A 61,898-nucleotide genomic window follows, 5' to 3' on the forward strand; every position below is an offset into this window, starting at 1 on the left:
TGTACGAAAGTGGCTTTTCTACACTTTTGAACATGAAAACAAAACATCGAAACAAACTTATTGATTGTAAAGCCGATCTGAGGTGTGCATTATCGGCTACAAAGCCTCGAATTAAACTTTTGGTTTCCGAAAAACAATTACATCCCTCACATTGATGAAAGCTAAATATAAATTCCTGTAGTCATTACACTTTAATGTTTGCTAATTTTGTGGTTTGGTAGGGCGCAAGTTTGGATGGCACGTCAAACGGGTGCCGCGCGGCTCAAAAAGTTTAAGAACCTCTGGCCTAGAGTCTCTTCTAGACCTATTACCAAGCAAATGTGAGGTGATACTTTTTGTGCTTGTGATTTTTAAAGAACCAAACTTTGGTTTGTCACGTTTTCTGTTATTAGTTTCTAAGCTGTGTACTTAACAGGCTGCATGTTTCTTCGATATTCTACAGTAGCCTACTGTAGTGGTGAAAAATGAAATTGCCTGTGTTCTAAAATAGAAGCTTTGCAATGCTTGAAGACAAAGATTTCGACAAAAGTGATGGTGACTACTTGTCAAGTGAGTGGATTTGCTTGCGGGCTACATTAAGGGCGAATCCAGCAAGTAGCCCTTAGGCCGTATCTAGGCTCTTGACGCAGGGCAGGTTACTGAGATAGGAAGAGTGAATTTTTCCGATTGTTGAAGTATTGTTGCCGAGGAATTATTCCATTCATTAGATGCCGCTGAATGGAGAGCAGTCCAGAAATGCGTTGCTCAAGCGCACACCTCGAAGGTCGAACCAGCGTCGTGTGGTATTGAGTCTTGAACTATTTTTTTTGTCGAAGGGGCTTTGGATAGGCCTATAGTCTGTTTTTTGTCCAGAAGGGCGCTATTAAATAAGTTTGGGAAACACTGCTATAAAGTGATTCAAAGAAGCATTCTTGGAAATGTGTCAAAAAGCTTAAAAAACGATCAGAATTAAACATTTTGTGTTAATTTTTAGAGGTAGCTCAAGCCACAAAAACTCTCATCTAGTTTTATAAACCTCAACTTTTATGTTGTTTACTCTTTTAAGAATTTTTTTAGACGAAGCTGGATCTCCTTCTCGAAACAGCTACTGGAATACTGGATCATATTTTTGAGTTGTAGTTTTACTTTAATTTAAAACTTAGCGGGATCAGAAATTGTTTCAATTTAGTAGTAGGCTACTGAAAACGAAAACAGTTTAATTTTCGAAACGTTCGCTGAACATGAGTTTAGCAGGCTATCTACATTTTAAGATATTTATTTTTTGATTTGAATTTTTGTTTGCTTAGCTTGACTTGAGTGTGTGAACTACTAGGCCTACATGTAGTTAGCAAGTAAATGATTTGTGTACAGCTACTACAGCTTCCTCATCAGGGATGCAGGATTGTGACATCACAATACTGGGTCACGACTGTGTTCGGTCGCTGATCGGGAAAGTAGAAAAAGAGCTTCTTCAGAGAAGATACACGCTGAGCCGCGATATCCCTGCTGGTAGACTGAAGCAAGAAAACCTCATATCACGAGTGAAACATGCTGAATTCACATGAGGGGATTTTAAATTTGTAAATGTCATCCGCGTTTCACTTAAAGCTTGTTTTAATTTCAGCTTACTAGGTTTTGTTATCTTGAACAGTGTCGGGATAAAAAGCGACATTGTTAATGAGTTTGTGCTTTTTAAAATAGCCTACAGATTTGCAATAAAGTTTAGCACTTATCAAATTGTTTCACTTCGCAATGCTGTGATTTTCGTGAGTAATTTGATTGATTGAATCTTTATCCTCGGACTGACAAAGCTTCTTTGAGAGCTTAATCCTGGCAATTTCTCATACTTACAGAGGCTTTGAACCACCGACACAGGCCGGGTTACCGAGATTGGTAAATTAAAGTTTCCCATTGTTGCAGTGAGATTGTGTGTTATTCCATCCACTAAGTGCCGCTGAAGGGAGAGCAGCACTTGAAATGCGTTGCTCAAGCGCACACCCCGAGTGTCGAACCAGCGCCGATTGATCTTGCAGTTTCTTTGTTCGTAAACGCAGGCGCTTAACCAAATGGGTTAAAATTTACCATATTTAGCACAATGTTTTAATTTCAGCATCATCATTCTTAAAAAAGAAAATTCAAAAGCGTATCAAGCCTTCTTGGCAGTGCTGCCGCCTCCTCCACATCAAGGAGCTTTAGATGCTTCTAAGACTCTCATTTTGTATGAAGATGGTTTGAAACGTATTCGCCCGATATATAAAAACAACATTCGTCTTCTGATTGGTGAAGGTCCAACTAAAATTGCCACGCAGATCTCTGGGTTCGTGAAAGCCCACAAACAATACCGTAAGAAAGCTGTCATGTAATGTAATACCGGTAGTGTAACAGACGACCTAACACAAACCATTTGCATTTTCTAAAGTTAAGCGTATCCTATACAATGCATAAACAAATTAGCTGCCCTGATCTGGCCTTAAAGATTTGACGTTGTATGTTTACTGCTCTGTCGAGAAACCAAGGTGAAAGTAACGTCGCCCTGTCTGCAACGAAGTACGTGTATAGGCTACTCATGAATATGAACCAGATTTTGAAAAAAAAACACTTTTTGTTAACGAAAGTATTGACTTGGGTATGGCACGGACAACCTGTTGTGATGGGGTGTCCAGTCTCTTGGACACTTTTACTTTCATCGTAACTTTCTCCATACAACGTCTACTCTTTTAACTCTTGCAGATAAGCAGAGTGGAAACTGTCTTAGGCTAGGTTGCGGAGTGGAAACAGTAACTTAACCCAAGTCTTCTGCGTGAAAAAAACGTGTTGATTTATAATTATGTCATCCTTCCATTGCATTTGCTAATGAATTGTTACATTTGCTGCGTGAATGTGTAGCTTTAAAGTACCTTACATCTTATATTGCAGAGAGCCACGAAATATCATTCAGGGAATTTTATGCAAATTTACTGATTCATTCAATAATCAACCCAAGACGATCTGAAATGCCATTGAAAATTGAAGTTCAAGAGCTTCAAGAAACATTTAACCATAAGTATGGTTGCTTCTGCCATTTGGTTGATGAAGATCTCACACAAAATCTTGCAAACTATCTTACAAAATTCTCGGAATTTTATTTCGAACATGGCGTTGTTTACCAAACTGAAAATGGAGCTTTACAAACTCACATTTGGTTTCATGAAGTGGAAAATCCTGTCAAAGTAAAACCACACAAAAGTGTAACTACTTCTTCTTCTTCTTCAACGAATGAACATTCTTTAGAAGAGAATGAACGTACTCACAAATGGGTTGGTTTATTAGGCTCTGAACTTCCAAATGAAAATGTCCCATCTGAGACCACGAACATCGATTGGACGATAACCGATCCTTTGAGGAAGTTGCTTCCTGAATTTGATTCGCGCTACTCTTTCTTTCTAATATCTCGTACTTTAATATCGTCTTCATTTTCTCAAGAAATATCCAATATTCCTTGGTTAAAGGTATTTGACTTTGACATAGACAGCAGGAATAATGGTCTGCTTTCCTCAGTAGAATCTTTTCTGGAGAACCACACTATTTCGACATGTAAGGAATCTCCCAAACCACTCATGAATGACAAAGTCGACTGTTTTTTTCCACTTGGTTTTTCTAGTCAGTCAGACACATTATTTAATGGTAGCCTTCTTCAGTGGTTCACAACCTTCAAAGATAGTCTTGAAAAAGAGTGTTCTGCCGTGGCCAACTTTTGCTCCTTATGTACAATGCCTGTATTTGTAATTCTATGGTACGATGATGATGACATTTATATAAGTTGTTTGGATCGTTTTTTGTCCATTCTTTATCCTGCTTTCAAATCAGATACGTTGCAAAAACGTTTTATATTGTGTACTGATGAAAAATCTTACCTGAATGCATCTTTGCAAAACCTCATCAAGTATTACGAGTTGTCAGTAAGCACAATATGTACTGATCCTGATGTCGTATTTAAATATTTTGGTTTCGTTCAAGTTCCGAAAAGGCTCTTGAGCAATTCTTTCAAACTTCCGAAAGCCAAAGAGGATGAAGATGACTTGGACATTGTGGAGATTTCTAAGGATTATGTGTGGATCAAAGACTTTATTGAAGTTCTTTCTTTGGAATCTCAAGATGAGATTGCACAACGAACAACGGAAAACTTATGATGCAACTTCGTAATGGGAAGTACAATCACATGGGATGAACTCGCTGCTAACACTATCGCAGTTCAAAGACAAGCAAGGCAAGTTGTGTCAGATTGTCTGAAGAAAGAGATCCTCAAAGACCACAAATCTGTTGTCATCAAGATTCTTCATGCACCTGGAGGTGGAGGAACGACATTTGCTCGACAACTACTTTGGGACTTGCACACAAAAGTCCCTTGTGGTGTAGTTGTTCCGAATCTTACTCTGTCAGTAACGCAAATAAAAGACAGTGTTCGATTTCTTCACGAAAAGACTCTTCTACCTGTGGTGTTGCTGGTTGATGGTAGAAGCATTAACGAAGTTGAACAACTTTACGAGAGCAACAAGTATGCCATTGTCATATTACATGTTCAAAGAAGTAACGCTGATATCTCTGACACAAAATTCAACCCCAGTACGCGTACTTGTTTGTTACCCGGAAAAGTTTCTTCTACTGAAGCAGAAAATTTGACTAAAGTTTTTTCCAAGTTTGCTCCACAGAGTGAAAATGCTCTTTCAGCTTTGACTGATGATGTTAATAAAAGGAAGAAGACGAGATTTGTTTTCGAATATGGTTTGACCGCTTTCAACCACAAGTTTAAAGGAGTGAGAAAATATGTGCATGGGTATATAAAAATGAAAACCCACACTGATCGAATAAAGAACCTTGATAATTGGCAAAAAGTCGTGGCTTACTTGTCTCTTGTGTTGTATTATGGTCAAAGTGGTTTACATCGTGAAACATTTCACAACTTGCTGAAGAAAGGACAGAAAAATGATTTTGTCACGCTTGACGATATGGAATACACAGGAAGGCAATTTGTTTTGGAAACCAGGGGAGTCTGGAAGATTAGTTACAATGTGGTTGCGAAAGAAATCCTAGAACAAGTTCTTGCTCCATCTATTGATCTTGAGCTGTCTGGGAACAAAGACCTCACTCCTGAGGCGTTGTGCAACTTACACGAGCTTGTGATTGATTTCATTGTGATGATTAGAAACGCCGTCAAAGGAAGTCAGCCAGAAACATTAATAAAAATTTTGACAGAAATGATTTTACGAAGAGACTACATTGACATGGATGTGAAAGATGGCTACAGCAAGCGATTTTCATTGTCAAGGTTACTTGAACAGATTCCGGTAAAAGACAATCGTGTTGAGATCCTTCGCCAACTCACTTACACTTTTCCAAAGCACACAGAATTCCATGCTCATTTGGGAAGACTGTTGAACATCATGGAAAGGTTTGAGGAAGCCGAAAAGTCATTGCAAACTGCTCTTGACATTCGAAAGAGCGAAAAAGTTGAAGTCGACCCATTAATGACTGATGACGTTCGAGGTAGAATACACCACATGTTTGGAAATTGTTACCTTCGGCAGGCAAAGATCGAGCTACGATCAGCATCTCGTTCTGGTTCACCATCTAAGATGATTAATATGGTGAAAAAAGCAGTTCAACATTTCTCTTCTGGCCGACGCTATGCTACTCGCAATTTAAGCTTTGGATACATTGGCGAAGTGCGTGCTCGGCTTTTGATTGCTGAATACGTCGACAAAAAATTCCAAGATGGTTGTAGAAGAGCGTTTTTTAACAAGCTTGGAAAACAACAAGAAGAAATTTCTGAACTTGTTCGCGAAGCTCATTCGGTTTGTGACCAACTTTTGGCTGAATGTCGACAGCAAACTCTTGACATTGAGTTGAGAAGAATATATGATTATGGAGTAAGTATAGAAACATTCAATACGTGCTTTGGCAATATTAGAGGCAACATGAATCTATGGAATAAAACTGAAGGAGAGGCTAACATACCTCTTTGCAGAAGCCAAATTGCTAGTTTGAAGATGAATTACAGCAGACATGGCAGTAAGCACCTTCTCTCCATCGATAATGTCACTGAGAAAAAAGACATTGAAGAAATTATTCATCTCTACGAGAGAGCATGTCATGAAGCTTTCTCAAGCCCTTCAAAGTACGTTTTTGTGTCTGTGGACATGAGGGAATGGCTTGATGCAATTCGTCATGACTTAACTGATGACACATACACGTTAAATAAAGTTTTACAATATATTGACGAATGGGTCCGAAAGAATGAAGATGGCCTTGCAACCTTTTACGCGTATGTTGTAAACTTCGTTCTGTCAATTTTTGGTCCTGGGCAGGACCAGAGCGCACTTTACAACAGTGGAGCTATCGATCTCAAGAAGCGAATGCAGAGCCAAAGGTTTCGCAATTTTGCATCTCACTGGAAGTTTGAATGGCTTGCAAAACATCAAAACCTCACTGTTAGGAAGCTTGTCAGTAGTAACAAATTAGGTATTTGGGAAAAAGATAAACGATTTTGGAAAGACGCTGAAGGAGTGAACAAATTACACGTTTGTACAGGAACAGTAGTGAAATCTTCAAGCCCCTTGAATGGAATTATTAGTGTCGATGTACCTTGGGTTAGAAAATTTGGAAATCGAGTCGAAATTTACTTTGTTCCAAAACTATATGGTCTTTACGGAGTACGACATGCAGAAAAACGACTAAGAGTGGAATTCTGCATTGGATTCAGTCCAGAGCATGGAGCAGAAGCATTTTTGATTAAACGGATTGAGAAAAAGTTTTGCAAATATTGCACCAAACTCACTGAAACACTTACCATCAACGGAGGAAGCAAAGGAAGGTGCGCAGAGTGCAACAACAAGAAAGACTAAAGCTTTGTAACTGATAGGATTTCACATTGAGTTAGGTTTAAAGCCTATTTGGAGCTTATTCAGATAATTCGTTAAATTCTTTTGATTTAAAAAAAAACGAATTTTGCAGAAAGATTGAAAGAATTTATTAAACAAAGTTTACAAAATTGTATGCAATTTGTAAATATGATAAGCTATTGTTTTGTGACAATTTATTGCTTATTTGCAAGGATTCTCTGCATCTGCAGTCGCCCACGATTCCTTGATTTCCTATGATTTACTTGGATATCTCCATCACAAACTCTTCTTCGAGCGCTCTTGTTGGCGTCAGCAATAACTTTGAAATGCGATCTTTAGTCTTGCTTAATATTATGTTGGATTTCTACATTAAAACAGCCATAAACTAAATTACTAATACTTGTGTAGTGCAGGATGACCTCGGCCTACATTTCATGTTTCTTTCTACTTTCCGTAATAATATTTGCCTGGAGGCGGTTTAGCCCTCCCAGAACTGAGAAACTTCCCCTGTGAGCTGCTTGACTGTGGAACGGTCAGGCGGTCGCAGCTTTGTATGACAAGAAATGCGTACAGAGTGAATATTTTTATTTATTTATAAGCACTTTTAACCAAAATATCAGGTTTTCATTGTTTTAAGCTGAATGCCTTAGCGTTTTTAAAAAAAGGATATGCTGAAAAAACGCTTTTGTTCTTTAATTTCCTGACTAAGTTACTTTGCTAATCCGCTCTATTTTTACTGCAAGTATTTTACCACAGAAAATTTTTACCTGTAAGATTTTTTCCGTTCATTCATCAGTCATAGCCTAACTCACAAGTTAACAATGAGCGCCTGTAGCCTAATATAAAAATACGATTTGCTTATTTGCTACTTAGCCTATGACAAGTTTAAGCCCTACTTTAAGGTGTTTTCAATTTTCTTTACAAAGATGCCAACCGGTATCCGGTGTGATAATTGGCAATATTCCTTTTAACAATAGCAAATGTGGTAAAAAAGAGTGTAATATTTTTCACGATGTTACTATGCTTTGTTATGTGGTTGACACATTGTTGTAATTGTAACCAAAACTCTAGATTTAGAACAAGGGTCTCACACACGCGGCCGGCGAGGACGTTTTGATGCGGCTCGCGATGCATTTTTGAAATTTCAAATATTTAACAATTAAAATTCACTCTTATTCACTATTCACTTAATAAGATAAAATTCACTCTAAAATTGCTCAAAAAATCTGAAAATGCCCATAAAATTTTACAAAATTTTTAAGCCTACTGTTGCACAATTTTACTGCGTGCGAGGAAATTATTACATCACAATTACATTGCCTTGTCAGTTCTTGTGTCGTTATCCAATAGAAACCTTGGTAGCCTATTTAGGGCAGTCCGTTCTTTAGGGAATTCGTTTTATTTTACTCATGTTGAAGGTCTGTTGCAAAAGTTTTACTATCCGGATCCAGAACGTTCCGTTTGCATTTTTTTGTTTTTACAATTTTTCTATCTTTTTGTTCTTCAACACTATAGTTTTTTTTTGCAATTTTACGTTCTTGGTGAGTTCTTACTGCCTATTTTATTGCGTTCTTACTGTATTATTTTGTTTATGAAACGGTGGTGAAGATGAGATGATTCAGCATCGACAACGCACGGGTACATAATCGACACGGAGAGACGGGCACAATAAACATAGCCAGGTTAGAAACTTCACATAACCGGCATGCTACACCCGCGGTGGCGCAGAGCGGCAAATTTTGGAGTGGAGCTGCACCCGGGGAGAAGTTCACCAGTTTAGGTTGCAAGGGCCAGGTTGGGGAGTTACCTGTGGAAGGAGAGTGTGGAGCGAAAACTCTGTAGGACGCGTTGGCAAAATTAGAAAATCGGAACGGGCCAGGGAAACAGGCTTAACTTTTTGCAATGCAAAAAGGTATTGCTGCCCTCGGGCTAATTACAAGTATTCATTTGGCCCTCAGAGCAATATGAGTTTGAGGCCCTTGCTCTAAAATTAAAGCTTTTGCTTACAAAAAACGTCTCGCAGTAATTTATGAAAACTTTTGAAAGTGTTTGTAGTTTAAGAGTTATACTAAATCAGTATGAATTTGCCAACGCTCTTTAATGTAGTCTGTGTGCGCTGTAGTCAGTAGTGTTGGTAGGGGGTCCAAAGGATACATTTTGACCATGCGGCCCGTGATGATTTTAGAAGCCCGTAAGCATTTCAAGGCCAGAGAATTTCATTGGTATCCGACCAAAGTATCCTCAACAGCCCTGGCTGTAGCCTATTGCTTTGTGTCATGCGTGTCTATTGTTCTTAAACAATAGACAGATATGACAGACAATATACTTCGATTTGATAGAAAAGTTCCAAAAAGTTTACATATAGCTTTATTGTATTTGTTATAGCTTTATTGTCCTGCTTTGTTGAGATGAATTAGCGTTTGTTGTGTCACAAACGCGGAAGATTAAGCGATTTTGTTCAATTTGATGTTATTTTAACGCATTACATTCTTTTACACTTTCATTACAAACTACTATTTTGTTTAAACTACATGTTAAAATTAAGTGCTCGCTTGTTTTACTGAAGCAGAGGTTTTCATGCTTTTCACTTCATAGTTTACGCCGCTATTTTTCGTGTATTTACACTTGCAGTGTATTTTCGATGGAAAGCTTTAGATGCATGTTTGTCATACAGTCTGCCTGAATTTGTTCGCAACTTTCTAAAATTACCAAATCAGTCAACTCAGAACCACTGAAAGTTGGTAATCATAGGCTACCTCATTGCCATGGTGACCTTTACACTCAGTCCATGACAACTTGCAGACTAAAATTTGACTGAAGGCCGGTCTGCTGGTAACCAAAATCGCTAGTATAAGTTGATAGTTTGGGTATTAGTTACTAGATATACTCTTTGTGAGATTTTACGTTACTTTTGTGCTATTGTTTTATCATTGAAACAACGGACTAGATATTGCACTTGTGCTGGAAATCCAAAATGCGACTGGCAATACTAGCAATTTGGAAAGATTTTTCATTTTTTAACGAAAATTTGAAGTTTTGCAGTGACTTGAGATTCAGTGATCACACTTTAGCAATTTTGATTCTCAAAACTATCATTTTAAAGAAACATAAAGTAAAATTAGGTTAGAGTTCAAAATCGAAGTTAAATCGTCCTTCAGTCAGGCCTTCAGTTTTCACGTTGTCAAGGCCTGTGTAATGTGTATGTAGATCGCTATGCTCAGTGCTAAGCTTTGCTCCATTCAACAATGTTTTTACTGTGGACAGGATTTCACACAACCAACAATAAATGAACTCATAACTTTGCAAGGCTGTCTTTTTAGTTCAGTACGATTTCGATTTATAGGTAAAAATTATTTAGCGATAAGCGCATTCCGTAGAAAATCTGCCCTTTCGGTTAGGATGCTGAACTAAGCTTGACCCTATAGCAGTGGCGTATCCTGGTTGGTTGAGCAAGGGAAGCAATAAAACTCGTGGGGGAATAGAGCGTGCCGAAGGCACGTGTTTTCTAGGGGGGTCCGGGGGCATGCTCCCCCGGAAAAATTTTGCAAAATTACACTCAAATAATGAATTATACTGCTTTCTGGAAACACTTTTAGGGTAATTTTTGTATGAAATTTATTAGCAGATAAACAGCTATTAACTTATTAAAGGTAGCTCTTACACACGAACGGGCAAAGGGCAAAAATGCGACTATAATTAGAGAACACCAAAAACTCAGCTACAAAGTCAAGTCTAGCTTAGACCTCACATATCCTGTCTTATTCCAAAGTCTATCCAGCCAGGATAACAGTGTAAAGCCAACATTTGCAGGGTTGTCAGATTAGTTGTAGCCTTCCCTTCCAGATTGCATGCCAGTTTGATTCTAAATTATTCTAAATTTATTCTAGACATTTCATTTCAAGTCTAAAACAAAATACCATTAAATACGCAGTGTATATTGTAAATATGATATAACTTACAATATAATAAGTAGTGGTGAGAATCTTCATGTTGAAATGAAAATATCCCTAAGATAAGATGATGCCAGCACATTTTTTATCAAGTTTTGTAGCCTTTGTTCACCCCAATTTTATGTCTGTGCCTGCGTGCTTGTTGAAAAATTAAGTTTGTCAAATGATTGGCAGTGTAAACGATGTATGCTGACAAATGAACACAGCAAGCGAAAGAGCAACTGTTTTTTCTTTATATCATTAGAATTCTTGAAAAATGTACGTAGGGTTGTCTCCTGCTGAGAAGCCTTGCCCAGTTTTTGCCCGTTTGTGTAAGAGCTACCTTTAATAAGTTAATCGCTGTATATCTGCTAAAAAATTTCATACCGTACGTACATACAAATATTAGCCTACCCTAAAAGTGTTTCCAGAAAGCACTACATATAATCCATTATTTGAGTGTAATTTTGCAAAATTTTTCCAGGGGGCATGCCCTCGGACCCCCTAGAATACGCGTGCCTTCGGAACGTTCTTACCCCCCACGAGTTTTATTGCTTCCCTTCAATCCCTTGCTCAACCCACCAGGATACGCCACTGCGTAGAGCCATATTCTTCCTACAATAAACTTCACATACGCTTGGATTTTTGAACTTCTTATCTAACTGCTTCGATGCAACAAAATATAAAAATCAATAAATATCGTACCGGTACTTAACAGTAACTACGGTAGCCTACTGCATTCTGTAACAACCTAAAAACATAACAGATTAAAAGTAGCCTAAACTTAACATATATGGAAATACAACCCAGTGTTAAGTGAGCGGAAAGTCCTGCCAGCTAACTAGGTTGCGTCACACTGCCAGAGAGTGTGCAATTCAGCAACACAGTTTCAATCAAAGAGACGGAACTAAGGCAGAAAGTTACGCGCACGCATTGCAGCTACTAAATGCAATGAAAAAAAGACAATTACCGAAACAATCTAGACTTGTCTAAACAATCCCAATTTGCTTCTAAAAATTATTCCAGATTCCAGACATTTTTTTTCCCTACTAGACAGTTCGTTTTGATTCCAGATCTGGAATCAATTATTCCAATCTGACAACCCTGAACATTTGGCTCAAACTTTTGCTTACAAGGCCGATATTATAACCATAACAGTGCCCTAGATTTTCTCATTACGTAGCTCACTGGCACAACATCCAACAGAGCAGAGTTGCCAGACTATAAAAAAGTCCTAAAGCCAAAATAATACAAAGAAAAGGCCAAAACAAGGAAAATATTAGACAAAAAAGGCCAAATGGATATATTTACCTGTTTCTATCAAAAATAATAAAATTTACATATATATTTTATAACTTGTAGTGGATTTTAATAAATTGTAGCAAAAATAATTCTGAAAGTAGACCAAAAAATAGCAAGTTAGCCTATAAAAGTAGCGGATGAGCTTTGATCCGCCACATTACGAGTATTAAACAAGTATGGAACATGTATTGAACAATGGTGAATATGGTTTCATCTGGTAAGGTTACAATATTAGAGAAATATTGATTATTATGCATTTTGAAAAGTTATTTAAAAAAAAACTAATTCGCGGAATTTGGCTAATCTGGCAACCCCGCGACTGGAAGCAATTTTTAAATCGCTTCCAGCGATTAGTTAAAAGAAACGTAAATTGCGAAAACTTTGCTCTGCTTTTTTCCTTTCTTTCAAACTTGTTTCTTCTTATTGCAAAAACGAGAGCAACGGATGCAATACGAATCTTCGCTTCCGTTGGCTTCCAACTTTTTTAAAATTAAAACCGATTTCAAAATCATACGGGGGGCATGAGTTAAAAACCGTTCTAAATCGCATTTAGGTAAAGAAATTACGAAATCGTTTTACTGAAAAATATCAGCTTCTCTTTTTTCAATTTTGACAAGGGAAGCAATGCTTCCCTTGCTTCCATTGAGGATACGCCCCTGCCCTATAGCCAGCCAAAGCTTCAAGCCAACTTACACCTGTAATTTATTATTTTGAAAGCTCCATATGCGCTACGCTATTTCATTTATAGTGATATTTTTGCTGTGAAAATATTCTATACCTGCAAAATGAAAAATAAATTAACTTTATTGTTAGTATGGTCCAGCTACCGGAAAATTAAGTTGTTTTCGAGAGATTGTGATTTTATGTCAGCACCCAGTCTAGTGACAAATTGAATAAAAATCTTGGTAGTGCTTCGCTTAGGTCTAGGTTCGATTCCAGGTTGTGCCGCAATAAATATTTTAAATAAAACACTTAAATAAATATGTCCTCCGAAATATTATATGTGCACAGCAAGCTTTGAGTCTAATAAATCCATTGTTTGAATCAACGCGGCTTTCAATTATTATAGCGTGCCAGTATGGTCAATTGGTCATGAGCGTGCACAAACGCGGAAACCAGCCAAATCAAATCATGACATATATTACGCTCTCAGTTCGCCACCTTATTACATCATTGTTTTCTAGATGCAAGGCAGAAACTTTGAGTCATAGCAAAAAAAAAAGATTCTTTTCTTTGTTTCGAGCATTCACAGAGAATGTCCCCACTGATTGATAACCCTTGTGGATAGCTTGTGCCATAAGCAGAGTTTTTAGGCAACTGATCTCAACTGACTGATTTGTTTTGACGCTAAAGTAGTTACGTAATGGCTCTTGCGTTGTTATTTGTGAACGCCGCTTTGTTTAATCAAAACCGTTTCCACAACATAAATTAAATTTTATTGAAATAGTGTTGTGAGTGTTAGCCTGGTCAAATGTTTTAAGGTTTAGACTTGAGAAAAAAAGCTGAGCTATTCATTTTTGTTTTTAGTGATTGCTTTCTGTATTAGGTAGATCGCCCATTTGAGGAAGTGTCATAGTACCAGATCACCTCTTCCAGTTAGTTTTTCCCACTTTATTTGTGCATATGCAAATTTTGATGTAGTAGTTATGAGAATCGCCCGACGAAGTTTCGGTGAGTGAGAATGCTATTTCATTATTGTTTTTATTTATTGATCAACTGAGAACATTTTTAATAAAATGTTTAATAATTTGTTTTTTCTGACGTAGGCTAACATCGATTTGCAGATTCCTTTGATTCTTATTGACCATAGATTGATTTGATTTGAGCGTGTTCATAACGTGGTTTTAAGTGCAATTATTTCATGTTTGTAGGCAAGGCCTTTTCCTTTACAGAAAGGCGTGATCAACGATAGAAGATAGCGACACGAGGACGACGACGACTGTCTTGCTATTTTCACGCATCTGCGATATACTGGGTGGTATCTTTTGTAGCCTACATTAAAGTTCCCATTTGTTTTATACTTCTGATCTATGGGTGTGAGTTCACGGGCGGAATTAAAAATTTATTTTTAACACTACATGGAGTACATGACATACACTAAGTAACGTAATTTATTTAACGACTGATAGCGTATGGTTTAAAACAAATTTTACGTCGAATCTAGACTAATTTATCGATGAAAACAGTCCTAGTGAAAACCACCGAATAAGTATATAAGCTACAAAAGCGCAAGAAAATACATGCAAGCTATTTTACAATTGCATGACTGAAGAGCAGGCTATACCTTGCATGTCACAGTTTTCATTGCAAGCTTAATGGTGATATATGACCAACTCATAGTAAAGATGGAACTAAAGATGTAGCTAGGTGTGATTTGCGTAACTGTGCTTATAATGTGGTTTGTGCCGGTAATGGGTAGCTACTATAGCTATTGTTAAAAATTAAGCATAACTCCACACACCGTGCTACAGCCAATTATAGCAGTCTTAGAGAATTGACAAAACTACCAAAATTCCTGCTTTCAAGGTGACTATGGTGGTAATTTTTCCATCACTGTCTAAGTAAGTTTGCTAAGTTACCACAAACTGACGATGCAATTCTGGATAATTACGATTCGATTGGGTAATTGTTTTTTTGCTTTTGAATAAAAAAAATGATTAAGAATGAAGTGAAGATGTTAGCCTATAGATTATTGGAAAACTGTAGTTTTTGCTGGAAAATTCTTCACACCACTTCAACAACAATAAAATTATTTTCACGCGTACATCTGTTTTTCAAGAGAAACGTTAAGCTCTTCCTCTTCATCATCATCAGCTCCTCTCTGACCCTTCTTTCCATGAGATTCTTCTTTCTTTCTGCGTATTTCTCCCTCCTCTTCAACTTCATCGTTGAGCTCTTGTTTTTGTTGCTCACGACTAGAATATCTCCTACCAAGGTTTCTTAAATCTTCATCAAGCTCTTCGTCTTCTTCATCTTCGTACATGATGTTTACTTCATGTTTAGTCTTTCTATGCTCTAATGGTTTTTCTTCCGGAAAGTGAAAGTTGTCCAGCGTCGATTGCAAAATATAATAATGATCGTGGCGCCCAAAATGGCAGTGGGGACCTAAGAAAACATGAGTTAGTTTTTGTACCAAATTGCACTCTAAGGCTAAGGTAGGATTACAATCAACATCACAGTTGCCAGGATATAGCATATAGACCAGGGGCGCCGGAACGATTTTTGACTGGGGGGGCAAGATTACGAAAAAAGGGCACTTTTGTTTACTAAAAGGCCAATTTTTTTTCAAGTTTTAAGATAAGATATAGCGATAATGCTAATCTATCAGCTCACTATGTGTTGAGTAATGATAGCCTACAAGTGTCCGGTATGCAAAGAAGGGCATTATGCTATGTTATAATAGGCTTGCCATACGTCCCGGTTTAGCCGGGACAGTCCCAATTTTAAGGCCTTGTCCCGTTATCTCGCCCGGTTAACCAACTTGTCCCGGAGTTTTTAATTTGAGATTTGCAAAAAAAAATTCTTGAGCTAGTCATCTTAAACAATTCTTTCTCAAGTGGGTCTGGGGAAAATATCAACAAAATGTTTCAGAAGCAAATGATCAACATCGACTTCTTTTTCGATGAGCACGTTTTGGTAAAGAAATAGATGTCTAAGAGTGAGAGGAAAGAATCATGGCAAAATGCAACGACATCTCTTGAACAAAAGTAAACTTTTAACAAAAACATAACCATTCCAAACTTTCAAAACCTTGTCGAGATTGTGTTTTGTTTGCCTGGGACATCAGCACCAGTTGAACAAATTTTTTCAATTATGAACAATATGTGGTCTGATGACAGAGGCCAAATGCTAGAACAGAATGTCAAAGCTCTCCTCACTTGCAAAATTAATGTTGATTTGACATGTAGTGAATTTTATGAAAAGACAAAATCTTACACTGTAGTTTTGAAAAAGGTACTTAGCACTGAAAAATATTATTAGGCCTGATTCATGTGCTCATAAATATTGTTAAGTTCCCTTGCTTTCGTTGGAGAAATAGGCTTAAATATATTGGTAATTTTCCCATATTAAATAATTATAGTTGCATTAAATTATTTTGTATTAGGCCTACATTAAGATTATTTGCAGTTTTATATGCGTCCCGGATTTGCATTTCTAAAAAATGGCAAGCTTATGTTATAATGATGTAACCTACTGTCAAGCCTTAAAGCAGCTTACGGCCATGGCCGCTAAGTAGTGCTTGAATGACCGCCGGTGCTACCTCCTCAATCGGCCAAGTTTGGCCGCCAGTCTCTTCTAGCCAATTATTTAATTTCGCAATAGAATGATCGTGGATTAACTGTCGAAAATATGTAGTGTCAAAGAGTGACGCAAAATTAGGTCAGCGCGTCATAATCGCCACTGTTGCATTGTGCTTGAATATTTGTTATTGCTGGAATATATCCATCTGCGATCAGCCGATCACCAGCGCTGTAAGTCTTGTTTGTAATTCCCGATGTATATTTGAACAAAGTCTTAATCCGAAGTGCTAATTTACATCGGCTGGTAATATTGTCGTTTTTATGTCGATTCGATGTTGTCGGACATTGAATCGTTGTTAAAAAGGAAAACTAGGTTAGTTGACATCCGAGGGGAAAACATTTTATTATCCTATTTTGCAAAAATTATGCTTCTTTTAGTAATGTCCTTCACATCATTGAAATACATATTTTATTACCTTGCCGTCATCGTCAACACATGTCGAACGTTGCTTTTCGTTGCTAAAAAGAATTCTAGAGGAGTGGCGAACTTCTTTAAAATTCGCCACATTGGAGACACTCGTGCGAGTGTCGTTAGATGGTCCCGCATCAGTACTGGATTACAATCCTGATAAAGCAGTTATTGCGTGGTGCAACGATTCTATTGTAGGACGTCGCCCAGGCCCAGACTTCAACAACGCTAAGTGATGATTTTAGCATTGTTGCAAGTTTAATTCTATTTACTTGTGCTATCGTTATTTGTATTTTGGCCCCCAAGCACGCAGATTTGGCCGCCGAGAAGGAACTCCCGACTCCCGGTAGGCCACGATGGCTGCCGAGAAAATAACGAATTTTAAGGCGAATAGCAGAAATTGTTATATTGCAGAATGTGCAGTAGCTTACATGACTTTAAAAGGGCACCATTGCCCCCCCTGCCCCCCCATCTGCAGAAAAATTGAGGGCAGGGGGGGCATTCGCCCCCCCTGCCCCCCCGCTTCCGGTGCCTCTGATATAGACAATAGACGACTAATGACTACATGAATATATGACATGTTGTAAACTATCTTTATTCATATCATTTTGGGTGTTTCTTAAATAGGCTACGCATTACTCTCAACATTTTGTATTCGCTAAAAAGTTATTTCACTATACCGTTGGACTTATACGAAAGCGCATCTGAATGCAGGCTACTAGCCTATTGCTTTAAATTTTAAGACAGTAGCCAATTTGTCAACAAAAGTAATAGTTCTATTTGAAATGGGGAAGATTCTTTGCAAGCGTTGGCTAAGTGGTTAATAAATTAGTGAAATTGTTCGTAGTGAGTTAAATAAAACGATTTTAATAGATTAGGCATATTAGCATAGCCTAAATGCAAAAACTTAGTGGTGAATGCACAAGCATATAGGCTAACTACTGCGATTTGCGTTCTTGGAGAATTAAATAGAAATTTGTGCTCTAGCCTGCACTTCTGCAATAGCAATTACAATTAGTCCACAAGCAATAACTGTGGCTGTGGGGGTATTTGTAATATGAATGTCGCTGCAGCAGGTGAAGTGTTTTCACCGGTACGCACCTTTAAGATACGACAATATTCTTATTAATCAGTTAACTGCACTCCTTGTGACCCATCTAGCTCTCAAACAGAGAATTGATTCTTGCTTTGAACTTTGTTTGGTAATTTAAAGAAAAAAAAGAAAAAATAGAAGCGGCGGGAATCGAGCTCACCTCATCAAAATAATGATCTCCCCAACTTTATTGACCAAACTATCATGTCAATCGCTGGATGCCGAATCGATTGTTTAAATTACTTTATATCAGAAAGTTTTGAGAAGAGCGATCACAATCAAAAGTAGTTGCAACCTGTTATAAATACGCTTACCGTGGCAAGGTGGTTTCTTTTTCTTGTGTTTTCTTTGCTTTTTATGGTAACGACGTGTTTCTTCATCTTTAAGTTCTTCTTCAATCTCAAAACGATCTTGATCCACCTCTGGTGCTATTTTCTTTCTTTCTATTTGATCATCGGTTTGTTCTTTTTTAAGAAGAGATAAAGACTTTTCAAATTGAACCGCATCAGCCTCATCGAGGTCGTTGAATGTGTCACGTAAATATCTGCGACCTTTTCTTTCACGTTCATTGTTTACTGCCGACAATTTTTCTGAAGGATCATTTGCTGTTTGTGGAACGCGAAGATTTTCTTCGCGACTTGGAATGCCGTTTATTTCTGCACGTTCAACGTTAAGAATCTCTTTTGTAATTTCTGTTTTTCTGTTAAAGGCTAACCCATTTTCTTCAAGTGCTCGTCTCCTTCCTGGAGGTGCCACTTGACCACTGCCACTTTGGAAAGATTCTTTTTTCTCATCTTCTACTTCATTTACTTGGACTCTTGAAACTTCCATGATATAATCAGGTTGCACTGCCTCTTTAACATCTCCATTTTCTAGAGACCTTAAAGCAGCATCTTGTCCAAAAAAGGCATTTATGTTACCGTTTTCCACTGTTCTTGCAGCTACGTCTGTTTCTGATGTCATTTCGCTGTCTTCTTCGCTATTTGACGAAGCATCTGAGTTGGCAGATTTACCAGTTGAATAAGAAAAAACAACTTCACTAGAATCGCTGACATCATCTCTAAATGTTTCTTCTTTTGTGTCTTGCTCTTCTTTAGTGTATTGCTCTTCCACCGGGTTGCTACCATCGGCAACGAGACGTGTCTCCATCCTTACGCTTTCTACATCTTCGGAAGAGCTATCTTCATCAAAATCTGATCCATCGTCTTCATCATCAAGTAGAAAGCTCAAATCTTCAGTTCCCACGTCATCTTCTGGAAAACTATCTTCTTCTGAGGTTGGATCATCATCAGCGTCATCCAGTAAGGTTGCTTGCTCAGTTTCTGCGTTTTCCTCAAGAAAAATGTCTTCCTGTGAATCTGAATGAACATCATCATCATTATCATCGTCCTCCAGGTAGTGTACATGTTCAGTTTCTAAATCTTCTGTAAAAGAGCTCTCTTCCTCTGAAACCTGTTTCTTTAATTCATCCTCTTGTGAGATGAGGTGTTCATCTGTTTCTTCATCTTGTAAAGGAGATTCAGTTACAGGAAGATCAAGTGAATGAGATGTGGTTGACTCAGGAGTTTTAGGAGTTTCTGGTGGTGATGCAGCAGGAGGATCTGATGATAAAACAACGGTTGGAGATATTTCGGTGGCAGACAAATCAGTTTCTGAAGATGCTATTTCTGAAAGAGTATCTTCTAAATCATCTGTAACCAATAAATCTACTTCTGACGATTCAGATTCTGAAGGCCTTATTGATGAAAACAAGGCGGAACCAGTTTCACTAGAAGATTCAGTTTCTGTGGAATCCAAATTTAAAAAAGCTGCCTTCTGGATTTTCAGGACAGCTTCACGTAATTGTTCTTCCAAAGAATCTTCAATGGAAGCAGCATCAGGTGTCGTCGCGATGCTTGCAGCCAGAACATCTGCAATTGATGAAATAGTTTAACTGTGTTTTGTATAGAGTTGTGGACTCCGGCGAAAAATATAGGTTACTATTCCAAATCTTTAGATTACAACTCTTTGACTCCGACTCCGGACACGTCAAAATCCCTCTGACTCTACAACTCCGACTCATCTCTGGTTCATAGTCTGAATTGCTTGACAAGCAGCGTTACTTTATTGCATACAGAGCGTGCCAGTTTGTAACATCATTTTATTTAGCGTATCTGGCTCTAAGGAAAATGGCGTCAGGGAAAGGCGACGTCCTTTATCAGTTCAATTTGTCAAAATACCGTTCGGACATTTTTTGTTGCTGTGCGGAGGTATTGTCAGCCGTTACGTTCGATTCCCTTAGTAAAATTTGTAGCTTTACTGTCAAGAAAAGTGGTGCTTCTATGTGGAATCGAGTTTGTTGTAAAAGAATTTGGAAGCGACCCCGTGAGTTTCTCAAGAGGAAGCAAGAGCCTGATCATGGCCAAAGAAATTCCAATGAAAGGTTCCATTTGTTACAACCGAAACTTTATAAGAAATGGGATTGTTCGGAATTTTTTTGATTAAAACAAAATACTTTCAAAAAGTTTAATTCGACATGAAACGAATTCAAAACAAATAGTTTAGCGTTAAAACAAAAACAAAATATTTTGAATTATTTTCGTTTTCAAAATATTTCGAATTGCTTTTATCGGCAACTTTTAATTTAAAAGCCGATGTTTTTGTTTTTTAATTTGAAAATTATTTCGAATGCTACGATTTTGTCGAAACTTTTAAGCCAATGTCAGCTTTCACCTTATGACAGCTATTTCATCATGTTTTGTGAGAAAAGTGTTATGAATCTAAGTCAGTGCATTTCAACCTTTAAAACAATAGCACGCACTTTTTAATTTCGCAAAAATTTCATCCGCACAAACCAAAAATAAATAGTTTGCAGCTATGTGTTATTGCACAAAACGAAAAGTAAAAATCATAGACGATTTGCATTCGCCTCATCTGCACTGCACTACCTTTGTCATCTGCACTACCTTTGTCATCCGCACTACAATATTATTTCATCCGCACAAGTTCATACCATTCCACGGGTTGAAAAGCACTTTAGCCGCCCCGGTCCGCCCCGTTAGCTCAGTGGTTACGCGCCCAGCTCAAGATCACGCGGCGCTGGTTCGACTCTCGAGGTGTGCGCTTGAATAACGCATTTCAGGACTGCTCACCATTCAGCGGCACCTAGTGAATGGAATAATTCTCGGTAACCGGCCCTACGTCAAGACTCAAGACCCTCTACAAATATGCGAAACTACCAGGAATAACCAATCAAGGCTTTGTCAGTCTGAGGATAAAGATTCAAAACCAAACCAAACCACTTATCTAGGTGAGAAAACTGGGTTAACTTACATCTGATCAACGTTTATTAAACATTCAAAAAATGTTGCAACTACAAATTGAGTTTTATTGCTTGTAGGAATACTTATTCTTGAAATCAGAAAGCTCCTGTGCAGGTTTAATCTCGCCAGTTTCATGTAGGCTACCATACTTATAGAGGAGTTGACCTACTGACACAGGTCCGGTCACCGAGGTTGACAGAATCAGTTTTCGCTTGCTGTTGTCTGTGAATTATTCCAGCAACTAAGTACCGCTGAATGGAGGGCGGGGCGTTGCTCAAACTCAAAGCAGGGCTGCATGATCTAGTTGTTGTTTATTGTTTTTATTTTTTATTCATTAGGTCGAGTGCTTTACCAACTGATCTATTGGGACGAATTAGCCCTAAAAATATTACACAGAAATGCTAATCACCAAATGAAATATACTTTAGCAGCAGACAATAGTCTTTTAGTATAAATAATATTTAATAACTGATTGCGTAATAAATTCGCACATGAGTATGTTTATTTTAAAAAATCTGTGATTCAAATCGTGAACTTCTGACTATGTTAAAATGCGACTCGTGTTTGTTGGGTATGTGTAGGCAGTGGCGTAGGCTACGCATGGTTTTCTCAAGGGGGAGGCCATTACAATCTTTTTTTCTAATCGAAACTAAAACGATTTGAAAAAGTTCTCATTTGCTAAAAATAACCGATGTCATATTGTATAAGATTAGACTACCACACTCAGCTTGCATAGACGATAATTTTTTAGTTTGCAACAATTAATTTACTCATTTAAATAGATTTTGTATTGAAAACAAAAAATTGATATAACATTCTTGACGTCGCATATATAATGTTTCACGTAGACAACGTAGTTAGCTTACTCAACCTATAATGAACCACACGCATTGCAAGCTTACGTTCAGTGGCGTACGCAGGATTTTCGTGCTCGAAGAGGGGAGCGTTCGATATAACTTGACATTTTTTTAAAAATCAAGAGTAGCCTTAGCCTTATGATACTTTTTAGTCTGACCAAAGTTTAATCACGGTTTTTGCGTATGTCACTGCACGTTTGGATAGAATTATTAAATATGTGAATATAAAAAGCATGGCATTAGGCTTAAACGGATAAGTAAAAACTTTATTAAGTTTGATTAACAAACTATTTCTTTAGATTAAAGCTTGAATCGAACCACGTTGTGAAAATTTAAATACCGAATGAAATTTATTCAGGTACCGTACTATGCACAAAAATTATCGCACTTTGAACATAGGCTATATAACGAAAAAGAAGGTCCACCCTACAGAGCTGTGAGAGCACCATCTCGTCCTCACTCCCTCCGAAATTCATTAATGAGCCTCTACATTTTAGTAAAGGTGCCTAAAATGTTTTAAAGGTTGTGAATTCGGATCAAAACATTAGACTGACTTCACAATCTGTTGGAGCTCCATCTTTGACTACATAACAATGCAAAGGGCTATGGAGTCAGGTATGGAGTTCAACTAAAATAACTAAAAGATTTTACAGGACAGTTGAAAATGATTTAGCAATGAAAAAGGTCGTCTTTAAAACATGTATTTACATCACTCTTGAAATAAAAAAACTAACAACTAGGAAAAAGAATAACGCAGTGTTTGTCTTCAAAAAAGAGAAGATTCTGGGTTGAATGCGAAACAACCTACTTTAGCAAGTTGGCAGGGATCACAAGTTAGCAGAGTTAACAAGTTAGCAGGGATGACAAGTTAGCAGAGTTAACAAGTTAGCAGAGATCACAAGTTAGCAGAGTTAACAAGTTAGCAAAGACCACAAGTTAGCAGATCTTTGCAAGTTAGTTACAAAAATTTGACGACGTGGAGTTTCCTTTCTTATGCAAGCCTCCTCCTCTTAAAAAGTCTTTGAATTAAAAAGATCGCCTCGAATGCAAAAATATACGCTGGATGATCCCGGTCAACGCTTCTGGATGCCATTAAATATTTTCGTCGTTTCACGAGCATTTAATTTTGGACAAGTCTTATGCTGGTATCAACCGTTGAAACACATTTTTCAAGAAAGCGCGAGCGAGCGTAGTATTATTTTTTCTTTAAACTATAACAAAATAACATAGATTTAGTGGTTTCGCTGATTTAAAATATTCATTCCAAATGATGATCAATACAAATCCAATGGATGCAGCCTAAGCTATGAAATTCGAATTTTTGTAGCAGTATTGTCACATTTTTTTTATTTAAAATTCCCAATAAACGTTGCACCAACTAAATATGAATATGGATGGGCACCTAAACAGACACGTGGGCCCACTAACCGGAGTTTTGGAAGCGGGAAATAGGGCCTTGCGTAATTTAAGCTATTGAATATCAAGCTTATGTAGCAATATTTACAACATTTTTTCTTTTAAATAGCCAAAAACACATTAAACAAACTGAATTCAGTGAACCCCTAAACAGGCGTGATCCACCCGGGGGGTACAAGGGCCAGTTAATACGGTCCTGCTACCCAAGACCACTCTTGAACAATAACATGTTTGCACTACACAACCACAACTCTAATAAAAGTCAACGTTTTTGAAGGAGGAGGGGGCATGGCCAAATGCCCTCCCTGCGTACGCCACTGTAAGTAGGCTACTTATAAACCCGATTTTTATGCAGGTACGCAAGTCTGATATCATAACCAAATCGTTTCTAACATTTTGTGGCAAAGAGCTTCAACAAATTAGCCTATCACCCCTGCGCCCCTTTCAAACTCTGGGAGTGGCCCTGAATTAAAGCTTTGACAACGTTGAACCGACTCGCAAATATACAAATTCAATAAAACTTTACTAAATTTTGCACCTTTATTTGTGTTTTTAAAAACACGTTTTAATTTTTTTTTACCTATACGATCCGTAGAGTTAAGTGTTAGCAAAACGAATGAGTTAAAATTTTTATCAAGCCTTATTTGGTTTTGCATATTTGTCGTATTTCTACGATCAGGACGACTGTAATAATGTAGCCTACTGTACATGAACACTTTGAATATAATAAATTGGCTATGTTACCGGTACTGTACTTCAGCGTTTGGTTTAATACTTTTAAAGTTGATGCAAATCATGTATTCAACTACAATGTTGGCCTGATTTGTACAACAAGAAAAACAACAAAATTTTCTTACCTTTACAAATTGTAGCACTAACAAAGAAAAAGAAACAATAGGAATGCATTTGCTTCATTTAAATAGAGACAGACAGGCCTTATATTCTGTAAAAACGTACATTTGCATGTAATATACGTAAGTTTACGTCTAACGCAGCAATAACGTCAATTACCAGACCAGACCGAAAAGGTGAATTGACAACCTGGTTTATAAATGTTAAATGGACCTACCACTACCAATCTACCATACGCTGCAAAACAGATTTTTTGTCAGAAACAGTTTGCCTGAAATATAGCTAACTGCGATTGCTTTAGAGGTGCACACAAAAATCGATTTGCTACCTTTCGCTTTCAATGTATTGAAACTTTTCATTTTGTAACCTCATTGTAGAAATTTGTTTATAATGTATAAAGAAATAGTCTAGCCTACATGCAGTGTAGCCGGTTAGTATGGCCAGGATAGCTCTAAACAAGATTATCCTGAATATTTTTAAAAAGTACTATTTGCCTAATTTATTGAAAAACTGCTTAACTAAGTTATGCTACTGTAACTTAACAAATTAAAGCACTTTTGCTGAAATGAAGCAAATGATCTGTTAGCTTACTCGTAAAATGGCCTATAGCCTACTGCGTTAACATTAGCTTAATTAAAGTTTGAATAAAAAATATATTTTGTCCAGATTAAATCATAGAAGAATTCAAGAAATTACAATATTTTACACCAACCCAATCCAAGCATAAATATTTGCCTAATTCATTTTATCTTTGCTGATTTTTTACTTAGAGAAATGCTTATGCATACTTCTGCGTTAGGCTACTTTTAAACTCTGGTTGCAATACTTTGTTAACAATTATATCTGTGCGAGCTTTTGGACATGTGAAAATGAATATATTTCGATTTCAGGAAATAAACGTCCTGGGAAATTATTGATGGTAAAACTGTATTGTTACTTTTGCTCAGATGCTTCCATGCATTCAGCCAAATTGTTGAGACACAAATAAATTTCACAGTTCTTTTTTTGTTTATGTACCGTTTACTAACGTGAAAAGAGCATAAATAGTTTTCTGCAGGAGCATACGTAGATGGTGTGAAAGTATAGAGATATGTTAGCAAAGTAGGTCTTTTACAACTGTTTCACGTCCACTATCACTTTGTCGTTTATCCATTTCAATAAAACGGATATTCACAGCCTATTTTTATCAACACAACGCCCTGGATGGTCAAAAGAAAAAACATGAAACTTAGGATTTAAAAAAATGTTGTAATCACATTACCATCGTCATCACCTATTCCTGGTCCAAGACCGAATAGACGTCTTACACAACCATTAAACAATTACTTTGTCGTCAAGTAGGCTATCTAAATATTTAGCTTATTAATCAGAAAATTATATCTTAGTACCGTATATTATTTTGTGAAGAGTAGCATAGTTTATTATCACGGAGCCATACATTCTGTCCGAGAGCATTGGCTTAGGCTACACACTTAAACTTAACAAGCCGCAATAGCGTCATCCAATGACAAGACGATTGGAGTTGATAGCATGATACTTTCATCCATACAGAAGTTGGTCGCAATGGCCTATAGCTTCTTCCACCTGTTTGTTTTACATGTCTATAGACTGAGTATTTTGCAATAATTTTTCTTTGGCTTTGATTTTGTGTATTTACATTCTTCTTGCGTTTGAGGCCGCCACAGATCACGTTGTTACATCCAGGCACAGCAGCCAATGGATTGTGTATTCATCGAGCATTGTTAGGTCCACATGTCTATCTAGTGGTCAGTATACAGGACATTGATAGATAATGTGGTGTGCAGTTTGAAAATCTGAGCCACACGCACAAGATGGTGAATCGGCGAGGCCCCACTGGAACATGTTGCTGCTGAAACGGCCCACTCCAGTCCGCAGGCGATTGAGCTTCACCCATTCCTTCCGGGGTAGTTCTGCTCCAGGTGGGGTGTTGGTATTGGGAAGGACTGTGAGTTGGGTTGGTCTCGCAACTTCTCTCCATTCACGGTTCCAAACTTCGGAAATGTGGAAGTTCGATTTGCACATAGCTGCAGCATGTCGGGAGAACGGGCGTCGAGATTTCAAGCGCTGGGGCTTTTGGGAGTGCGAGTTTAGGACAATCTGGTTGAGGAGGTGGTCATCCCTTGACATAGCTTGTAGGACCAGGCTATGTACGTGGTTTTCCCTACGAAGTCTACCTGGGGCGATGCCTGATAGCACCGGCAGAAAGTCAGTGGGAGTTGGAAGCAGGCAACCGGTGATTATTCTCATGGTGGTGTTGAGGGCAGTGTCAATTTTGGAAGTGTGTACGCTGCGGCACCAAGTGGGGGAAGCATATTCGGAGGTGCTGTAAACAAGTGCAAGAGCACTTGTACGGAGTGTGGATGTACTAGCACCCCAGGATGTTCCAGCTAGGCATTTCAGCAAGTTGTTGCGTGCTGATAGCTTAGCATGAAGGGCTTCAGCATGGTGTTTGTAGGTTAATTGTCGGTCGAGCTTCACTCCTAGGTAGGTGGGACACGGGTTGTGTGGGAGTGGGTTTCCGTTGAGAGAGACTGACAATTGGCGCGTTGATTTACAACTGTGTTATGTTGATTGGGAAAGTCATCAAGCATGAGATTATCTTGAATCTGAGTTCTTCTAAGAAATTGCCAAAATCAACATTATGCAGTTGCCCCAAAATCACCAACAACTTTAATTTCGTTTTTCGCATAATTATATCATGTCTATTTGGGTATCCGCAAGGTGTCCAAAGAAGTTGCATTTGGTTAATTTGTTCATGCAACCGCCCAAACAATACGTGGTTTCCTAGTATTCCTAGGCTACTACACTGAACATAGCCTGTATGGCAGGGGCGGGCAACTTTTTCAGTCGGCGGGCCGGATATGGTAAAATAAAGTACTTGGCGGGCCGGATACTGAATCGATACATCAACCGCGCATTTATCCACCTATGCAAGGCATGAATCGTATTTAATGTAAACTTTAAGTTTAAAGCATAGAGACCAAAAGCAGTATTTAGCAGTTTTCTGGGTTGTTTTGGCTTTTACTGATAGGCTACATTCTGCTGCTTTATGGTGGGTCTTCTGTCCGGTTCTATTGCTCTTGTTTGCCGTTCCGCTGCTGACAAAGTAGCCTACCTACTGCCACAGTCTGCATGTTTTGTCGCATAATGGCGGCCAATGTATTGTAGCCTACTCTTTAAACACGACAACACTTTCGTTGCACAGCAAACATATCATACTGCTTTCTTGACGACTTGTGAGAAAAAGTACTTGGGTCTTGGGCAATGGGCATCCAATCTTAGTTAAATTCGCGACACTGCTTATCAACTTTACGTTTCTTGGCAAAATCCATGGGTAAAAAAATTAATGTAAATTCTAAATTTAATTTTAATCGAAAACAAAGAGTCTAAAAACACAAAGAACTAAAGAATAACTAACAATCACTATTATTTGACGTAATAAGCAAGTTGTGGGGGATTGCGGCAAATTGTGACCACGGGCCACATTATCACATAAAACCGGAAACTGTCTGCGGGCCGCTCAAAATCTGGTATGTTGCCCGTCCCTGCTGTATGGCCTACACAGATCCATATGCTCTGTTATGCTGCTTAAGTGCTGGCGACGAAATGAGAGTAATTACATGGAATAGCAACCCAGACAACAAAATTTATTATTTTTACATTGATTCAACGTTTGCAGACGTTGAATTAACGTAAAAATGACGAATTTTGTTGTCTGGGAACTTAACAATGGAATTGTAATATTTACAACTGCAGATATGAAGTTACTTGTGCATCTGCTCAAAATAGAAATTAAACAAAAGTTGGAAAAACACTAGGCAAAATTTCTACTCGGCTACTCCATGTCAACGTGAAAGATTTGTGTACGGTACTTGATTGAAAATATTGAAATCTTATATTTACTTGTTTATGAAACAGAAACGCATATTCATCTTAGCCACAATAAATATTGAAAAAACTTTTTTTAAGACAAAATTGATATCAGCTTTGCTATGAATATTTTTAGTAACAACATATAAGTAGGCTTAGGCCTACTTAAAGTACCGGTAACCGGAATTATTCTTTAGCACAGGGGTGTGCAACCTTTATTACAGGAGGGCCAGATATAAATAACTAGGTGAAACCGCGGGCCGCACATTTATTTAACATATGATTTCTAGTAGTTGCAGGCACAAAAAAGTAGTTTTTTTGTTATTCATGTTATTCTTATGGCGTTATTAGGGGCTATCTTCTTTCAGAAATAATAAGTTAAGACGTATAAATTTCTCAAGAAAACTGCTATTCAAATTTATTGTCACACCGTCTTTAAACGAGTTCAGTGAGAAACTTGCAGCTGGCTTCTTTTCCCAACGTTTTTTTTCTCCAAAATTACTTTAATGAAAGTGCTCGCAATTCGAAGTCTATTTTCCAAGTGTAATCTATAGGGTGATGTCATGAGGCCCATTTTAGAAAAAAATTGTTCGAACAAATACGTTGAGCCAAAAAGAGCCATTTTTGAAGCCATAGATTTTTTCAAATGTGGGGTTTTCGGTAAAAATCGCCAAGATTCATTTCAAAATACTTTGCTTTCAAATCCGTTTTTCTCTTGAAGATCAATAAGTTGAAGTTATATCTGCTGGTGCTTTGTCAATGTCTGTATTGAATGGCGAAAAGAACATACCAAACAAATGTTCATGAGATTTGAAGTCCTTGAAACGAGCCAAAAATTCATACAATGTTTTCAAGTTGGTCTGCAAATTCAGTTTTTTTTTCTCAGGATGCATTCCATAGTCTCTCAAAGTTAGAAAGTGAAAAAGATTTCCTGTCTGTACGTGAGCTTTCCAAAGTCGTAAATTGTTCATAATGCTATTTATGTGACCATCATTTTATTACTTTCCACAAATAATTAAATACAATGGATTAGCGGTGGCCGGTAGAAGATTTCTAAAATGGTTAACAGAAGGTGTGAAATATACAATAACCCGCTCCACAATGAATTTTTCACATGTACCAGACTAAACTAAATATTAATCACGTTTCGTGGGCTGGACAGAATTCAAAATTGGCACATCTTCGCGGGCCGCACAATTTTTCTTCGCGGGCCGCATTTGGCCCGCGGGCCGCACGTTGCACACCCCTGTTGTGAAAAGAGCCTCTTCAATGTACGAAACTACCCAGCATAACTTATCAAGGCTTTGTCAGTCGAAGGACATCAAAACCAACCAACCAATTAAGGTCACAGTAGCCTCCTCCATAAAAAACAGTCAATGTATAGGCTACCGTAGTAGGCCTACAGCATAGTGCAGTAGCCTACAGTAGGCCTACTTCTGTTGACCAGCGCACTGCAGCTAATTTCACAGCATCGGGCTATTTGCAATTGCAATAGGCTATAGGCTAGCCTACTGTAGGCTATATGAAAATGTCCCTTTGCCCAGTCGATAGGCAATAGCTGTTTCGATACAATATTATAGCGCACATTTGGGCAATTTTTTGTTTTGCCCCCTAGGTTTTTTGATCCCGAACGAACGTATGTCTACGGCTGTGACGTGATCAGACTTAGGGTTGACCATTCGATTCAAATTTATTTTTTTATTTCAGAATGAAAATGAAACGATGTTGTGAAAATAGACTACAGAAACACCTCCAGCAAAAGAAAAATATGACAAAACCATGGCGATTTAAGACAGCATGCATAGGCTACAAAGAGGATCTGAATTGGCCAGTTCCTTTCTCTCGGCCGCCTTTCAGCAACTATAACTGCCCAATTTATTACATCCTGGGTAGAAGTGAGCGGTGTTTTTCAACAACCAGCTTAAACTGGGAGTTGAACGAACAAGGTTTGCATAATTAGAAATCCAACACCTTATCCTCTGCGCCATCCCACCGTAGGTTATAGTAGCCTATAGATGTAGGTTATATTATAGGTTATACTATATCGATGGATACAATAAGACTAAGGATGGTAGAAGTAGGGGGATTGCTCACTCAAAAAGAAGGTGGATAACTGGAGGGTTATAGTCTTATGACGAAATTTGGTGCAACTACAGCTTGAGGTCTACCGCGATATGTCGTATACCCAGGTGCAGCGTATGTGATGTGGCTGCCTGTGCACAAAATGTGTACCGTATTGCCAAAATAAATGTATGAAAATTTGTGATACCGTATCATGCTTATGTAATGCTATAGCCTACTAGTCATAATAATGCAGCAATAGGTTTCACGCTACAGTGGTAACAGTAGTAAGCCTCACACTGCTTTAGCAAGGTTCTGTCGATGTTTCAGCATCCTAAACCTCGCGCAAAGGTTAAAAATGAATTTACGTAAAAGCAAACGAAACTTTTTGCAGTTGTGCCAATTTTTAATTTTCGCAGTGACCCTCCAGCTGTCCATATCACAAGAAAAATCAATAAAACGACTCGTCCCGTTATTCCACTGTCCCTAAAGAAGACACGATCACCAACTAACAGTTGAAACAAGTAGATGAATTAGTTGAAAGAACCAGCTGCCTCTTCATTCCTAAAACACAAGAGTGCCAATTGTTGAAGCAACGCTGCGAAAATGAACCTAACTAGGCTATATGGGGAAAGCTACAGCTCAATAAGATGTAAGGTAAACCGTTGCGTTGACAGGGGTGTCTAGGGGATACTTTTGAACACAAGATGATTGTAAGGGCAGCGGCTCCGGTCTTTGAAGAAGCCATCACATATTCTTTGGACCTAAAATTTTTTTTATTATAAGTGTAAAATTTAGAACCCAAAGATCATTGATACCATTGATTTCATTGATACCAGACCCAAATTAACCTCTCAACCGCTCTGAGAAGTAAACATAATTGAATTGAATATCCGTATTTCAGACTAATAGGCCACTGTCCTTGGCCATCTCGGACTACCTGGCAACTCTGGTCTCCAGAAAATTAAATTTTTCTTTGACAACTCTAAACTCACATGGTCAATTTTCAATTGGTCATTGACGCATTGCCTTGGTTCGGTTGCCATTCGGTTCCGAAAGGTGCCACAGACCACGGTTATTTTTATTTAGAAAACAAGATTACTTTGGGATTAATCTGTACTGAATGTAGATTTATTTGTACAGCAGTCCTAGTCATTGTCATTTTCAGTCTGTTTTAGCCCACTGCTGAGCGAAGACCTTTCCCTTTTCTTGCCAATCTCTGCTATTTGAGCTTACGGTTAACAGGCTCACCCGCTCATTTTGCCTAATTTAATTCAATCTGGAATTACTGAATGTACAGGAGAAGCAGAAAATCATCTCTTGCATATTAGGCTCAAACGGCTCTTGCTTATTAGGCTCAAGATATGACAAACAAATCGTCCAGTTTCAAAATGGGCCTACAAAGGAGTCCACAAAGCAGGGATTACTGTATTAATATTGTGCTGATCATTATAATCATTAACAATTGGTTAGTATATTGCCTTAGATGTAAAATAGTTGTTTACAAATTACTAACAGGTAAATCTTATATTTATCTCCAGCTTATAGGTTAGATTTGTTACTTTATATCTGGCTAATAAATTGAAAAATGACTGACATAGAAACATTTGGCACCTTAACAGAGGTAATGTAGCATATGTGGGCTACCGTACTTGTTAAAAGTAAATCTAAAAAAACTGTGATATCATATTTTACTTCAATAAACAAATTTTTTGTTGTCAACCAGATACCTTGTATGGCATAAGTTGGTCACTATAAACTGGTACGATAGATTATGGTACCTTTGATGCATATCGATTGCACTAGATTTCCAAAACCTTATTCTATCAGGTTTGGTTAAATTGTTTCATGTCATAAAATAATTACAAGGCCGCTTCGATGGCTTAGTTGGTTAGCGTGTGACTTCTGGAACGAAGAAGCTTCAAGATTAAGCTGCTTTGGTTTGACTCTTGGGATGTGCACTTGAGCAACACACGTTAAGGATTGCTCTCCATTCGGCGGCATCTGTTAGATGGAATAATTCCTGACAACAAGACTTCAACAATTGGAATCTTCACTCTGTCAACCTCGGTGACCGAACCCAAAGCCTCTACAAGTATGCAAAACTGGGCAACACTAAAAGGCGGAAATGCGGAACGCGGAAATAAGCCGGGCGTGAAATGGCGTATTGTTCGCAGAAGTAGCGATTTAATGCCGATGCAGAAAACGCGGAAGTACGATTTTGGCGTCCATATTGTTTAACATAGCGATAACTTCATCATGAAAGAAAGAAATGTTGCAACATGGAAAAAGGCGGAAATTCGATTTTTAACAACAACTCACCACCGAACCTACTTTTATGTTGAAATATCATTGAAAGATATTGTTTAGAAGCAATTGTGAGGTCATTAAATACTTTGACTGTTTTAATTCCACAGTTATTGGAGTAAATTTCAAAATTTAATGGAATTTATTGAAATAGGAAAAAGGCGGAAATGCGATTTTTAGCCACAACTCAATACCGAACATTTTCTTATGTTGAAATATCATTGAAAGATATTATTTAGAAGCAATTGTGAGATCATTAAATACTATGACTGTTTTAATTCTAAAGTTATTTCGGCTTATTTCCGCATTTCCGCCTTTTAGTGTTGTCCTAAGTTACCAGGATTAAGCTCTGAAAAAAGCTTTCTCAGTCTGAGGATAAAGATTCAATTATTTAATGCTTTAACTCATTAACCAAATACTTTTAAAATAGTTACCGGTACTCAATTGACATGAATCTGCTCTGTGCCAGATGCGTAGAAATTAGAAAATTTCAAATTTACATTAGGCAGCCAAGCAGTCATAGTTTTATTGCATTAGCCTATAGATATAATATATATGTCAGTTGTGATATTGAGTCTTGTAGCATTTGTTAAAAAGTTTTCCATCAGTCATTATCATTCAAAAACAAGTTAGCCATTTATGTGGCTGTAAACTCGCATTAATATTTTTCACTGTAACTTACACATTAATATACAATATACATACATCCGATATCCATCTTTGATTGCAAAATTGTTTTACAGCAAGAAGAGGCAACATTGGCTAAGACGGCAAATATGGGAGTAATTGATGATGGTATGATATTGATGTTTGTATCTTTTAAAATAGTTTGAGTAGTTTGTTATTAATATTATGGTGTAGGCCTACATACTAACAATGCTATTGTTTTATATTTTGCACTAGAGTGGTCCATATGCTCTCGGTACTGTAGTGCCATGGCTATATAACCACATTATCATAATTAAAGGAGTATGGTACACTACTATGGTAATGTGCTGAATTTTTTATTGTTGATGGATTATTGAATGTTAACTAATGTAAAAACAATGTTATATAACTAAACAAGTACGGTATCTTTTCATTTTTAGTTATTGATACAGCAGTGAATGGAGATGCTGAAGGTAAAGTTTTTGTCAATATTTGTATATTTTTTGTTTTTTGTTGTAAATAAGCAGAATGAGCAAAGTCTTTTAGTTTCCACGCAATGTTTTAATCACATTCTGTAGATTGAGAAATTGCCTGCAATCCCTGCATGAGAGCATCTACAGGAGGTTCGAAAGGATGTCAATTTTATATTGCTTCAAAATATGTGACTGTGTCTTTTAATGGGGCACTGACATAAATGGGTACCCCTAACTGAATATCGCTGTCCCTTTGCTGCTGCCAGCTGTCTGTCGCATATATTCTGTCTTTAATTCATAATGTATAATACTGTATGTTATTACAATGAGGCTCAACAATCAACATATTGATATTACAATGAATTGCTAACACGGCTTAACAATTTAAAACCAATTTTCTGGTGCATGAACAAAAAAGATTGTTTTTAGGGTAAATTTGGTCTCTGAGTTTGAAAATGAGGTCTGTTTTCTCATATCAATTTTTTTTTTTCACTGCAGCCATCACATGTTAACGTTATGGCTGCACTGAAAAAACAATGGATTTGATAGAGAAAAACGGACTTCATTTTTAGATTTCCCACCCTTAGAACCCACCAAAACCCATCTGACGTTTGCTGCACCAAAAATTGTGTTGACCAGTGTTATTATTGGGTATAATAGTCTTTATTTTTTACATCATGACTTTCTGGTTTACTAAATGCATTGAATTTAAATTGTATAGAAATCACGAGAAATGTTTGCATGCAGAAAAACAATCAGGATCTTATGTTGTGACCATCTCAGTGAGACGATGTTCTTAAAATGCAGAGTTATAAAACTTTTCCCTTATGCATTGCGCTTTGGTTATTCCCAAATGAAAATTTTGAGTTCATTATGGTTTTTCAGACTCCGGATCTGACAGTGACGATGAGTCACTTCCGGAAATAGAAAATGCTCCTCCTGTAGTCACAATGGCTGATAGCTCATCTGGTCCACAGTTGACATCCATGTCGAACCAGCAAGTACCTTCGATCCCCTCCGACTTGTCAGAGGTTGGATGCTAAACATTGTATGAGACTGTCCACCAGGCATTTAATTCAATGACATGATATTGCCGTTTGGTGTGAAATAAGCTAAACTATCACAAGTGTTTAAATTGACAAGGTGCTTTAGTTTAGCTGTTTTATTTTGACCAATGTTATTTGAAGCATAGTCTACTACAAACCGATGTGTAGTTGTCATATTAACCCTTTTAACACGAATTGTCACTCATGTGAGTTTTTTTTCATCCCATGTTTGTGATATTTCCTCGGACTTCTTCAGGAGGCCCCAAGGTTGTTTGGCTTCAACTTAACCACACATGAACAATGAACATTGAACAATCAGTAACCAAAGCACAACGAAGTATGTGCCGTGCCGTGTATACTGTATAGTTTCTAGTGGGTGAAGCCTGTTACTTAAAAACAACACTGAACTCAAGGTATAAAGCTGTAATTGCGCTTTTTATTCTGTATATACTGTTAGTGTTCTATTTGCCAAATTGTTAGCTATGAAGTGATGCAGGTCCATCCTTATTGTGCATTTCATGGAATGATAGACGTTCCGTAATCGAAACAGTCCACTTCTAGTCAACATAAAATTGACTTTTGATATTGTTCAACAGATGTTGAGCGGGGCTGGCGATGCCAGCACTAGAGGGAAGCAGAGCAGAAGTGAGAAGAAAGCAAGGAAGGTGATGTTGTCTTCTCTTGTATTGAAAATAGTTTTATTTAATCTAAAATGTTAATATTTAATGGAAACACTGCATTTTTGTTTTTATTGGTTAATTACAAACACTATGTAGAAACCAACCCCTTGCACACTGACAGCATGTTACTACTTTGACTTGTTCAACACCAAAAAATTATTTTCTATGATTTTATGTGCGGTTGGCTAATTCATTTTCAGTTTGTTATTGATATCTATACATTGACATGTAAATCAAGTGTTGCTTTTTTTCATTTTTTGTTAATTTTTTTTTTATCAGACCATTTCTAGACTTGGCCTGAAGCAAGTTCAAGGAATCAACCGCGTCACGATTCGTAAATCGAAAAACATTCTGTTTGTCATCAATCGCCCTGACGTCTACAAAAGTCCTGCATCTGACACCTACATCGTTTTCGGAGAGGCGAAGGTGAACATTGCTATAGGTTTCTTTTTCAGTAGCAGCCAATTTTATTTCATATTGAACCCTGTGATTGGTGGTAAAGTTTAGTTTCAGTAAAAGGCAAAGATGTGATGTCGAGACGCAACCGTGTCTTCGATGGGTTTCGAACTGGCAATCTTTAGACCCTCGATGAGTCGCCTTCCTAACAAGTAGCTTTCAGGACAATGCAGAATGATGCATACCACTATCTAAACATTATATACTGTACCTTGGTTTTTAGCAACTGCACATATTGCCATGATAATATTACTGAGTAATATTGTATGTATCATCGTAACGGTGCTGTACTGTAGGTTGCTGAAAAATATTTATACCTGTGTGTGTACTGTGTAGATATGTTACTCAAACTCTTGTTTAAAATGATGTCCTTTAAAAATGTATATTGTATTGTTAACATGCTACAGAATGTCTATAGCCAGAATGTGCGCTCAGCCTCAATCTGTGTGTATGTGCTGTGTGCACTTGTAATCTATCTTATTCTAGTTGGCAAACTGCAATTCATTGTTTCCCTTTACTAGATCGAGGACTTGTCGCAGCAAGCTCAACAACATGCCGCTGAAAAGTTTAAGAACAAGACGCCGACGGCAGCAGAGAGTTCTACTACTGTTCCCACGGTACAGGAAGAAAGTGAGGAAGAGGATGTACGTAAACTGTGTTGCATGACGTAAGAAAAGACGCACAAAACAAGCAGTGTTTTAACGTACCAGAATATCGGTTTGTGTTCAAACGACAATGCTACAAGTTTTGTTCGTATTTCAGTTTAGATTTTTATCTCAAAGGACCTAATAATGCTAAAACATACAGCTGCTAAAACATGCAAACAAACGTACACCCGTACAGCGCTGTAGCGAGGAACGCACGAAATTATAATTTTAGTTTATGAAAATGGTTGACTTTCAAGTTTACTGTTTTCTAAAAGGATATGACAATAATTCACCATAGTCACATAAACAAAGCTGTTCAGTTTCTTCCTTTCATTGATATACTATTGTGACTATAAATGAGCAACTTCTCTTTCCCACATCTTAGTTATTAAGTATAGCACCACCATTAGCTTTTTTATACTCTACCACAGGGGTCACCAAACTACGGCCCGCGAACTGATTTCATCAGGCCCGCCACGTGCTGCGGAAATTACAGCTGCACTACAATTCTGTACATGTGCTTCCCTTGGCATTAGCAACCGTCTTTGGCTTTGCCTTTTTGTGTAATAGAGACTTCTATGTTAAAATTGTTCGTTCTAATAGTTCGTTGTTGTATGTTGAATTTGTACATTTTTCCACCATGCAGCCGACATGTTGGACTACATAGTACATAGCCTACAGTCAAATCGCCCGCAGTAACAATTATTGCGAGATCAGCTGATTGCTAGTCTCTAGTGACGCAGACTGTACACCAGTGTACAGTCGGACGCTTCGCTGCTCAGGCCCAATCTCGTTTTGAAAGCTCTGACAAAAGCACGCGCGCAATGGTGGTCAGACCGCAATGGGGCAAAATTTTATTGAAAATCGTTTTATCGTAACATGTTAAACAGAAAGAACGTGGAAAATCGCCAAGTCAGGTTTTTCCTTTAGTATCCCTTTAAATTAGCATAGGCCTATCACATGCAATTAAGATTCATCCTACTTCATCCTACTACAAAGAACAAGAGTAGGAGTGAGAAAACTCCCTTTATCCTCACATTTAGGAAAAAAGGAGTTTTTGATTTACAAAAATTTCTATGTCACTCATTTGGAGAAAGGGAAACTGATAAACCCATGCACACTGTTGGTGCTCTGTTTTTATCATTAGGCCACCACAAATGGGGACAGCCTAGGCCAAATGTGGAAAGATGTAGTGCTTTTTCAAGAGCACGATGCCCTGTAGTGTATCACAGCAGGGGATAACTTTACCAGCAACCTTTCGGTTTTCATCACAACTTTGCTATTCCACCGCTGACTTTGTTATTTATTGTGCTCAATTCAAGTCAATGGAGATTCTAAATAGTTGTATACCTTTTCGCAATTTGCATCCGGCCCGCAGCTTTTAATCTCGCAGTAATCCTGCCCTCAGAGAAAAAAGATTGGTGACCCCTGCTCTACCATTATGTTTCTAGGTAAGCGATGGCGAAGTAGAAGCCAAAGACATTGAGCTGGTAATGCAGCAGGCCGGCGTATCCAGGAGCAAGGCGGTCAAAGCCCTCAAGGAAAACTCGAATGATATCGTAAACGCCATTATGGTAAGTGCTTGTGTGTCAACCAGATGCATTTTTGTTGCATCTATTGCTTGAAGCTAAAAGTATAGGATTCAACCATAGCATACTCAACGGAGGCCAAACCAACGCGCGTGCTGGAGGCGAACATGTTTTCATTGACATATTGCATTGAAAACACAGTATACTTAAACCTAAAACGTTTATAATGAAAATTTTGCTTTCAAAATGTAAGATACATTTTAATCCATGGCATTTCATATGCTTGATATAATCTATTCCAGTAAATAGTTGTTACCGTGTGTGTTACAATTATAAAAACAATTGCAGTACTGTTGAATACGCCATGAATAAACCAATTGTGCGGGAGGTTTTAATTCAAATCGTAGATTAAAAGCTGTGGCGTTGCCACATGTTGGTGCGGTTTAAAGTTTCTGAAAGATATGTAATAAACCTCTCAATTCTTTTTTGTAGTTCATCAAACGTTTGCTAATTGTGGTATCTTATATCGCAGGAACTCACTATGTAGCACATTTTGATCCGGGTCGCTTTGAAATAGACAAGTGAAAGCATCCGGGAAAACTAACATTTGAAATTATCGCTTTCGCTGGGTTTACTTCATTGTAATACCAACGGCAACTCGTGGAAAAACTTGTTGTTTCGTATGTTTTACTTGCCTCATCGTGTTTATCGACGCTGCTTCACTTCAAGTAACCTCAGGATTTGATGTAACCCAGTTACTCTACTTGTCTGACTTGTTTTTTGAATTGATTAGTCAGTAAAACTCAAGCATCATGGGAAGTTATATGTAAACCTTGTTGGGACATGTCGTCTCATTAATTGTTTGTAAAACAGTAAATTGTCAAGAAGTTTATTTGTATTTCCTCAGTGCAAGCAGTTGTATTCTTGTTAGAGGCTGTTCACATATAGAGATGAAGAAATCAAGAACCAGGTCGTTACCATTTATGTAGAGCTCCTTATCAATTTGTTTTTTCTCCAATGGGTCCTGAAAGGCTTTGCCTGTAAATTTTCCACTGCACCGAGTTGGTTATTGTTTGAATTTTTTATTTTCAGACTGAGACTCATTGGAAACTCAATCAGGGTAGTTTCGCATACTTGGGCCACTGACACACGTCGGGACACCGAGATTGGCTAGTTAAGTTTCCGCTGATTCTCTGAATTGTTAAGTGCCACTGATTTGAGAGCGGTGAGATGCGTTACTTAAGCGTACACCCCGGGAGTCGATGCAGTGCCGCTTGATTTTACCATTTTCTCGTTCACGAAGATGAGAGCTGAGCCATAGGAACAGAGTTGCAGTTGTTGTCCCTGGCGAACGAACTTAGCTTCTGTTCAACGGTTTCCTTCCTCGTAACTCTATTAGCCTCAGCGACAACGGTTTACAAACTTCACGTAGTCCATTGATAGTACGAAAATCACCGTAGAGATGTCAGCATGCAAAACTACCCGAAAGAGAAGCTTTCTCAGGTAGAATAAATGAGGTGGCAAGAAAGTATTGCCGTAGTTCCAAGACGATAAGCAACAAGAAATCGGCTATATCACTAAAGAAAACTGCTAATACCGGTAATGCTGAAACATTGCGGGCATACTGCAACTGTGCTGTGTAATTTTTCTCTCACTAGACTGAGAATCACCTCGCCACAATGAAACCTTGCATTAGATTGACCAACAAACTAATCTTGAGTTTCTGCATGCGACAACTTTATAAAAATACAAACAGGAAAAATTAACTAAACGCATGTTATTTACAAAACAATGCTACTCAAGTATATTTCAGTTTACAAAGTAATCTATCATTGGTAAATGTACATAAGTTACACCAACTTCCGCGATGTCCAACCAAAAGTAGGACTGTGATGCATGGCACTGGATTAGGGATATGCGATCCCATGTGACACCTTGGAAGGGGTGCCAAAACCGTCATATAAGGAGAGTGAAGAAAATTATATGGTATGATATTTGGAAAACCCATTATACACTTGTCTGCCCTGTTAAAATATTCCTCTCAGAAACCCTCTGTGATGACGTTGACCTTTGTAGAAGATGGTCTACAACACAAACCGACATCCGTCTTGCTGTAATCGTCGACCTAGCTCAGTTATCTACGAATGGGATAAACAAATCCACGCATAAGCACTGTGTATAAAAAACGCAAGGTTTTGTAAGAAAAAATTATGACTTCACCAACTGGCTAATGCAAGTCTGTGATGCGTTTGTTTGTGAACAGCATCGTTCAAACATACGTATTATTGTTGAAAAGTCGATCTTTGCATTAAGTCAAATGCGTAACGACACCAAATCAGCATTTTTTTACAATAATTCAACGTCTGCATTTATGTAAAAAAGGAACTAATTTGCTAGCTGGAAATGCGACAAGCGCAGAACCTTAAATTACGACAGAATATTTAGATAGCAGAGTTGACCTACGAAAAAGGTACATTTTTGCCCACTCGATCATCTTACGTTTCTAGCACTAATTGCAACGTTCAATTAATGTTAATTTTGTTGGTTATTCGCTATGAGGATGCGCGTTGTTATAGTGCCCGAAACGTCAGTAAAGCAATTAATCAACTCGTTTGTCTTTACTTTTATCAGATGAACGTTGCAACTAACGCTAGAAACGATAATTATCCTGATGAACACCCAAATTTTTCAGTATTCGATCATCTTCCAAATACATACAGTCCTGCACTTAACCAACACTGTTATTTCCATCAATATTATTTAAACTAAAGTGAAAGGCACACTTGAAGAGATTGGGTAGGCTACTTTCTGTTAAAAATAGGCATTGCATGAGTTGGTAAGAATTTTAAAACGCCGGACTGCAGCACCTCTCTTTCGGCAGCAAGTTCGCAAATGCATGTGGTAGGTCAGGGTAATAACTATTGCAATTTTTTTTGTTTTTCAAAAAAAAGTAAAATTAAAAAACAATGATGCATTAACCATTTATTACAGGACCCACACATCTATCAACGACAAATGCCATAACAAAGACAGGCAAGACACAACAATACAACAGGTGTCTTGCCTGCCTTGGTACAAGAAAGCAAACTCTCTCCCGAAACTATAAATACCTTAACAGGATAGAAAACAATTGGAACTTAATATGCATTAAATAAGGATCTATGACCTAACTGTCCAGTTTCTTTATTGCGGCGCTAACAATATTTTGTGCCGGTATGTGGCAGGATTTGCAGCCTTATGATGTGCATGGTTACTTGGTTAAGCTCACATACATCACCAGCTATAAAAACATCAGATCACATACTAATACTAAACTGGTATCCGATTAGTTTTTACAGCAAACATAGGCAGTTATAGCACAAGTTTAAGCCAATAAACAAAACAGGGTTTTTATAATTTCAATCTAACCATAGTTGGAGAAATTTAACACAGATTGAGATTAAAAACTTTTCTTGCAGTGTTTCCAAATAATATGAAAAAAACTTATATTACTTGAGGTAAATGGCTGTTCAGCCAACAAAACATGTCTACATATTTTTTGTATGGGCAGTTTTATTCTTTATCATCGGATTCCTTATCATGAACGCCGACTTCAACAATCATACTGTCCTCGTGGTTTTCAAGATGCTTGTATAATTCTTCAGTGGACTCAAACTCTTCATGGCATAAGACACATGCTAAATTTCCAACATCATCTTCTTTGCTGGAATGGCTTCGTACGTGAACAAGAAATTCATGTATTGAATCAAAACTTTCTTCACAGTCTTTGCAATGATGAAGACTCTTTTGCTGTCTAACGTATGCATACTGGTCATCATCAAAAGTATTTCCTTTCTGTTTTTGACTATAACCATCTATACCATTTTCATTGTGAGGCATTAATCGTTTGCCATGGAAATTTTTTGTATGACCTCTTAAACCTGCATCAGTTGTAAATTTGCATGGGCACAATTCACATTCAAAATAAAACGATTCACTGTGTACAGATTTCATATGTTGAGCTCGTGCTTTTAATGTTTTAAAAGTTAGACTACAGGGTCTGCACCTCCAGGACTCCATGACGCTATCCAGCTTCTTTGAAGCATGTTTCTCCGACTGGTCATCCTCCGTTTCATCAATAGTTAGCCTGAGTTCATCTGCATCTTCTTCTGATGGCCGTTGTTCACAGTTTTCCTCTTCATGCTTAGACTTTTCAGATGAATTATCAAACTCCATTGTGCAGTGTTTGCATTTATATTTACCACTTGCATGCTCAGTTTGAATATGAAGTTCTAGTTCTGGGTGAGTTTCAAAAGAGCTGCTACAGAACTCACAGATGTGAGACCTTTCATTATCTTCATGGGTTTTCATATGTTCTTTTAGTTGATCTGCAGATGAGCAAAGTTCAAAGCAAAATGGACAGGTTTCATCATCTGTGGCATGCTCACTAAACATATGTCTTTGCAAACTGTCTCTGCGAGAAAAGGATTTCTCACAAAATTTACAAGGATATGGAGTTTCTCTAGCGTGGGAGCGTAGATGACGAATCAACTTTGCCTGAGTAGAAAATAAAGCGCTGCATATTGTACAACGTGGTGATTTGTTGTAACCATCTAAATGTGTGTTCTCGTGAGCAAGTTTATTTGCTCTTGAAGGAAATGACTTGTCACAGAACTTGCATAAAAGGTCAGTAGTATTTTCTATGTTAACCATACTGGCACCATCACCAGATTCATTAGGAATGGGAGTATTAGAACTATCATTTATCTCTTGTGAAAAAAAATCATAAAGGTCGTCATTGAAAAGTTCAGTACTTTGATCTGGTCTGTAGTGCTTCGGTTTTCTTCCTCTATTGTCAAACTTTTTTTCAAGTCTTAAAGCATTAGTTTCATCAGCAAAATCAATGTCATCTTCAAAATCAAAAGACTCGTTCAATGCAACTCTTACAACAACTTTGCATGGGTCTTCTTCAAAGAAAAAACATTGGTGGTCTTTCATTTCTTCTGGAGTATTAAAATGAACAGCACACATCAAACATACATACGGTTGGGACAAAATGTGTTTTCTCAAGTGACGATGTAAAGCACCTTCACTTGATGATATGTTGCCGCAGAAATTGCAAGTGTAACACTCTTTATGAACAAAGTCATAATGCCTTTTTAGTTGTGCCTTGAAGCCAAATTCTAGACCACATTCTATACATATAAAGGTTTTTCTTTCTTCAGAATGCAGTCTCACTATATGTCGATGAAGGCTTGTTGTTGTGTTGAATCCTTCTCCGCAGTCAGTACAAAAACAGGTCTTCTCACCTGTATGTATGCGATAATGAACTTGCAAGTGATCCTTTCTAGAAAACCGCTTTCCACACTTATCACATGGAAATGGCTTGACTGCCATATGACTGTACCCATGCCGAATAAGCTTAAACTTTGAAGGAAAAAGTTTGCTGCATATGTCACATTTATGCTCTTGTTTTTCTTGCTTGATCTTTTTCATAGGTTTGGTCACCAAATAGTTTCCTCTTTTATGGACTGCAGCATGTTTGTTCAAATTAGCTTTACTGGAAAACGATTTTTTGCATGTTGAACAAGTGAACTTTTTTTTGCTAACCATAATTGTAGATACTGAATAAAAGTCATAAACCTAAAAAACAAAAAAAAATGACTATGGATGGAGTGATAAACTTCAGGTATCAATGTTAATCTAAACGGGGTCATTTATTAACCTAGTAAATTAATTCATTAATCAATCAATGGTTTATTTGCCAGAAACAGTACTGGTATAATACATGTTTGAAAACGGGTGCAACCTAGTTCGTACCATGAACAGTTTGTACCCTGAAAAGATCGAAAGAAAAAATTAAAAAAAGCCGAAATCGCTGATCGCAGTTTAATAGCACAAAGCCGAAGTCGCTGATCGGAGTTTCCGCAAACAAACCCGAGGGTTAGAGGAAACTGCGGAAAAACATTTGCGGAAACTGCGATCAGCGAGGGTTAGAGAGCATAGATTACTCGATGGTTAGAGTTCGGTAAGCGGAAACTGCGGTTAGCAGAAACTACGAAAAAATGTTTGCGGAAACTGCGATCAGCGAGGGTTAGAGCATAGATTACTCTAAGGTTAGGGTTAGCGAAAACTGCGGTTAGTGGAAACTACAGAAAATGTTTGCGAAAACTGCAATCAGCGAGGGTTAGAGCATAGATTAGTCTATGGTTAGAGTTAGCGGAAAGTGCAGAAAAATGTTTGCAGAAATTGCGATCAGCGAGGGTTAGCGTTAGGGTGAGGGTTACGGTTAGCGGAAACTGCAATCAGCGACTTCGGCTTTGTGCTATCTTTCTCTCGATCTTTTCATGCCAGGGAAAATTCTAAAATGTTTGCGGAAACTGCGATCAGCGACTTCCGCTTTTTTTAATTTTTTCTCTCGATCTTGTCAGGGTACAAACTGAGGGTTTGTTTGTTTATCTTTTACCATGCATTGTGAGAAAGCGGACTTGAGCGCTATGCATCGGTGTACGCCTTCCGACGTACACCTGACCCACGCTGCAGCCGACGACAATGTCTGTTTCCGGTTGTCTACTCTACTTATAACTTAAATTTGGTACTACCCATTACTCGAAATCGATCACTAGGTAGAGACGATTATCGTAAAGTTTCTTGCCCAGGGAAACAACAGCAAGTGCGGGTGGCTGGAGTCGAACATGCAGGCTCTCGACTGCGAGCCCAACGCGCTAACCACTCGGCCACTGCTGCCGACTGTTCAGGGTATGAACTAGGTTGCATCCTTTGAAAACTTGCACATTATTTATAACTGTAAAAGTTACACAAAGTTTCCATACCTACAGGAAGATGAGATGACCATACATACTGTTTACTAGTCAATTTCCACCATATAAAATAGATGATTTTGTCATTACAAATACAAAAAAATGTAACAGAACAATACACAACAGCAATAAAATAATTGCATTTAAGATAAAATAAAAACAGGCAGAGATTACTTAAAATTTTAACTAAATAATTGCACGCAAAATTGACAATTGAATTTTCATAACATACAGGTACGGTACCGGTACCACTAACCGTACGATGCATTGTTGTACCAGTATATAGCTATACAAAATTAAAGCTTTGCTCTCTTTTTTGATTGCAATGATAGTTCTTTTGAAGCTATTTGTAATCTCTGGTCTCAGTGCCTGCATTTTTGTGTTTGGCCCATTTATGAAATAGTAACTGTTTGCCTGACACCTTGTTTCATGCTGATAAATGAATGAAGCACCCTTGATCAGTCTATTTTTTTAATTATAACAGACCAAACAACAGGTACTGTAGTTTACAGGCTACTGCAGGATGTTGAGCTAAACCTAAAAATGAAGGTTCTACTAAACTTAATTTTTCCTCATAATTTGTTTTGATACAAGTACAACATGTTCAGAAATGACATAGGGTGTCTATTGCACTATAACCTCAGCATCCCTAGTTACAAAAAATCCCTCAAAAATATTTAAACAAACTTTAATTCTGCCACCACCAGTCCGGATTCAGGAAACCTTTTTAGAAAAGGGCGGGAACAAAAATGCGAGACGTTAATCCAAGTTGTATGCAAGATTTCTTTACAAAAAAATTGTTGAGAAATTTCATACCGCTTTAACAAAGCACTCAAATGTTGATTGCAGAAGATCAAGTCCGTCAGACTATTGGTTGTTGGTAAAAAGTTGTAATGAGAAGTGACATCACTGGACAAAAATATTTGCCAACAGACTGGCAATGATAAAATTTATGAATTGTACTTCTGTGAATATACATAAATAGTTACAACAATTTGAAAGCATTTTTTTGTCTAAAATGGAATCTAACAGCGAAAAAATAATGATTTCTAAGTTTAAGAGAAAATACAAACATATCAGTGGCTCAGTTGGGCTCACTTTTAACTTTTTAGACGCGGAAGAATATCAGAGCCTTTTAAAATACAATTAATAGCTATTCATTCGATCAAAAAATTATCATAATAGTTCAGTGCATCAAACGTTTTACTGAAAAAAATCGCAGTAACGCAAAAAAATTCTTCATTAAATAATAATTTTAAGTATAATTCAAGGATTGATTTTTCCATGTGGTTTGGAACAAATTGATTTCACATCGATTAGAAAAATTTGAAAAAAGCAGAAAAAAATGGCTTCATCCGCAAATTGCAACTATTTTGTTTCAGTGGCATTGATGTATTTTTTTTACTTCACGAAGTATTTGAACAGTAAATCGATCTCAAATACTAATGTATACAAAAAACATCAACAGAATAACGTAAATTGTCAGTTTAATTTATTTAAAGCATGAATAAGTGTGAATTTAAAAATTGCTGTACTTGTCAACGTGTGATCGCAATTCGCAAAAACCCATTCATTAAAGTCATTAGGTATTGGTATGGCTGTGGCTTAGGAGGGAACTACCTTTCTGTGCGTCTTTAAATTGCCCAAACCCCGCAAACTACACATATATCACAAGGTTAGGCTTTTACAAATGGTAATTAGGCAATTACCCTAAGGAAGGCTTGCACATTGTCAATTGACAGCTATGAGGTTTTCTTAGTCTGCATAGAATAGCTAAAGGCTCTATTAATCTTGTACAAATGATAACTTGGTGAAGCTTACACTGCACAAGTTCCCATATTGACAGGGTAGCAACTTGACGACCATGCGGTCAAGTCAATTGTTATGACAATAGTTTTTTTTCTAATGTATAGGCTATCTGCTTTTTTAGCATAGTTTGTGGGGTTACACAATTTAAAGACATCCACCATTCTTGCATTTTTAGTTTGCATTTACAAAATATTTTTGTTGCCACTTGTCAATGCGACATAACTGAGACAGGTGAAGAGTTGGTGTGGTTAATGAACAATCGATAGAGATAGTGGCATATGCAGGAAGAGCCTTATTGGTTTAGTACCGTAATCGCTTAGTCTACAAAAACATTGTTATTTAGTTTGACGGTCAAAACATATTAAATGCCCATTGCTCAACTCCACTGTTAAATTTTTAAAACAAACTTTATAACTTTAAAAAAAAGAAAGAGGCGTGGCCCTATCCTTGTGTATGCCACTGGACAGACATCTAGTATCCTACGTAGTATCTTTTACCTGGTAGATTGGATTTCATCACGTTGAGCATAGAGGAAAGCAATAACGGAGTTGAATTATCCGCCGCGATAGCTCAGTTAGTTAGCGCGTGACTTCTGGAACGAAGAAGCTTCAAGATCAATCTGCGCTGGTTCGACTTTCGGGGTGTGCGCATGAGCAACGCATGTTAAGGACTGCTCTCCAATCAGCGGCATCCAATGGATTGAATAGTTGCCGGCAACAATCGAAACTTCACTCTGTCAATCTCGGTGACCGGGCCTGCATCAGTAATTCAAAGCCTCTACAAGTATCCGAATTTGCCAAGATTAAGTTCTGCAAGAAGCTTTCCCAGTCTGAGGATAAAGATTCAATCAATCATTTTATTTTGATCGTTAGCATATATCTAAGATGAGTTAGTGGTAAGGTAGGTATGGTAGTAGGTACAGTACGTGGTTGTAGGAAGCATAGCCTCAAAAATTTAGAAGAATAGTAGAGTTGTGCCAACTAGAGATAGGATAGTAGAGTTTGGTCAAGAATATAGGCCTAAGCCTGAACAAACTGTAAATATTGCTTTTGTTTTTCAGGTTAAAATAGAATCAATACCACAGTGCAATATGTCACTGTATAACTTCAAGAAAATCACAGTTGTTCCTACATCTAAGGTGAGCTTGACTGAGTTTTGTATATACAATTTAGGCTAGTCAATCAATTGATTTTAATTTTTTTTTGAATTATTATCACCCTTGTTTTGCATTATTTCAGGATTTCATTGATATTACATTATCAAAGACACAAAGAAAGACACCAACAGTTATCCACAAAAGTTATCATATCAGCCGAATTCGGTCATTTTATGTACGAAAAGTGAAATACACACAGCAGAATTACCATGATCGGTTATCAACCATTTTGACAGAATTTCCAAAGTTAGAAGTAAGATTCGTAACTTTGCTGCATGCAGTTTGTTTTAGTTTATAATTCAGCTAATTTGTTTTTCTTTATTTTCCAAGCATAAAAACACAGTGGCTATTTTTGTCATATATTGTGAATATACGACAACATTCACCTGTTTAGTCGAGCATCACATATATATACTTTTTCTTCACCACTTTAAAACAAAAAACGAGAGAAGAACAGCGATAAAACACTGTTTAATTCACTTTAAACTGAGAGTTTTTTCCTACTTTGGGCTTAAAATTTCAAATGCTATAAGTTCGACTTCGTTCAAAAGAGTTTTTTTTAAAGATTCGATCCAAATTCCAAGCGAGCGACTCAATCGATGTTACTGCTTTTTTGAGGCAAATGTCTAGTTAGAGCACAACCTTATTTTTTATATCTTTTCTGTTATTTTATGTTTGAGTAATAAAGTTAAGAGTTTTTTTATTTTGTTGGGATTTGAGAAATTCTCTGGGTAAGTTTTTGACCACATTATCCGATTGAACTTGCATACAATTTTTGCCGCACAACTGTTTATTCCGTAATCACTGAATAAAATTTTCTTCTTAACTTGCAGTTAACAGGCAAGTTTGGTAGCTGTAAAAATTAAGAATAGGTAATACTCATCTAAAAAAAACACGATTTTATCAATGTCCAATTTGAGGGTTTTGGTTTTGCTTATGGTTTGTTTTATTGCTAATGTATACAGCACGAGTGGAAAAAAAGTTTCAAATACAGATGGAGTTGAGAAATGTTGGCTTGTAGAAGCTGGCGGCCATACATTGCTTAATGCTTTACTACACTGTAGTTTTGGGGGCCATTTAAGGGCTTTTCGGCGGCAGTGGCTGCCGGAAGCTTACAGGCCTGCATAGTGCATATAGTGAAGTTTGTTAACAATTTATCTATGTGGCAGGATATCCAGTGATAATTGTATGCAGTTGTGCCAAGAAGTTAATCAAGATTGTCTTTTTTCTAGGATGTACATCCATTTTATGCAGATCTCATGAACATATTGTATGACAAAGATCATTACAAGCTTGCATTGGGCCAAATAAATACTGCTAAGCATCTTATTGACAAGTGGGTATCTTTTTTATTTTCATTACCAATACGCTAGTGTGACATAAAAAGGTTGTTATTGTCAAATTTATTTATCATCATGCAGTGTTGGTCGTGATTATACTCGTCTTATGAAATATGGAGATTCTTTATACCGCTGCAAAATGCTGAAAAAAGCTGCTCTTGGAAGAATGTGCACTATCATGAAGAGACAAAAGCAGACGCTGGAATATTTAGAAGAGGTGATTTCAAACATGTTCTGTTTTTTCCAACGCTTTTGTGTTTTTTGTTTATCCTTGTGTGTATCCTTGTTGATCATGTGCAAGAAAGTTTGAAGTTGAAATGTATATATATATAATAATTATTATGTGATTTTTGGAATAAAGTTCACTTGTAGTGTCTGAGCTGCTTATTTTTTCTTTCGACAATTTTTGAAAACAAAACACTTTTAACTTAAAATATCATAATATCAGATTGACGTTCAAACTATTGGCTTTGGTTCTTCAAAATTAAAAATTGCATTGTTTTTAAGCAGTGTTGCAATATGCATCAGTTTAGTCTGCTTTTTATTTCTGACCATCATAGCAAAACCAAGAACATGATAACAGTCTAGAAAAAAGTACAAGTGACAAAATGCAAAGGTCAAGACCTACTTGTGACTGAAATACGATAATAGTTAATTTTGTATTATTTATGTTTACAGGTTCGTCAGCACATATCAAGGTTACCCAGCATTGATCCAAACACTCGCACCCTTTTAATTAGTGGATTTCCCAATGTAGGCAAATCAAGTTTCATAAATAAGGTATGTTTACTGTTGCAGGTGTATTGTTTTTATTGCTTTTTTATGAACGCAAATTTGATGATACCTTAAGAATGTGATGTGCTAGAGAAAAATAAAGCAGATTCAGAATCAGTGCAGAAAGCACTTCTAAAATGAAACACAGTGCAATACATGTGTTACTTGATTTATCTTCAAATAGTATTTTTTTGACAACTCTCTTAAGGGTGAGATAATTTTTTTGCAAATTTTTGAATTTCAATGAAGTTAATTTTTCTTTTATTTGATTGGAAACACTTTTTTTCTGTGCTTAGAATTTTATTTTCCAACGTATAAAATTCAATGTGCGTTGTAAAAAATGTTTTCTCAATTTCTTGTTAAAAGGGTGAAAAAATAAACTAAAAGTTTGTTGACCAATCTTATGTAATATTAGGGGGGTATGTTAAAATTAAAAAAATATTAGTACCCCCCAAAATTGTGCCACTGGGTGTAAAAAAATATATTATGAAAAAATTTTTGGGTTGCCCCTCCTGGAACTCCCCGCTACCGGGGGGTCTAACGAGCGATTTCCAAAATGCATGGGATTTGACACCTAACTTTTGAACCGGTGGTCATAGAAAGCTTGGACCAGTCTCAAAAGTTTCATCTTGAAAAGTTAAGATAAGAATGTAACAGTTTCAGAAATGTCAGGTGTATAGTTTGGCCCATACAAGCCCAGTTTGGCCCAAAATGACCCATTTAGCCTACTGCGATGGTACAAAATCGAAAATTTGGCAATAATTGGCCTTAATGAGTTGGCAATGGGCCTAAAAATTTTGATTAATAAGCTATGATAGGGTTGTAATATTTTTTCATGAGTCATATATGCCCGACTTGACTATGCTTCAGGCACATCATTTCCTGCAAACATCAGAGTGTGTTACTTCTTTTTCGTCAATTGATATGTTCAAATCGACATTGCCTAAACCAACAATTCTCAGCTCGATTGATGTTTGCTTGCAAGAACACTGTAACGAAGTTAAGAGCTTGCTTGCTCTATTCCTTCAATCTTTTGCAAAAGGCTTGGCAACTCAAAAAGGGTCTCTGTTTGGTTTTGGTCCTGTTGCAAATGAGGACACAGGATCGCTGTTGAAAATTGCATCGGCAAGTGATGATGTCCTACAGAAACTGGATAGTCTGCGAGTCCACAACCTGGGTGAAGAACATAGTGTCGGATTAGCGAACTACAAGATAAATATTTATGGTAAAAGAAATCTTGATACAGTCTCCAGAAGCGTAGTTCTCAATAAAAGCACGGATTTACTTGAAAATATTCAGAAGATTGACAAAAAGAAATGGGAAAAACCAGTACAGAAATAAGACAGCTCAAAGAAATTAGACTGCAATGGAATGAAAAGATGAAAGCTTATGAAGAAAAAGGTTACTCTAAAAAAGAAGCTCTTAATATCAGAGCAAAGCAAATTAAACTTGCTGATTTAGATTTCCTGAAAGCGCAAAATCCACCAGGGCCTTTACCACTTCTGAAGAAGTGAGTGCTACCTTCAAAGTGATGCTGTAACAGATCACATAAAGAACAAAAGACTTTGCACTGAAGTTCGCTATGCAAAAAAGACATGCCTCTCCCTAAAATCAAGTGCTTCAACATTCCGACTGAAACAAGACTATAAAAATTCCAGATTTGAAGACTATGCCAACAACCTTATCAGCTAGTTAGATAATTCACGTTTATGTGCAACTATAACAATGTCAGACCTCCAAAGTTTGCTTTCTGCTATGCATTTGCTCTCAGAGGCAAATTCAAGCTCCACATCAACGACCAGGAATCTGATTTTGCAGCACCACTGCACCAGCCTATCAAGTTGGTGAGTTCATAGCTGCCATCTGGATTGAAGGAAGCTAATAACACTGGTACTTTGCTAACATTGTTGAAGTTGTGAATGATGATGCCTTACTACTTACATACTTCAAGAAGGTTGGCAACAGTAGAGATGGAGAAATATGGATTTCCCATAACATTCTGAATTTCTTGTTACTGTGTCATATGTCAGATCTGCCCGAATCAAATGCTGTGTTTCAAATGAAACAGTTCAACTATTGAATGAAGCTCTTAATGAAAAGATAAAAAACACTAATTTGATATCTGGAACTACACAATACTTCCATAACATTGGACCTTTGAAACATAACTATTATTATTACTTATTTGCGTCAGACAAAGCTGTCCATATCCAAAACAAAATAAGGAAATAATACACAAACTGCAAATGCACAAACAAACAAACTATCATTTAATATTACATAGCATCCTGTTCTTATTATTTTATCAGTATATCAGTATATAATACTGAATATATATAATATGTCGCATTGGTAACTGTCTAACTGACACATACATACTATATTTATATTCCAAAAGAGCAAACATGGGCAAGAAAATTGAAAATGCTTTATAATGATCCAAAACGTCTCTGATTTTAAACGTAATGATGTCATATCATCAATCAATTTTCTACAACTAGACATGCATATGATTCATTTGAAAGTACTAATTCGAATCATAACGTTTTAAACAAAAAATTACCCCGGTTTCAAATTTATTAAGGTAAAATTTTGAATTTCATATAATCGTGATAGGCCAAATAGGCCGTTTTGGGCCAAAATGGGCCTGTCCATACACCTGACACTTCTGAAACTGTTACATTCCTATCTTAACTTTTTAAAACGAAACTTTTGAGACTGGTCCCAGCCTTCTATGATAACCGGTTCAAATTTTAGGTATCAAATCCCATGTATTTTGGCAATCGCTCATAAAACCCCCCGGTAGCGGGGAGTTCCCGGAGGGGCAATCCAAAATTTTTTTCATAATATATTTTTTTACTCCCAGTGGCATAATTTTGGGGGGTACTCAGAGTTTGTACTCAAAATTCGTCTTTTAACATACCCCCCTAGTAATATGTGTTACTGAATTTGCCATAACTTATATTTGCCACAAATATACCAAAAACATAGCACCGAATCACCTGATACCTATCTACTATCCACCAACAAATTTATATTATTGACTGAAATATGATGCAACCGATTTTTCATTAACATGCCATTTATTTTATGCAAACATTTATAAACTTTGCCCAGCAAAAACACATTCCATGCTGTACATTAGGGTGGCCCCTTTTGAGGCAATTTTTTCATTTCAACTTGCCTGGGTGATAAATTTTTGCCTTAGCCCAAAATATTAATCAATCCAAAATTTTTTTGAAATCTGACCCCGTTTAGACCCTGCCCCAACAGCATTTTTAAATCCAGCCCCCTAAATCACGTTTTCAATGATAAAATTAGTGCTATTTGAGCTAGGTATATGTTGTTGGTATTCATTTTTATTGCTTTTCAGAAAGGAAGACACTTGTATGCCTTAATTCGAGATTTGAACAACTTTTTATAAATTCATTTTATAGTATCAATGTAAATGCTTCTTGAATTGACCAATGAAGTGTTATGATATCTTTCTGAGAGTTAGGCAAAAGACAAAGTGATAAAAGCACTACTAATTTATTAACCAAGAAGTAACAGCACATCGCATTTCACACAATAGAATCTATGTTTGCTTGGATTTTCTGGTGACACGATACTTTTTCCCCATCCATGGCTTTTTTCTTCCTTTTATGGTGCAAAGCTTCACCAATTTGTCGTTTTTGCCTGGCTATCCTCCCAGATGCTGCAGTTGTCAGTTTAACTCCATGTTCTACAGATTGAGTGTGACCTGGATAATTCAGATGAAGAAGATGTTCCACAAATTGCTTAATGTTAATGCATGATTTGGTCAGGGGAGGTTTGTTTTTTTGTCGTATCAGGCTTCCACCCGGTGGTTGAAGATTTAGATAAAGTGGACGGAAAGGCAAGGAAGCCAATCTTCGTGTCCACCTTCAGGCATGCCTTTAAGTGTCCTGCCAGTGACACAGCCGCATGCTCTTGAGCGGTGTCAAACCGGCACCCTTCGATTGCCATTCCAGGGCTCGCACCACTCAGCTATGCAGCCGACAAGGGAGGTTCATTCAAGGGAAGAATTCCTTTTTTGTTTGAGAGGTTGGATATTGTGGAGCACCCACTGCCGTATTATGGTTCTCATTTCTGTATAAAATGTTACCTCAAAATTTAATTTAGGAAGGTGAAACTCTCGCACTGAAGAATTTTATGATTGACTTTCATCATTGGTCGTGCACCTAATTTTAGAGATTAGTTTGACTGCATAAGCACTGATGGTTTTGCTACCATCATCCGGCATTGCCAAAAGCACATTTTCGGGATTTTTTTTTTGTAAGGTGCATTTAGTATCCATGGATATGTAAACCCTTAGAACTTGTTAATTCCAAACTCAGTCAGCGAGAATGACACAATGGACCAATTTTATTATTAGCTGTTAACTCCGGAGATGATCATGAAAGCTCTGAATTTGTTTATAACAAAATTGGTCCACTGTGTCATTCTCGCTGGCTGAGTTTAGGATCACAAGTTCTAATAGTTTACATATCCATGGATACCAAATGCACGTTACAAAAAAAATCAGCTTTCTTGCAAAATATATTGTTGGCGTTTATTGGAAAAGTCACATTCAAGCTAAATATAAAAGTACTATCATGGATGAGTCGAAGAATCTTTTTCAAGAAATGCATTGCAAAAGAATCTATTCAATGGCAATGGAGTGCTCCTAGTCATTCAACAGAGTGTTCAACAAAATTGCTATTTTGCTCATCCCGAAAATGTGCTTTTCGCAATGCTGGGCGATGATACCAAAACCATCAGTGCTAATGCAGTTAAACTAATCTCAAAGATTTGGCGCACCACCAATGATGAAAGTCAATCGTAAAATTCTTCAGTGAGAGAGTTTCACCTTCCCAAATTAAATTTTGAGGCAACATCTTATACAAAAATGATAACCAAATATGGCAGTGAGTGCTCCACAATATCTTACCTCTTAAACAAACAAGGAATTCTTCCCTTGAATGAACCTCTCCTGGCCAAATCATGCATTAACATTAAGCAATTTGTGGAACATCTTCTTCACCTGAATTATCCAGGTCACACTCAATCTGTAGAACATGGAGTTAAACTGACAACAACAGCAACTGGGTGGATAGCCAGGCAAAAACGACAAATTGATGAAGCTTTGTGCACCATAAAAGGACGAAAAAAGCCATGGATGGGGAAAAAGTATCGTGTCACCAGAAAATCCAAGCAAACATAGATTTTTTGTTTTGTTTGTTTGTTTATCTTTATCCTGCATTGCGGGAAAGCGGACTTGAGTGCTATGCATCGGTGTACGCCTTCCGACATACAGTACACCTGACCCACGCTGCAGCTGACGGCAATGTCTGTTTCCGGTTGTCTACTCTGCTTATGACTTAAATTTGGTACTACCCATTACTCGAAATCGATCACTGGGTAGAGGCAATTATCGTAAAGTTTCCAGCCCAGCCCAGCTCCCCTGACCCAGAGAAACAACAGCAGTGCGGGTGGCTGGAGTCGAACATGCAGGCTCTCAACTGCGAGCCCAACGCGCTAACCACTCGGCCACTGCTGCCGACATTCTATTGTGTTAAATGCGATGTGCTGTTATTTCTTGGTTAATAAATTAGTATATAGTGCTTTTATCACTTTGTCTTTTGCCTAACTCTCAGAAAAAAAATCATATCACTTCATTGGTCAATTTAAGAAGCATTTACATTGATATATACTATAAAACGAGTTTATAAAAAGTTGTTCAAATCTTGAATTAAGGCATGCAAGTGTCTTCCTTTCCGAAAAGCAATAAAAATGAATACCAACAACATATACCTAGCTCTAATAGTACTAATTTTATCATTAAAAACGTGATTTAGGGGGCTGGATTTAAAAGTGCTGTTGGGGCAGGGTCTAAACGGGGTCAGATTTCAAAAAATTTTTGGATTTATTAATATTTTGGGCTAAGGCAAAAATTTATCACCCAGGCAAGTTGAAATGAAAAAATTGCCTCAAAAGGGGCCACCCTACTGTACATTACATATATACCATAAGACTTTAAGGATATATGACTTATACTATTTGATTATTAGATTATTTATTTATTAGATTATTTGATTATTAGATTCTATTTGAATAAGACCTTCTGATGATCCGTTAAAGGTGAAACAGGCCGTTAAGGATTCAGATAGTAATAACTATATTTGATTTTATGACTTATACTAATAACTTGTACTAACTTTTTCAGATAACTCGTGCAGAAGTTGAGGTCCAACCTTATGCTTTTACCACCAAGTCTCTGTTTGTTGGCCACATGGACTATAGGTATCTCAGATGGCAGGTAAGAGGTTTGTTTGCGTTGATTAACATGATATGTGTATAATGTGTAAATTGGCACAAAGGAAACTTGATTATCAACAAACACTGTATAAGTAGCAGTTGCTTCCGCAAGCCTGACCATTTTTGATTTGTTGTCCAATCTTTTTTAGTGCGCTTTAAAATAATCCAATGATGTCACAGTCGTTGCTGTACTTTGTACTGTAGTGATTTAACTTAATTTTGATGATCCTTTTTGTTTTTTTCCAGGTCATTGATACTCCCGGAATATTGGACCAGCCTTTAGAGGATCGAAATACAATTGAAATGCTTTCAATAACAGCTTTGGCTCATCTTCGTGCCGCTGTGGTTTACGTCATGGATGTATCAGAACAATGCGGAGAGTCCTTGGAGTCACAAATAAATTTATTTAACAACATCAAGCCTTTATTTGCAAATAAGGTAAGAGGCGTGTCATTATTTATTAAAATCTTTGACAGCTTATTTGTGTCGATTTTTTTTCATAATAATTTTGTCAATTTCTGAATGAGCTTGTATTATTGCAATGGCTTTGTGGAAAGCAAACCTTTTTTTAACAAGTATGACTTTCAATTTGCTATTCCAGCCGTTGTTTGTGATGGCCAACAAAACAGATATTGTGAGTAAAGAAGAGCTATCTGATGAAAAGAAGGAGATTTTTGATGATCTCGAAAAAGAAGGCATTCCAGTGCATTGGACGAGTACAGGTGTGTTCGAATTTGTAAATTGTTTCATTTACTTGTGCACAACATCAATCCATCATAATGCCACGAATTTACCACAGCTTTTTATGCCTCTTTTGATATTACAAACGGTGAAAAGAGAATAAATCTATGATACTCATCCTCGCTGGCCATTTACTGCTAAGAAATTTATTCCTTTAGTGGGGCTTCCCCCAGTCGTTTGGGCCCAGACAGCAAAACCCGTCATTTTTACATTGATTTAACGTCTGCAGACAAGCGGCAAAATTGGGTTAGGGTTAGTTGGGTTTGGGCCGCGTACGAGTATTCAACTAATCAACCTTTTTTGCTGACATCAACAGACGTTCAATCAATAAAAAAATAACGGATTTTGCTGTTTGGGGTCGTAGTATCCCGATCTTACGTTTATGACGTCGACACTACTTTATTAACTTTCCATTCACAGTGAGCGGCGATGGCTTGATGGAACTGAGGCAGGCCGCATGCGACAAGTTACTGCTTGATCGCGTCGACGCGAAAATGCGCGGGAAGAAGGTCAGCAGCGTCATGAATCGATTGCGTGTGGCTACGCCCGTGCAGAGAGATGAAAAGGTGAATTTTATGCTTATGAGAGTTTTGAAATATTTCTTCTATTAGGTTTCCCTTGCTTACTAAGCGTATCAGTCTTTTCTGCGTTGATTCAACGTCTGTTAATGTCAGCAAAAGTGTTGCTCGTGCCAACCAGTTTCGCTGCCTGTTTACAATAATTGTGTCTTTCAGCCTCGTCCTCCTTGCATTCCACAATCTGTGCTGAAAAAGCGTGCTGCCATGGCAACGGGAGGCGATCCAGACATTGCAGAAGACGGCACGGTTGTTATGGATACCGACGATCGAAAGAAGACGGAGCGCGAACTCGAGATAGAGATGGATGACGAATATATTCTCAATCTTCAAAGTTTGTGAAAAATTATTCAGGATTTTATAAAAAAAAATGCAACCAATGGCTTGGAATGTATTGTTAGTTTTCGCTAAAATTCTCATTCTCCAAACTCTCACTTTTCTTTCAGAATGGTGGGATCTGAAGAACCCGGAAGAAAAAGATGATGTTCTTCCTGAGATTATAGAAGGACACAATATTGCGGACTATATTGATCCAGACATCTTCAAGAAACTAGCTGAGTTGGAAGAGGAAGAAGGACTTCGGGATGAAGCAGGAATGTATGATGATGATGAGGTAAGAAAGTTCGTTTTGAAATTGGAGATGAGTTTGATTAACGACTCTAGTAATGTCCTGGTTGAAGGAGTCAAACTTTTATGTGGCGCCATTAAGCTGCAAAATTATTTAGAAATCCGTAGAGTCGGTAAGGTTTCCAGTGCCATTGTTGCTTGTTAGTTTTAGTCTGTAAATGCTCATCTTTTGACAAAACTCGTGAGAGAAAATTTCTTTTTGATTGTTTATTTTTTAAATTAAACCACACTGCAATCTTGTAAATAAGTGAACCAATGATGCCGCTTTTACCCATACAAGGTACAGAAATTCTGTGCCCGAACTGTAGATATCAGCATCCCAAGGAGCAGGGCTGCCAGAGGATTTTAATTTTTCGATTTTGCGCAGGAATCTGACGACGAAGAAATGAAGGAAATCCGGAAGCTGGCAGCACAGATTCGTGAGAAGAAATCTCTGAGGATACAAGAGAGTCGCTTGAGAAGAAAGGTTCAAAATTGCTGGTTTCACTCATTTTTTTGCATCAGACTTAAAATTAGCATACTCTATAAATGACGACGGTTGTCTGGTGTGTAAACGACGCAATTCCAACGGAAATAAATTCCTGTAAATACGAAACAACCTCTGACAAGATTGAAACGATGAAAACTTAAGATATTTTGTATGTATTGTTGAAGCAAGTTTTAAAAGCGTTGCTTTCTTGCTCTACCTTTGCTTTTCACCTACTTTGTTCTGAGGAGTGAAGACTTATTTATACTAATTATTTTCATCCATATATTTATAGAAGTTTATTTCTTGTTTTAGCCAATTTTTATGGATGCGATATTCAATGAGCAAATGTCTTGCAGGTCAAGAAGCCGAGGCTACCAGCAAGAGTACTCAACCGACAGAGGACTGCGTCGGATATGACGAAGAACATGGGAGAATTAGGAGTGGACATATCTGGTTCTAGCGAGGTATTTGCTATGACATCATTTTAGTAAACTTTAGGTGATGCTTTAACAGGCAAATCGGTTATGAACTGTGGTACAGTAACACAGCAGCTTACTATATGTAAACTATTAATTTATTTAGTAAAAATAGCTGGTTTGCTAACTGTTGAACTAATTGCTTTGAATAATCTTGACTGTTGGTCGTGGTATCACTAATTTTATCATACTTTTTGCAGGGTCACTTCAGGTCACGCAGCAAAACTCGAACTCTGTTAGGAAAACGCAAGCGTTCCGCTTCGATGGATGTGGACACTAGCCAGTCTCGTTCAAGAGCAAGAACTCCTTCAAGAAACCGCAACGAAAGCGGAGTAAGGGATGTCCAAGTAAGTCGAATGGATTTAATCATTGTGTATCTCAATGTGATAGAATGCTCACATGGATCTTGGTTGTTCTACTAATAATCGAGAATTTTCAGCTCAGTGTAATGTTCCGAAAGAATTGTCAAGGTTGTAGGAATAAATTGAACTTGAAATGTTTGATACACTTCGTGCCGGATCATAGAGCAGTCATGGTGGGATCAGTCGTCTGCAGACGTTGAGTCAATGTAAAAATCGATTGATTTGTCTGTCTGGATTACAACAGACGTCATAATTGGCTATATCTTATAAGAGTTATGGTGAAATAAAGTACGATAATTAGTGTCGCGTGATATTTAAACAGCCCTTGTCACTCTCCCCTCTGTGGATGATGTCATGAAAAAGCTTGTCTGACGCTGTTTGTTTATGCTGTGGTTGTCTTGCAGATGCAAAAGAAGGCTCAGAAGATGGCGAAGATTTCTCAAAGGAAGATGATCAGACACGGAAAACAAGGAGAATCGGATAGACATATTCCGACGGAAAAGCCCCGGTTCCTCTTCACCGGAAAACGAGGAATCGGCAAAACGCAATGGCGATAATATTGGCGCGATGCAAAGGACATCTCATTTCATCTCGTCGTCACCATATCACGTTGCATTGTTGTGCGTTATAGACAACCCTGTGAATAAACTAATTTTTGGTGATGCATGAAGTGATGTGGTCAGGCGGTCACGTGACCGAATCGCTAGTCAGAAAAGAAGCCCCTTTTACATCACAAGTAATCTACGACTTTCGATTGCAATGAAATGTTTCGGGACGAAATTGTTTGTTTAGGGAGCGTTCAAATATTACGTAACGCTGTTTTTCCGAATTTTTGACCCCCCCTCCCCCATGTGACGCCAACGTAACGTTTTTGTCAACCCTCCCCCACGTGACGCTTTTTCATTACAAAGCCCGTTTTGCCAGTTTATATCAAAATTATGACGTGGAAACACGTGCTGATAAAATATCTTGGTTTGTGTGCGCCTAAAGCTTACGTTTGAGACATGAAATTTTAGCTATATTCTTTTTTTGGAATTAAAACGTTATGTAGCCTACCTACTGAAAACGTTTAGTAGCCCACCCGCTTCAACTCAATAGAACCACCATGTCCACAGCTAACACATTCTCTACTCTCTATGTCTCTACTTAGTAATTAAAACGGATATGGTTCAGGCTTTAAGTCAGTGGTTTTCAACCAGGGTTCCGCAAGTTTACATTCAAATCCGAGAGTCTATTATATGCATATTGTTTAAATATTGATTAGGTTTGCCACTATTAATAAATTTTCTACACTTTAACACGTTCGCTGCAATCCAGAATTTTTGTTGTTTTCTTGTGGTACGATAACCAGAGGTGGGCAGTAGCGCGCTACTTTTTTGGTAAAAGTAGCGGTAGCAGTGCTACTTTTTAGCTGGAGTAGCGGCGTTATTTTTTTTCAAAGTAGCGGGAGAGGCGCTACTTTTTTTCAGTGGCACTCCCGCTACCCGCTACTTTTTAATTTAAATTGAAAAAAATGTTTGTTTTTTTTTTGCAATACTGGTGTGGTCAAGCAGCTATATCAAAAACTTGACCACTCAATCTAAACTAATAGTTGGTGCCGTCGGCAGCCGTGGCCGAGTGGTTAGCGCGTTGGGCTCGCAGTCGAGAGCCTGCATGTTCGACTCCAGCCACCCGCACTTGCTGTTGTTTCTCTGGGCAAGAAACTTAACGATAATTGCCTCTACCTAGTGATCGATTTCGAGTAATGGGTAGTAGCCTACCAAATTTAAGTCATAAGTAGAGTAGACAACCGGAAACTGACATTGCCGTCGGCTGCAGCGTGGGTCAGGTGTATGTCGGAAGGCGTACACCGATGCATAGCGCTCAAGTCCGCTTTCCCGCAATGCAGGATAAAGATAAACAAACAAACAAACACTCTATAGACACCCAGGAACTAATTTATCCTCTTTTGTTCAAGATCTAAATAATTCCCTAACCACTCTGAATGAAAAGTACTATCTTCTTGGGGACTTTAATATAAACATCACTAATTGCAATCTCCCTGGTGTGACCGAATATTTAAACATGCTAGAAAGCAATGGAGTGTACCCTCTGATAGTTGAACCAACCAGAGTGACTGATACTTCTTCATCAACTATTGATAACATTTTAACAAATGATACTTCAAACGCTATCCTGCCTGGTATAATCACTAGTGACCTCTCGGACCATTATCCTATATTCTGTATTATTTCTGGTTTAAAGAACTGCTCTCGTTCAAATGCCTACTTTGTCAGAGACAAACGGCACTTTAACCTTGAGCTACATTGTAATGATCTTAGTAATCATATGTCTGAATTACTACCAGTATTGTCTGAATTGACATCTGATAATTTAAACTTGAAGTTTGCTCGCT

The 61,898-nt window shown here is 37.5% G+C and overlaps 3 protein-coding genes across 3 annotated transcripts; 2 read left to right on the forward strand and 1 right to left on the reverse strand.

The window, feature by feature from the left end:
• Positions 1-14,199: 14,199 nt before the first annotated feature.
• On the reverse strand, positions 14,200-24,411 carry LOC145787896 (uncharacterized). The gene is made up of 3 exons (XM_082599734.1): positions 24,324-24,411; positions 18,206-19,801; positions 14,200-15,193 (listed from the first exon to the last, which is right to left on the reverse strand). Exons 1-3 carry the CDS (start codon positions 24,379-24,381, stop codon positions 14,844-14,846), a joined length of 2,004 nt encoding a protein of 667 aa, XP_082455860.1. The 5' UTR covers positions 24,382-24,411; the 3' UTR covers positions 14,200-14,843.
• Positions 24,412-31,809: 7,398 nt separating this feature from the next.
• LOC145787343 (nascent polypeptide-associated complex subunit alpha-like) lies at positions 31,810-38,962 on the forward strand. The gene is made up of 9 exons (XM_082599069.1): positions 31,810-31,894; positions 33,321-33,372; positions 33,666-33,698; positions 34,584-34,729; positions 35,341-35,409; positions 35,704-35,850; positions 36,402-36,524; positions 37,979-38,101; positions 38,589-38,962. The coding sequence occupies exons 1-9, from the start codon at positions 31,859-31,861 to the stop codon at positions 38,601-38,603; spliced, it is 744 nt and encodes a 247-aa protein (XP_082455195.1). The 5' UTR covers positions 31,810-31,858; the 3' UTR covers positions 38,604-38,962.
• A 7,550-nt stretch (positions 38,963-46,512) lies between these two features.
• On the forward strand, positions 46,513-60,169 carry LOC145787123 (GTP-binding protein 4-like). The gene is made up of 16 exons (XM_082598849.1): positions 46,513-46,531; positions 47,726-47,803; positions 47,904-48,074; positions 49,054-49,157; positions 49,243-49,378; positions 49,840-49,941; positions 56,162-56,254; positions 56,500-56,691; positions 56,855-56,975; positions 57,415-57,560; positions 57,729-57,903; positions 58,016-58,182; positions 58,564-58,662; positions 59,022-59,129; positions 59,342-59,488; positions 59,908-60,169. The coding sequence occupies exons 2-16, from the start codon at positions 47,756-47,758 to the stop codon at positions 60,058-60,060; spliced, it is 1,962 nt and encodes a 653-aa protein (XP_082454975.1). The 5' UTR covers positions 46,513-46,531; positions 47,726-47,755; the 3' UTR covers positions 60,061-60,169.
• Positions 60,170-61,898: the final 1,729 nt, after the last annotated feature.

This window comes from Aplidium turbinatum, chromosome 18 (genome assembly GCF_918807975.1).
Source record: "Aplidium turbinatum chromosome 18, kaAplTurb1.1, whole genome shotgun sequence".
Taxonomy (NCBI): Eukaryota; Metazoa; Chordata; class Ascidiacea; order Aplousobranchia; family Polyclinidae; genus Aplidium; species Aplidium turbinatum.

Excerpts from the sequence above, each read along its gene's own strand:
- LOC145787896 (XM_082599734.1), bottom strand. The coding sequence starts at position 24,381 with ATGAAGCAAATGCATTCCTATTGTTTCTTTTTCTTTGTTAGTGCTACA. Across the intron at positions 19,802-24,323 it reads TAGTGCTACAATTTGTAAAG|ATGTTCTGGCTGCAAGCATC; the intron begins GTAAGAAAATTT and ends CATCAATTGCAG. Across the intron at positions 15,194-18,205 it reads AAAGAAACCACCTTGCCACG|GTCCCCACTGCCATTTTGGG; the intron begins GTAAGCGTATTT and ends ATGTTTTCTTAG.
- LOC145787343 (XM_082599069.1), top strand. The coding sequence starts at position 31,859 with ATGACTGACATAGAAACATTTGGCACCTTAACAGAG. Across the intron at positions 35,410-35,703 it reads GTGAGAAGAAAGCAAGGAAG|ACCATTTCTAGACTTGGCCT; the intron begins GTGATGTTGTCT and ends TTTTTTTATCAG. Across the intron at positions 36,525-37,978 it reads AAGAAAGTGAGGAAGAGGAT|GTAAGCGATGGCGAAGTAGA; the intron begins GTACGTAAACTG and ends TTATGTTTCTAG.
- LOC145787123 (XM_082598849.1), top strand. The coding sequence starts at position 47,756 with ATGTCACTGTATAACTTCAAGAAAATCACAGTTGTTCCTACATCTAAG. Across the intron at positions 56,692-56,854 it reads AGCCTTTATTTGCAAATAAG|CCGTTGTTTGTGATGGCCAA; the intron begins GTAAGAGGCGTG and ends TTGCTATTCCAG. Across the intron at positions 56,976-57,414 it reads AGTGCATTGGACGAGTACAG|TGAGCGGCGATGGCTTGATG; the intron begins GTGTGTTCGAAT and ends TTCCATTCACAG.